Source organism: Vicia villosa, linkage group LG1 (genome assembly GCF_029867415.1).
Source record: "Vicia villosa cultivar HV-30 ecotype Madison, WI linkage group LG1, Vvil1.0, whole genome shotgun sequence".
In the NCBI taxonomy this organism is placed as follows: domain Eukaryota; kingdom Viridiplantae; phylum Streptophyta; class Magnoliopsida; order Fabales; family Fabaceae; genus Vicia; species Vicia villosa.
In genome coordinates this window covers 80,586,717-80,658,805 of record NC_081180.1, presented here as the reverse complement: position 1 = coordinate 80,658,805, position 72,089 = coordinate 80,586,717, and the positions used below count along the sequence as shown (strand labels likewise).

Here is a 72,089-nt window from a genome sequence, read left to right as displayed (position 1 = left end):
CAGTTATTGCCACAACATCTCATGATCCAAGTCCCTACACCCCAACCACCCAAACTAATTACTACTACCAACAACAAAAATATCAACAACAATAAACACTTCGACCACCACTACAATTCACCCCAATCCCTCAACCCGACTTCGGACCACCCATTTTCCCAATCCCAACCGCATTCCTCGACCCCTTCACTCTCCCAACTCTAATATACATTTGACGCTACGAATGCCTACTATCCATAGTTTCAATCACATATGCCACAAACATTTGTTTCTTCAAATCAACTAGTACCCAACATTCTACTCACTGATGATGAATTTCTTAATTTACATACTCCAACTGCGGAAGAAGTGGCTTTCGCAATGGGCGCCGGTTCATCGTAGCAAGACGATGATCTTTCAAGCGACAATTCTCCATAAAGGCAACCTCCACCTCCACCAAATGATGACCAACAGTTAGGCAAGGGTATGAGGAACAAGAGCCAACCTACTGTTATACAGGGGGTCATACGGTCCAACAAAAGTCAAAACAAAAAAAATGGACTTTTTTCTTTGTAATTGGTTCATGTCATTAATAAAAAAATTAATATTAAATTTATTTTTTATTATTAAAAATTATTTAATAATTAAATATTATATTTAATTCATTTAATAGATTAAAAAACAATTATCTATATATTTAAAAATCATTTTAATAAATTATTAATTCATATAACAAAGAAAAACAAAAAGAAAAAGCCCTAGTTATGGGTCGGCCAACCCCTGGCCGAACCCAAACTAGGGGGAAAAATTTCACCAATTCGCTCATCCCTAGCCGAACCAATGTACAAAGTGTGGCATATTAGTATTTTATTTTTGACATTGTGGTATTATGTTTTCAAAAATGGAGCATTGGTAAAAAAAATCTCACATTATTCTACAATATTTTTCAATCAAATTATTTTGAAAAGAATTTTATGCCAAATAATTGCACTTAGTGCTTGTTTGGTTTGGCGGCAGCAAATGTAAAAGCACGGCAAATATTCACGGTAGCATAGAAGCTACACTTTGTTGCTTCTGGCTTTCACAGTAAATACCTCTCCAAATGTGCGGCAGCTGAAGAAAAAAAGCTAATCCAAACGTACCTTTAATGTTTATAATATATGAAACAAACGAATTTCACATAACTCTATGACATCGAAACATTGACTACCTTATAATTACACAACACTTATTTTTCCCTGTCAACACAAAATGTTCTTTTTTTTGTAATACAAACATTTATATTATTTACTAACATTAATGTAGTTATACAAATTCTTGAAAAAATAGAAACCATAAAAATCTATTTATATTTCTATGGCTGTGTTAATTAACCATACAAACCATATGGTGTTCTATGATCTTCCACGTTGTGCTCGTTTGCAAACAGAACTGGGTTTCTGTGCTGGCGTACACATTTGCGAAGAAACTGGACACTTCTGTAGACAATTATCCCCCAAGCTACCGGAAACCGTAGCTCCGGCAGCCAACAACCCCGGCGGCGGATTCCCAACAAGGAAGTTCCCGTCCAAGAACAACTTCTTTATAGACTTGATCTGTCCATATTCCATTGGTATGTTCCCACGTAACGAGTTATGCCGAATCGACAAAAACGACAGCATAGGATATGCAGCTAGATTCGCGGGCGCGTAACCTTGGATTCTGTTGAATCCGAGGTTCAATGCTACAAGGTTGCTTCCTCCAGGGTGTGCTGGTTTTGAGATCTGAATCGCCGTGAAGCTGTTGTTGGCTAAATTCACTTGCTGCAGAGAGGGTAGAAGTAACAACCATGATTCGATTGTTCTGGTGAGTGAATTCTCGCTGAGTTCAACTACTGCTAGTTGAGTGGATTGATCAAAGGTTGGTTTTTGGAGTGGCCCGGATAGAGAGTTGTTCTTGATTGCGAGTTCGACTAAGTTCGGAGGTAGCTTCGGGATAGAGCCGGTTAGTTTATTGAAGCTTAAATCGATTCTGCGAATGGTTGCGAGGGAATTTATCGAGTTTGGGATAGGCCCGGAGAGGGAGTTATGTGAGAAGTCTATAGATTCGAGAGATTTGAGTTTGGTTATTGAGAGAGGGATTGAACCGGAGAAGGAGTTGGATCGGAGGGTTAAGGTTTTGAGATTTGAGAGGGAGGAGATTGAAGATGGGATTGAGCCGGAGAAGTTGTTGTCGGAGAGGTCTAGTGTGATGAGCTGGGTGAGTTGAGAGATGAGTGGTGTGAGTGTGCCTGAGTAGGTTGCTGAGTCGAGTGTGATTTGGTTGATGTGTGTGGAGTCAGTGGTGCAGGTGAATCCGCAGAGAAAGTAAATGCGGCGAGGGGTAGAGCATGGATCAGTGGTGAAGTTCCATGAGGCTATGCATGAGGAGGGTGGGATTGAGGAGGGGTTGATTGAGGCTTTGAAGGCTTTGAGAGCTTGAATGTCTGAGGGTGAAGTGAGGGATTGTGCAAGGAAATTGGTGTGGGAGATGGAGAGATAGATGGTGATAGTTAGGGAGAGGAATACGAGGTTTGGCATATTGAAAGCCTTGGTGTTTGTGAGATTCTAAAATGGAGTTTGCATTATTGTCGGTTAACAATTGTATTTGTATATAAAAGGAATGAAAGTGTAAATATTGTGAGAGTTACAAGTGACTAGTAGTTACCATATTTATATGTCTAAATAACACAGCACAAATGAATACAGTATACACCATAATATCATTGAAAGAGGGTGAAAGTTGTCTTTTCAAATGTGGTGGGAGACATTGAGGTTTAAAGCCTGAATAAGAATGGGGACAACATTGTTGACTAAAACTTGTTTGATTACATGTGCACTGCACTGAGGATCTGAGTGTGAAACTTATCCAGCTCACTTTTTGGGTTTATAGTATAATTTAACATCTAGTACTTAACTCCGTCGATGTCGATGTAGAGGTGTTTGAACAGATTCGGTTATCTTCTTGGCCTTGGCAGATTATAGGAGCGAAAGCAAAGGGCTCAATTAACTTTTATTTTTGGTGTCAAAATCCTTTAAAATCACTGTTAGAATAATTCTGTTGTAATCGGGCGAGTACCCCTTGTACTCTGTTAATGTTTAATAATATCCCATTGTTTATAAAAAAAATTATAGCTCAATTTTTTAGAAAATGATTTACAGAAAACACTATGAAAAAATAATTAAAATACAATTTCTAGCTAAATAGATTTTATACAGGGTTTGATGTCGGCATTATAAAACTAATGAAAAAATTGCCTTATCAAGATTAGTTTTTTAATGACGCGTAATACTACTATGAGAATTATGCTTTTAAACTTGTGTAAGTATTGCAAAGTACTTTGCATTTGTACTTTGTAATATAATAGTATCAATATCAATTATATTAAAATCATTGTAGATCTTTCATTAAAAGGCATAAAAAATCTAAGAGGAAAGTTATAGCATGGAACAACATCATAGTTGGTGTATGATGGACAATCTTGATTGATCTTGTTATGGAGCATAGTAGTTGCACTTGCACTTGCAGTGAAGACGTCGGCAAGTGAGTGGGGTTGATAGAGAGAGTGTAGTGGATGTCACATCGTCATTCTAAATATTTTGTTTTCCTTTTAGAATTTTAACTTCTTTTTTTGTTGATAAAAACAAGTGTTACAAAATGGAACATCTTGTAATTGTATACTAGTTACGAAATGTTTTCCTTACATTATTACATAAATAAATTTGTATAAAATAAATGGCCAATGTTTAACATTATTGTGTTCTGATAGTTTTTTTATTAAAAAATAAAATATATTAATGAAAAAACAATCAACTCAACTATAATATATGCTCGTAGCAAATTTAGAATAGAGTTTCACTAAGAACAACACAAAGAAAACCAAAAATAACATAGTTATGTGATAGAATAATTAATGTTAGACGTAAGGTTCTTTCATCAGATAGTTATATAAAAATTAACATGTTAAATGAAAAAAATTGAATAATTAAATTTAAAAAAATTAAACAAACTCATATTTCAAAAAATTATCCTATCGTAACGCCTCTTTTTTTTTTTTAATTTTTTACCTACGGATTTAATATTACCTGCAGATTTATCAGTGAATTTATCTACAGACCAAACATTAAAAGTTTTCATAATTATATTCGCAGGTAAATCTCCTGGTAACATAATTAGTAAACATAATAAGTAAGGTAATTTTTTTTAAATATGAATTTGTTTTGACATATTTTTTTTTTTTAAATTTGGTTATTAAAAAAAATTCATGTTAATTCACAATGGTGTCATGCAAATTTGAAATTACTCTTATCACTTGATAAGTTTTTCATCTCAATCACAAACTAATCTTGTCTTTCAATTAATTGATACTATAATTTTGCTTGAGAGTTATGAGATAAGGAAATAGAAGGGTTTTGAAAAAAAATTATGGAGAGAAAAAAATTTAAAGAATTTTAGAAGAGAGAGCTTTGAAGAACTTATTTTTCTTTAGAACACAAAATTTCTCTAATTTTATAAACTTCAAAATTTAATATAAAGAATTTGTTGGAGGGCTTAGCTCAATTCCCCAAATTTAACATATGGTATTATATTAATCTAAATATTACACATATATTAATGATAAATACCCATTTATTATTCTATACATACAAACGTTTTGGTAACATAATATAATTAATTTTCCGTGTGTTTTCTCATTATAGATAAAAGGTATATATAGTATACGAGGGTTGATCAAATGATATCCAGGTGTCAAATTTAGTAACATAACACTTTTAATAACTCTTTATTGTGTATTTGCATAGTAAAATCCACCGTTAGATTGAAATCTATTATTATATAGATCATGTCTATAAAATTTAACATCAATCGAAAATAATTTGATATGTTAAAGAGAATATCAAATTTAACAATTTTGTTAAAGTTTTGTAAAACGTTGATTTTTATGCATTTCCTTAACATATAAAATGATTTTCGATCAATATTAAATTATATATATATATATATATATATATATATATATATATATATATATATATATATATATATATATATATATATATATATATATATATATATATATATGTGTGTGTGTGTGTGTGTGTGGTTAAATATGTATGTGGTCTCCGTAAATAATCCAAAATCTTATTTTAGTCCTTGCAAAAATTTCTTTCAAAAAATGTCCTCTTAAAATTTTGGTCCTCGCCGTCTATTTGATTTAACGGAAGCTGGCGTGGAGTGCCACGTCAACGTCAGTTAAAGTCAATATTGAACCTTGCCAAAAAAACATGTGTTATATTGTGGGGGTTATAAACCTCCTAAATAACACCAAAACACAACTTACCAGAGTACTCCTGTTGCGTTTTCACTTTTCCAACTATACGAATTTCAGAACTAAACCTTGACCATATCTTGCATTATTTGAAAAACTTAACAATTTAAAACAGACAAATACATTTGGCTGATGTGATAGCACAAGTGATTGGTTAGTGTAACGTGTGTCATATCATACTCCTACATGATATACCATTTTGTACATATTCGATATTATACAATTTCAAATTGATCAAACAGGATAAACATGAAAAACTGAAAGCAAAACAAAGAATAATGCATTTGAGTATTTGAGGAACAACATGCAAAGCAAATGTCTGGCCAAAAATCTATCTTTGAAATCAGCACACAGTTTGTCTTAGCAAACGATTGGATTGCTAAATGATGAAGTAGCTTACTCCACAACAGTTATATATATCAACCTTAATTACATGGCTTTTTGATACATGTATGTAACACCTCATAAATTTTAACTCTTTTCTATAATATTAGAGCAATAACAAATTACAAAAACATTATAGAGTTTGTAACTTTGCTCCAAAAGACATCAAGGCTAGAAGTTTGATTTTATGCGCCTTGAAATTAATTAGCATGCTGCATGCCACAACCATACCCCAGCATGCCACAATCATACCCCAGCATGATGTAATTACGGGTGGACAAAATAAACAGGATAATTATTCTTGTACTATTTTATACTAAATAAAGTTTGGGAGAGCAAATATGAGATAATTCATTTGGCATATGCTATCCGATAATTGTAGTGCTTCTAGCCACTTATTGATAAGGCTTTTGATGAAATGGACAGACATGCTAAGCTCTGGAATGACATTCTTCCACATCATGCTAGCATACAGCTCTAAGGCTTTATCAACCTTACTTGCATGTGACACACTTGTTAATACCATTTTCAGAGTAGAACACAAAAATAATGAAACAATAGAACTTTCAAACAGACCTTCTTGAGTAATTGGCACAACAATAGTTAATTAAGGCTCGGACATCATGTGAATGAACTTTTATATAATCAACATAGACCCATTTCTCTTTCTCCATGGTTGACGAAGACAGTTTGTAAAGAACAACATGCATAATAGAAATAAATGTGTTTTGTTTATTGAAAGAATAAGTTATGTTTTTCTATTTCAAATAAAATGGGTAGCTTTTTCAATGATGGAACTTCAAATTATATAATTGAATATTGACCATGTGATTAGTGTTACAATGGCTACAATAAAAAAGTAATGGAATGGAAAGGAAACACATCAGAACTACGTACACTTGAAAAACGCAACAGGGGTACTCAAATGCTAAGTTGTATTTTGGTGTTATTTTAACGAGGTTTGTAACCCCCCACAATATAACACTTTTTGTTGGCAATGTCCAATGTTGACTTTATATGGTGGCATCTCACGTGGTGTGTCACGTTAGTTTCCGTTAGATCAAATAGACGGCAGAGACCAAAATTATAGACGGAAGATTTTAAGAGGATCATTCGTTAAAAGAAAATTTTACAAGGACTAAAATTAGATTTTAGATTTTTTATAGGGACCCATATATATATATATATATATATATATATATATATATATATATATATATATATATATATATATATATATATATATATATTCAAACTTGCTTTATTATTTAAAATTTCTGACTTCCTCTATGTCAATGGTCTTTCTATCCTACCATTGTAAATTAGATCAAAAAAGTCATTTAAATAAATTCACCTTGGTTATGATATTGATAGGGGCCGGGTTCTAAATATTGTCAATCTATCAAATTAAATATATTCACCTAGGTTGTGATCTCTAGTAATCCAAAACTCGTGCCGAGAGGTTATTAAGTATTGTTCCCGCTAAAAATTGAATTCAGTATTCTTTGAACTTTCATTCCTAAGCAGGAACCTGTTCACCCCTCAAACTCAATTGTTTGGTTAAAACTAATTATTTTTTATAATAGTCAATCTAGAAGTTAAAATTGAATTTTAAGAAGTGTTTGAATGTAGTACTAGAATATGTTTACTGATGAAACTTTAATTTTTAAGAGTGTGTTCCTTTCAAATTGACTTTTGCTGCAGATTGGACCATTTGAACTAATCAATTAGTTAAGCACTAAGATTTGAAAAAATTGTTTGAATGTATTGTTCAATACTTTAGTAAGTGCTTAGACACCATGATTATCTTTTTATTACATGTATGATGGCATACTAAGACGTTATCTAAGTTACTAAGTGTTGAATCTAATTGGTGAGAAAAGGATCTAAAGCTATTGAAGCAAAAGCGTAAAGTTCTACGTTGAAAGTTTTTGTCATTATTGTTACCATAATTTTCCCACAATATTTATTGAAAGCAGCAAAATATTTACAACCTACAATTTGGAAATTAATACAACTCCCTTATATCTGTTACAAAAGTCCACTTCTTCACTATATACTTGTGGTACAATGATGCCTTTAAACAAACGAGTATCATTATTACACATGCCTAACAAGGTTATATTTGGTGATCGAGCAAAGTAAGATAGAAGAAATAAGATAGCTTTAATTCAAAAAATACTTTAACATCCAATGCTTCTGCAGAGGATTGACCACCCTTCTAGTCCATCTACATTTATGTCTATTTTCACAAAGCTTTTTGTCATTTTCTTTGTACTAGGTACCCTCATATTCATTAGTGTTTGACTCCTTAACAATTTAATAGGCTGATACTCTAATCCTTCTCATTTGAACTAAAAAATGCTTATGGTATTGTGAGGGTGTTCTTGAATCCCAACCAAAATTGACTGAACTAGTCAACCCAAACCCCTTGATATTGTTTCATTACCACACTAATTACATATATGGTCGTTTTAACCACTTAAATTATAAGATATTTGTATACATTTACTTGTTATGTTGGTATAATAAATGCGTTGTCATTTTTAATATAAAGTAAATTGGTAGTAAGCTAACATGTGAGCCTAGCAATAGAGTTCCATCTGCCTTCACCATGCAACTTGACATATTCAATAAGCAATTTCTTATCTTTAGAAGTCCAAATTCATTTCCATCATCTCTTTCTCGCAGAGATACATAAAGATAATCGTTTCTCCTCCTTTTTTTTCCTCTTCCATCTATCTATTTTAAGATTTTTCATACGGAATTAGTGAAGAAGCTAAGACCTCCCATTATCTTTCTGTATAGACTGAATTCAAAAAATCTATATTCACCATAATTTGTTATATATAACTTGGATGATAGGTACCAATTTGAATATTGGATATATATATATATGGTTTGAATATGACGATCTATAACCCTCGGGCATAAAAGCCAATAAGGCAAAATATTTAAGATAGTAAGTTGAGATAAAAATATATAATGATCCAAAACCCCCCAAATATGATGTTTGTAAAAACAAAAATGCTTACTATAATATAGATATTGGATGATTTTGAAAGTCACCCAATACGTATAATGCATCCACTTGGATTTTGAAGTGAGCCACTTCGAAGTGAGAAAATGTTTCTGAAAAACCATATCTTGTTAGATTAATACACACCTTGGTATATGCACGATCTATAAGATGACCTATTTGAGAGAAATATATACATCCATTTTCATCGGTGTCGTATCACCAACACAAGGAATGAGCGATGCATGAGTTTTATCAAAATGTTCTTTATTTTTCTGTACAGTGTTATGTATGATTCCTTACGAGTCTTCAACTCTTTGATAAGATGTTGGCAGACAAGTGTCTGATTTCCCTCTCTGCTACACAAAAAACTAAAATAGCACGATAATACACTTACCATCACCTTTGACAAATCCAATCAATATATTTATGCATTAAAATTGTCTTCTCTTTAATATGTATCATTTATGGTAAAAGTCGTAATGGTGGTGAAGACAATGGTATATTGATGCGAGCATCTTTGGAAACACTTTTTCTGGACTGTAAAATTGGATAGTCTGAAAAAGTGTGTCAACATGTTCGAAATAGGATGAATACAATTTGGTTGAATTGTCACTCGATGTTGGTTTGACTTTTTTAGGAGCACCATTTGTTTTTACTGATTGTATGGGTAAATTCAAATATGTTATTTCTAGATAGAAAATCTTCCTCATTTTCTATTTAATGTGAAGTTTCATGATATCAACAACTTTCAAAAATCTCTCTTGAATGACCTTTCATTTTGTCATGATATATAATTTGACTTCCTCTCTTTCACCACTCCATCATCAACTTTCAAAAATCTCTCTTGAACGACCTCTCATTCTGTCATAATAGATATATTTGGCTTGCTTTCTTTCACCACTCGATCATCATTAAATCAGAGCCTTTTTTAGTGAAAGTAAACCTAGTTCATACCTATGGGCTTGTCAAGTTTCATCTTTTTGGAAATCAAACAAACACACTAAAAGAAAAGAATAACCTCCTTGTATTAACTCCTCAATTCCATCTTAAACTACTTGGTTGGACTTCTATTCACCAACACCGAAACTAAGGATGGTCTTAAGCATTCTAAAATTCACCCAATTGTTTAAATCTTAAGCTTTTTTAAAATGCATTTTAATATTTTTCCTCCTAGTCTCTTTAACAATTTCATTTGCAGTAAGAATCCAATATAAAAATATTGTGTCTGGTATAAAAGCTGATTTTATCTTTGAAATGATGGTGTCGATAATTTTTTTCAATCTATTTGATAAATTCTTATGCATGACTTTAAAAATGCATCCTACCAAAGTTATTGGTTTATAATATGAAATCTTAGTCGAATCATTTTTCTTTTGAATTAGAACTAAGAAATAACAATTTGCCCCTTTTACCATTTGACTGTTAGAATGAATTTTTTATCATAACTTTCATGATGTCGCAATTGATGTCCTCATAAATTTCTTTTTTAAATATGAAGTTGACTCCATCTGAGCCTGAATTTTTAAGCTTTCATAATCCCAGATTGTTCTACAGACTTCATCTTTTGAGAAATCTTGGACCTTGTTTTTTTATATCCATCTCATCCACTTTTTTGAAATTGATATTGGTGGATATCAATCTCTCCCTTGCTAGAAAAAATACTCTGGAAACTATTACAATTTTGTATCTTGTCAGCTTCTTTAGTCAATCTTCCATTCACTTTTAATTATATAAGGCATAATCTTCCACCCATAAGGCATAATCCATTATATGAGTTATCTAAACTGAAAAGGCTATGTTGACCTATAATGTCAAAACTCCTCATGATATTTCTTTTGAAGGTTTGATAGCATTAGAAACCCATATCAAACGACATATATTAGTTTTGGGGTTTGAATTAGTTTTTAGATATATTATTTTCTTGGAAACACCTCATAATCATGTGATATTGTAGATGATCAATTTCATTAATAAAATTTTGGATATATCTTACTCCCATTTGAAGCCATGCGAACTTAAGTGGCTCATTCTCCTCCATTCGCTCATATTGCCAATTCTTGCATAATCTTGACCTTATTGCCTTTATGGAACAATCTTAAAATTTTTCCTACGTCTTGCACATCTTTGGTCATTTCCACCGCCTTTTCATATAGTAAAACCCAACTATTTTCTTCCTTGAGCAACATTCCTCTTTTAATTTCTTTGAATAATAAAACTTATTCCTCAAGTGCCTAATTTTGATCAACCATAGATTTTTCCTCTTCATATAATAATTGCTAGTGATCATATCATATCACATTCCTCGTCCTTTCGTCTCCCATGGAAGTCACTAGTGGAGGTGTCAATGAATCATCTGAGTTTACCATGTTGTAGCCTTCATCTTCCTATGTGTTTTCCCCTCTTTCCAAATCTCTTTCAGCAAAGGCACATTCACATATTTCTTTTATTATTATCATATTTAATCTCTCTTTATTTATTTGGATCCTTCTCTTCTTTTTAATGAGTTCCATTATTCGTGTGCTGACCATGACACAAGCCACATCCAAACTCTTTGTATTTTATACTAAAAGATCAACATTTATAAACATTTCAAAAGTTGTTGCCAGTATTAAAAAAAATCTTATTTCTCCATGCATAAATTGATATTCCAATTGTACAACATCAAATATATCTTTATATTGCCACATATATTTATTAAAAAACATATTTGAGCCTTTAAAAAACTCTCTGATATTATTGTCCTCGTCTATCTTTAGGAACACCTTTTCTCTCCCATTGAAATGGATTTTACTATCATAATACCTTCTACCAATCTTTGTTGTAGAGCTAGTATATAGTATATGTCATGCACACAACCAAGGTAACATTTCTTATCCCATAAATTTGTTTCTCACTCATTGTCAGAGAAATTCCAGCACCCCTTATGATTTTTCCTTCTAATTTCCCTTGTTTTCCTCATGTCTATACTCAAAGGTTTCTTCTATGCTCTGGTACGTTGTGCTATTCATAATTATTTTTTCTTACGATTTTACTTATCTTCTTGGGCTTTGAGTTCTCTTAATCCTTTGTTTGAAGGGTGTTGTTTACTACACCTCATATAGTAATCACACACCCTATGAAAACCCAAAGTTCCCTTTCTATAGTTCAAATTCCAATATTCGAAGCCCATTTTCAACAAATTCACTTCATGACTGAGGAACCCGGTTTTTGTCACAAAATTGGTCAAGATTCCAATCTCTGTATGATAGGTCCAAATTCCAATCTCCGAATTTACCCCTTGATTGTGTTTTTGACCATTTGATAGTAAGTTAGAAGAAAATTGACATTTTTATAAACTCATATTATAATTCATTTATAAATCATTCGCACAATAAAACATACACATTTGTTATTCAGTAATAAGATCAAAATAAAAGAATTACTGCATATATATAAATTTCAAAATGTCAAATACAAAATGTCACCATGTCATAATCAACCCAAGTACAAACCATAATACAAAAAAGCTAAACTATGCAACATAAAATATCGGGAATGAGCATCTTGACCCCCACATTCCTCCTTTGTCGCCAGTACTACAACGTATATTGTGCCTCTGCTAAGATGATATGTGGAGTGGCCATCGAAGGGGCACCTTCCACAAACTTACCTATAGATGCGACCTTTTTACCAATAGCCACAATATGATGCCATATCTACAACACATCAACGACATGGTTTTCCCTCACCGGCTTTTCCTATAAGATCTCCTAATGAGCTAACCTCAAGGGATATCACTCTATATTTTTTGTATATGGATATGACTATATAAAATCATTGGATGTATTCGTATATCGTACTCTATGGACGAGGAGTTGGCACACGACATTCATACTTCGACACCAGATGATCAAAGTAAGCAGCAAAGATCTCATCAACATCCATGCGGAGGACAGTGGCAGGAGCAACTACAATGGTGTCTTTGGGTATACCCTATATATACCTAAACTCGTGTAGGATTTGCTCAGGTGGATAGAAGTACATAATTTGAGATCAATAAACCAACCATACATAGTATAACGCCATCACCTCCAAGGGTGATTGAGCACACACACAACAAAGCCTCAAAGTAGTCTTTCACATATGCCCAATTGATGAGTTGTGGAAAATACTAATGGATCCATGCTTGAAAATGGTTCAAATGAAATATTAGTAACAAATCAATATAAGATATGTATTATGACTTTAATATCACTAAAGGTGACAAAAAACTACGGTAGATAGACAGTTGTTCCTAGTCAACTATCAAATCTTCCACGTACTACCCTAAGCTAGTCTAGAGTAGAGGTACATAAAAAATTAACCCCCCCCCCCCCCATTATACTCGTGGACCCTTTCCACGTCAATAAAATATATGAGGTATATAACACCGACATAGGTTGCACTTTTGTCCATAAAAATGGACGTGCCTACCAAAACTAATAGGTATTACCTTAACACACACACTTTGTAGTATACATACCATGCAACATTACTGTCATTGTAACACCATTTAAACCCCACGGAAAATATATTGCATAAATCAAATTAAAACATGGATATCAAGAGAGCGTCACATGTATTTCAAAATATAACAAAATAAAATTGACATACAAATTGCATCTGGTCATGTTCATAACACACATTTGAATATCATGTTTCATATGCACATCACAACGGAATAATAAAATAATAAAAATTATCAATATCTCGACATCTAATAAGCCATGCATACAAGCATTAGGCACCAAGGCCACCACCACATAAATCCAACATAATCAAAATGAAATGAGAGTAATACAATATCTCTCAAAACATAAACATGAAATCAAACATACAACCCCAAGTGTTACATAACCAGAGCATGAGACTACTCTATACATAAACAAACGATAAATGGAAATAAAAGCTCCTCGGCTAAATCCTCGAAAGCAACAGGCACCTCTACTCCTCAGTACCTGAGCAATGCCGTATAAAACATCATTCCAAGAAAAGGGTGAAAATTCATATTATTATGAAAATATATAATAATAAGTAATGCATAACAAACATTCACAATTGAATTCATCGCACTTCACATATTCATGTATTCAACACATTTCAATATATTTCATATATTCACATATATAAAACTACCCCACAATTCAATATAAGAAAGATAATCGTTCACAATTACCACAAATGTATCAATTAAATCAATTATCACATATTGCATACTAAAACATAAAATTAACATTGACACATGTGACTCCAATGCAACTCAATGCAATATGCATGTGGTACCAATCGTGAACACCAGGTTCACCTTCTTCCAGATCCCTACCATAGGATCAGAACCACCAATTATGAACATACAGTTCACTATTTTAGATCCCTATCATAGGACCAGAACCACCAATCGAGCATCATCCTCCCATGAATGCATGTGCAAAATAACCAATATATGCATTTAGTATCATCTCTCAATCTTAATCATACAAGCATATATCTCACCATTCATCACATATGAATTTCACACCATTTACACAAACATACACATATTCATGTTATCAATCACAAATGAAAACATCTTCACAAGACTCACCAAATCAACACGTAACTAATAACAAGTAGCAAACAATGCCCTACAATGCTATTCTCAACCAATATCAATTCATAACATTCTATTACAAAAAATCAAGTATCATGTAATATTCGAAAATTCATTTTACACCCATCCAAATCATACCAAATGAATTATTAAAATTCATGGAAATCAATGTTAAATCATAAACATATATACCACTATCCAATTCATGAAGAAATAAAATAAAAGTTTCCAGACCATGCTAAGCCCGGTCTTTCGCGCTAAGCGCGATTGCTTCTCTTGTGAGAAACTCTGCTACTAACAACAATTTTCCTCACACGAAATTCTCCAACCATAACTCATCCAAACAACAATTAATCATGGAATTAGTGTTTTCTACCATGTATCTAACTTATAGATTCATATAGCAACATAAAAACATGGTTTCAAACATCAATTTCATCATTTCACCAAATCCTAACATGTGAAATCTATGAGATGAAGAACAAAATCTAATTTCATGTTACTCCCCATAATATATCATTATACAAACCCATAAATCAAGAAATATCACCCTTACCTTAGTGATTTCTCCTCCTAGGGTTAGCCTTCTTCTTCTCATCTCTTCTCTTCTATCATCTTCTTTCTCTCCTCTTTTCTTTCCCTCTTTTTCCTCTTTTCTTACAATCTTTCTTTTTTCTCTTATTTTGTGAAAACCCTTACTAATCTTATTTCACTAATGGGCTTAACAAATGACACCTCCATATTTCTCATACTAACTCAACATAGGCTCAATTAGTTATTTTCTCATTTTCACACTTCTAACCCAAAACCACATATATTACAAATATATCACAAAACACAAATTTAATCAATTATCATACCATATAATAATAAATAAAATAAACAAATCATAATAAAATAATTAATAAATAATAAAAACTAAAAAAACATGATGTTACAATCATCATCCACAACTACAGCCAGGTAGTGCTCATACAGATCCACGAAGAAGGAAAACCTAGCATGACATCCATTGGTGTCATCTAACTCTTGGTGAGCTTTTCCCGATTCAACTCTCAAATAAGTAACCATCATGTCTAGTGCCCCAGGTCTGCTGGTCCCGGAGTAATTTAATAATTTTCCCTATGTAGGAAAATGAAGAAGGCACGAGACATCATTAAGTGTGATGGAAATCTCACCCATCGGAAGATGAAATGACGATTACCCTACGCGCCATATGTGTAGACAATAATTCATAGTTAATATAAACATAGATAGTCCTACATAAATCATGAAACCTAGATAGTTCATGCATCCTGGAACCATGTCTCATTAGGTTACGTCAACTTTTCAACCTTCCAACCGTGGCTAATACACTTAAACTTAAACGTATCACGGTACTACAAAAATAAAATACACCGTCTAATATCCAGATTTTTTTAATATCTAAATTGCGTGGTCCTGATTCTAATCTAGGTGTGATATGTTATGCGCGTCCAGAGTCCAATATCCAGAGTTTTTTAATATCTAACTTTAAGGGTTATATTCGACCTCCAAGGATAGTTTGTATTTTAAGTGCGTTCAGATTTTAAAATTTATAAATGAAGGTTATTTTTGGCATTTTGGTGCATGAGTAACACATGAGGTTAGGGATGTCAATGGGGCGGGGGACACTTCCCCATCTTTTTCCCCGCCATCAAATTCATTCCCCATCCCCGTCCCCGTGACGGGGAATTTTTATCCCCATCCCCGTTCCCCGCGGGATCCCCGTAGATCCTACATTTATTCATTAATATTTTATTTTTTAAAATGTTTATATTTTCTATAAAAATAAAAAGCACAACGAATTCACATATTTATTTTGTTATTAAAAAAATACTAGTATTTGACATTTATTATTTTTTATTAAAAATACTAATGGGACACAAAATAATAATATTTTTTTTATAAATTTCTATAAAATGCTATACAATTCAACAACATGAATTATAATACTTTTAAAGTAACAATATGCCAACAACATAAATATGCTTAAAAAACTATACTTCATCAAAACTAATAAGGGATAATTGTAAAATTTAGCATCATGAGTATGCTTGAAAAGCTAAAAAAAACTTCATAATAAGTCAACTAAAAGCAAAAGTCAGCATATCTCTATTTGCTCAATTGATAACACACATAAAGTAGAAATATCAAAATACTTAAAACAAAGTTACATATAAATAAACTAAAATATTAAGCAAAATATCCAAACAATAATGATCAATCATGTCTCTCTTTCCAACTTCTCCTTGCAAGGTCTTCTTCCTCATTCCACAATTAGATATGGCTTTCTTTTTCCTACGAAAAGTAAACAATTAATAATTATATCTACTTAAAAAATACTTTAAAAACTAAAAGATAATCAACACTAATATGTAAATTACCTTATTATTATCATCATCATCATCCATATCTTCATCCACACATTCGATTTGAGTCAAAGTTTTTGAGTAACCTAAGAAACAAATAGCTAAATTAAAATTTAAAAAAGCATTTCAATTAATCTTGAAAAGATAAAAATATATTACCTTTTATATCTTTTCGGATCCAATCTTGAGTGCACATCAAAGCCTTTAAAGTGTCTTCCTTCAACCTACTACGTTGTTGACTTAAAACACGGGCACTAGTACTAAAGGCGAACTCTGAAGCAACAGTAGAGATAGGAATTGCTAAAAAATCCCTTGCAATCTTTTACAAAGTTGGAAATTTCAAACCATTTTGTTTCCACCATCCTAAGATGTCAATTTTTTTTTTTTTGTTTATCAAGCAAGACATCATCTTCCAAGTAGGAAGTAAATTCTGACTTGACATTTGTAGTTGAAGTATTTTCCATCACATATTCCGAATAAGCCTCCTCCCAATCTTGACTTGTGACATCAATGTCATCTACCAATGCGGCTTTTATTCTTTGCAAGTATTTTCATTTGCTTTGACTTCTCACTTTCATACAACTTCATTATATCATTCTTCATGGTGTTGCGAGAAACTATCTTGAACAAAGGTTGAAGAGAATGACTATAATTTCTAAAACCAATATGGTTAACCATCATGATGGGATATTCATGCAATATAATCATCTTCACGAGTTCATTCCTAGAAACATCTTGATTAAATGTATAATTTCCAACCACAAATGATTCATGTCTGTTTTCGGATTTTTTTCTGTCACTTTAAGCATGGCTTGTTTTGGACCTCTCTCTGTGCGTTTTGGACATATGCTAATATGATCAAATAAATGTTTAGTACCATTTTTTGTATCACCACCAATTTTCTTATCAAAAGATTTGCATATAGCCTTCCAAAGGCCTCCTATTTTTTGCCTTTTAAAATAGGGCCAAGCATCTGATTTTAATCCCCTTTTGTTAGGACTTGTAGTGGGTTCAACAGGAGCTTCAGGATCTTGATTTTCTATATTTATTTCATTTGGAGTAGATTGAACTTCCTGTGTGAGTGAAACTCCAATACTTTCTATAGAAACTCCATTCCCTTCCAAAGCAACATTAGGACTATTAGATGATTGAAATTCACCAACCATTCTTTTACCAAAAACCTGGCACATACAAACACAAATTTTAAAAGACTACATGAAAGTAGAACAGAAATAATAAATATATGAAAAAAATAATAAATAAATGAAATAGTAAATACATGAAATTCACACAAAAAAATAATTAATAAAAAAAATCTTATATTTCTAAATATATAATGCATTACACATATTTCTAAATGTATGAAGTATATTTCTAAATATATTATGCCTTATTTACTGTAACTTTTCAATTAGAAATAATAATATATATATTAATTAATTATATACATTGATAATACATAAGATTATCAATCCACTTTATGATTATTTACGTATATACAAACTTAATGGCTTTGGTCTTATAATTAGAAATATAAGATATTTGATTTTTTTTTTATGGGTGATAGCATGATATATTTATTCATTAAAAAAGTAATATTTTATTGTTTAATTTAAAAAATTAAATTATAGTGTGATATATTAATAAAAGATAGGAAAAGTATATTTTAATATTTTTTAAGAAAAAACTGATGACATTATTTTAATTACAATTTACAAATGCATAGTATAGTTAAAAAATGAACACAAAAATATTCAAAAGGAGATAAAAATGAGTAATTTTTTTATAATTTTATATTTTTTTTTAATATGCAAATGATTTGATAACTCTAAAATTTTTAAACAATTTAATTTAACGTTAGTCAAAATAATCTACTTTTCCTATATGCAATTACATGAACAACTTTATGAGAATCAAGGAGAAACAATCTACTTTTTTCTATAAACAATAATATGAACAAATTTATGAGAATCAAGGAGAAATAATCTATTTTTTCCTATAAATAATTACATGAATAAATTTATGAAAATCAAACCTTATTGATGAAATTGTAAGAGCTGTGAATAATGGAAGCACACCAAACAGAGGAGATGATGGACGGTGGTGAGCCGTGACACTGGCAGAGAAGATGGAATTGGAAGAGGAAGATGAATGGAGATTTGACTGCAGACACTACAACACGGAAGCCCTATAAGAGCGTTTTTTTTGGGCTTTAAGAGCGCTTTAAAGCGCTGCCAAAGCCAGCGCTGGCGTAGGTAACGAAAGCGCTTTTAAAAGCGCTCTGGTAGCCCCCCTATAAGAGCGCTTTTTCCAGAAAAGCGCTCTGGTAGACCCCCCCTATAAGAGCGCTTTTTCCAGAAAAAACGCTCTAGTAGACCCCCCCTATAAGAGCATTTTTTCTGGAAAAAAGCGCTCTTGTAGCCCCCCTATAAGAGCGCTTTTCCAAAAGCGCTTTCGTAGGTTGCTTTTTTTTTAAATTTTTTTTCTTTTTTTTTAATCTTAGGCAGCGCTTTTAGTAATAAAACGCTTTAGTAGGTGGCCCTTTAAGAGCTTTTTTTAAAAGCGCTGTCGTTGCTAAACGAGGTATTTTAAAGTGCAACCTGTAATTTCAGCCTCTCAGTTCGACCTGTAATATTTTCGACCTGTAATATATTTTCAACCTGTAATATTTTCGACCTGTAATATATTTTCGACGATATATTTTCAACCATAGGTAGGACTATATATATACTAATATAATACCATTATAATATCCAAAATTATATATATACATCATTATAGTTCCAAAATTATATATATACATCATTATAGTAACCATATATCCTAGAGTACTATAATATTATACTTCAAATCGACACAAATCCTACATGAATAGCTGATGAATATAAAATTGACACAAATCCTCTTTGATTTCTTCCAACTTAAGTCTCGTGTAAGAAGCAGCACGGAATTCGTCAAAGTACTACAGAAAATGAGTATTACTTAATATAATCTAAAAGTTACAAAGTTAGTAAGTTCATCACTTAAAAATCAGAGAATATTCCACATGTCGGAATAATGAGTATTACACTACACCAATGAGAATGACATAAAGGGACATGGCAGTTCAATTGTTAGTGTTTTGTTCTGTTTTTAGTCTGGAATCAGAGAAAATAATTCATAGGCTGGTAGGGAAAAATTATGTTACAGAACTATTAGAACATTAACACAGTTTAGAATCTATCACTCATGTCTTAATTAAGCTAAACAAAAACAACTAATTATTAAGGCACAGAACGGTATAATGCGTTTCTGTCAAAACGCAAAGGATACACGGAATGAATCCGAAGCAATAAAACGCAACATATTACTTTGACGAGAGAGAACAATTAATTACCTGTATAGTAGTAAGCAACTTCTAGACCCACACAATGTAAGATTCTTGAAAACGATCAAACTTTCACTCTTCACAAGTAACCCCTATCTAGTAAAGATATTCCTGAAAAATATAAAATAAAAAACTTAATTGAAGAGTATAAAATGACATGGATAGACAAGCATTTTTACATGTGTATTTATTGAGCATAAGTAGTGCATTAATGTGAGTATACATAAAAATGAGGTCATACTCCATAGCTTAAAAACCAACAAGTTCATGGTATACTCCAATTAAGTTCAAAAGTGGGCAAAACAAAAATCAACTCATGGTTTTATCATGCTATTAGTATCCGGGCAGCCACAACAACAATAGTAAATCATGGTTTTATTGTTAAGTAAGCTAAACAAAAACACTAATTATTCACGTAACTAATTAAACAAGAAGAGGCTATTGAATCTTATCTTAACACATATTGAAATTATATAAGAATATTATAATAACAATTCAATTTGAATTGAAACTAATTAGACATGACATATTAGACACAATTTCTAACAATTTATAATAACTACTAAGCTATGTCAAGAAGTTTAATAAGTTCTCAAAGATTTGAAAAGTGTTGCTGTTGCGTATGAATTTTACAATTCCTAATCAAAACATTTCATTTATCAAAATTACTAGATTACTTATAACAACCGGAACCTTTTAATGGAGGATGCACATGAAATCATAAGAAGCATACTTTAGATGAAAATATTGAACATTCATAAACCTTAGAACATGTATACAGATTTTCTAAATCAACACACCAGGGGATTAATATATCAGACAACTAAGTTAGAGATTAATGGGAGGAACCAACTAAAGGCAAATGAGATTACACAGAAAACTGAGATATCAGAGACCGAACTTTCATTGACAAATCAAAGGCAAGATTCACCTCAAGAAACTAATACCAGGCAATTACTAATTCAACAAATTCCATAGATAGTTTATCCGATTCGACACCATCTATAAAAAACAGAATTTCCTAATTCAACAAATTCCATAGATAGTTCATGAATTCCATAGATAGTTAAAAACATAATTTCATAGATAGTTCATGAACTCCATAGATAGTTAAAAACAAAATTTCAACTATAAAAAACATATGAATAAACACTAAAATCATGTTCATATATATATATATATATATATATCATTTTCCTAAGCAGGAGAGTGTATCAAAGTATTTTCACAACATATCGATTGTCGGCAGCATAACGACATAGTAATCTCTCAGCATCAAACATATTATACTCTCAAATTATAGTGTCTGATGGATAAAACCAACATCAAACCAGAATCAAACCACAACATTGTTATTCAATTGAAATGAATAAATATAATTTCAGTGTTATGGAATTTACCAGGAGTTTGGAGAATGGCGTTTGTGAGGGGAAGCTTGAAAAGAAGAAGCAGAAACGGCCGGAGTAGCAACAAACGGAGTTGCAGAGACGAGAGAGAGGGTCGGAGCGAGGTGGCAACGACGATAATAGGGTTTAGGTATCTGATGGAAGAACTGCGACGGAGATGGGAGGCTAGGGCTCTGAGTTCGTCGGAGAAGAAAAAGGTATGTTTGTGAAAATAGAGTTCTGAGAGAGACAAATAACGCGTACAATTTTTGTTATTTTGTTTAAAAAATTTAATTTTAAAAGGGCTACGTCAGCGCTTTCAGTAAAGCGCTCTCATACCCCCCCTATACCAGCGCTTTTGCTAAAGCGCTCTCATACCCCCCAATATAGCAACGCTTTTATACCCCCCATTTACCAGCGCTTTTACTAAAGCGCTTTCATACCCCACGTATATCAACGCTTTTCAAAAGCGCTTTCATACCCCCCCTTTACCAGCGTTTTTTCCTCTTCTTTTTTAATTTTGTTTTTACCGAGCCCTATAGCAGCGCTTTTCCTAAAAGCGCTTTCGTAGGTGTGCTGCTAAAAGCTAAATTTGGCGTAGTGAGAAGAAAAAAAAGGAGTCTAACTGTTACGATATGTTGTGATCCTCTCATTATTGTAATATATATTGTAATTATATTAGGACTAATTAGCCTTTATCTGTATTTATTTCCTTCCTTTATTTGTTTCTAATCCTATAATATAAATAGGAGCACCCTTGCTTGTACAATGATATACAGGAAATATACAAAAGTTCTCTATATCTTTCTGAGTTTCTACATGGTATCAGAGCTTAGGTTCTTTTAGCTTTTCCTTTTTTTTTCTCTGTTCTTTCTAGAGAATTCCTTTCAAATCACAAATCGGTGCTCCAAGCGTTATTTTCGTTGGAAATTTTATCATATAATGGAGAAGTCCGAAGTTACTGTTCCTATCACCGATATTCTCAATGGTTCAAATTATAATCAATGGGATGAAGCAATGTGTGGATTCTTGAAAGGTCGGCGACTCTGGCGATATGTGACGGGTGACAAAAAGTGTCCCACAATAGGTGCTAATGAATAACCAGAAGCCTATGCTGATAAATTAGAGGAATGGGATAGCAAGAACCATCAAATCATCACTTGGTTTCGCAATACCTCAACTCCTAGCATCCATCTGCAATTCGGGAGATTTGAGACTGCCAAAGAGGTATGGGATCATTTAAAACAACGTTATACTATCTCTGATTTATCTCATCAATATCAATTGTTGAAAGATCTTAGTAATTTGAAACAACAATCTGGCCAATCTGTTTATGAGTTTTTAGCACAAATGGAATTAATTTGGAATCAATTGGCGTCTTGTGAGCCTTCTCTGAAAGATGCAACCGACCTAAAAACATATGAGACTCATCGCAATCGTATTCGGCTTATTCAATTTTTGATGGCTCTCACCGATGATTATGAACCGATCAGAGCATCTCTGTTGCACCAGAATCCCTTGCCTACACTAGAGAATGCTCTTCCTTGTCTCAAGTCTGAGGAAACTAGATTGGGACTTCTTCGTCAGAAAGATAATCTCGCCTTTGCAATCACAAATAAAACTCCTAATTTTTGTCGTCACTGTCGTATGCCTGGTCATTCCTTCATTGATTGTCCCAATGTAGAATGTCATAATTGCAAGAAAAAGGGTCCTATTGCTTCCAATTGCTTTCGTTACTGTAAGACGCCTGGACACTTGATTCAAAATTGTCCTACTCGCCCTCCACGTCCTGATCGGAATAAGAATCAACAGCGTCCCAACTCTTCTAGGCCTGCACTTGCAACTTCTGCTGCCAATGATTCTACAGAATTCTCTCAGCCTGCCTTCTCTGTCTCTGATCTTGAATCTCTACTTAGACAACTTCTTCCTTCTAGTAATGGTAATACTCTCGTCGCTCTTTCTACCACAACAGGTAATTCTACATGGTATTTAGATTCTGCTTGTTGTAATCACATGACATATGTATCTCACCTATTTTCTTCACTATCTGAAAGTAATACTACTCATTTTATTCACACGGCTGACGGATCTCTTATGCCTGTAACCTATAAAGGTTCTATCTCGTTGTCTAATTTAAGCTTACCTGAAACATATTTCATTCCTAAACTACGCTTTAACCTTATCTCTGTTGGCCAATTATGTGACCTTGGTTATGAACTTATTTTTTCTTCCTCTGAATGTCGTGTGCAGGAGAAAATGAAACGCTTGAACTTTTTTAGGGTCTAATATTTACATTTCTCTCTCTCTCAATAAATACATGAATATTTATTTATTTTTAAAAATAAACATAAAGGAAATGACTAAAAAACCTAATCTAAAATATATATTAAATTAACTATATTAAAATAATAGGCGGGGCGGGGGGATGTATTCCCTGTCCCGTCCCCGAAATGCTCTCGGGGGAATTTTTCTCCCCATCCCCGCCCCCGCGGGGGGAAATTCCCCATCTTTGGGGCCCCGAACGGGGCTTTCCCCACGGGGATCCCCATTAACATGTCCAAAATGACATCCCTACATGAGGTATGTGTAATGCCCTTCTTTGAAATTGTTTTCTCTCTTACCTTGCTCTTAGTAACTTCTGGGCTTTGATATCACTTTCGTAGTGATAAAAATACCAACTTGTTCACCTTTAAAGGGTGGATTTAAGCCTTTAAGCTACTTGATAGAAATACCAAATCCTCTTATGGGACCAGGATCCGATGCAGTCAGTTAAGCCTAAATTCGCACAGTCAGGTTAATCTAGGCCATTGGAAACATATCCAATGGTTGTAAATTAAAATAAAGCTTCATGATAGAAACTTATAATTTTTTATGGGCTGAGTCCATTCCAAGAGTTATTTCTAATGGTAGGAAATTTGTTTCCCTTCATACGATGTTTTATTTTTTGTGAAAAATATGTTCTTCATCTATCTTAGCACATTTTTGAGGAAGATAAACGATTATCATAGAAGAATGATCAAAGAAAAAAGAGATTTGAATCAAGCATTAAAGTTGTATAAGCTTTAGAATTCAAAAGATTGAATGATCTTTAAATGCTCAAGAAACTTCAACTCATCTTCTCTAAAGATTTTCCAATCATTGATATTGCATGCTCATTCAAAAAATTACTTTTGTTAAAAAAAATCAAGATATGTATTGAATTATATCTTATATTATTTTTTATTTTCTTTTTAGCTTACCATAAATACAGTGGTTACTTTGTAACAAACCCTTGCTATATTTAAGTCATTTATAGGCTATTTATAGGTACCCCTTTATTGTTGTAACCAAGTAATTAGTTTAATGCGTGACTAGTTCTTCAATAATATTAATTTTTTAATAATTCTTAGCCAGAAAGTTAATAATATGCAATAGTGTAATAGATTTGAATATTAGTGTAATCGATTGGGCATTTGATTATGTTTCAAAAATTTTATTGTTGGACACAGTGTAAACGATTTGCATAATTATGTAATAGTGTGATTTTTTTTTGAAAAATGTGAATCAATATGAAACCCTTTTATTCCATATATTCATGAAACCTTTTCCAAATCATTGTAATTTATCATGAACATTTTTAAATCATTCTCACTGATTCTAGTGCATATTGCAATGTATTTAAAGGAAGAAAGATTCATATTTAAAATTACCTCTTTCACTCAAATAAAAATTACAATTCAAAATCTATTTTTTTTAATCCAAAATCTTGAAACTTTTTCGAAATAAATTATTATATCATTGCAATTTTTTTTTTGAATATTTAAGATTATTATATTATACATTGAACGAGAAGATCAAATTTCTATATTGGAATTGATTCAAGAACAACTTCATATTCATATTTGTTCAAGACTTGTATCTAATCACCAAACGTGGGGTGACTTGCTTTGTAATACAGAATAGTGTGCTTTCTAGTTTACGTGAGAATCATCATAACAATTGATGGTTTGGTGAGAATCATCATAACCTTTTCCAAATCATTGTAATTTATCATGAACATTTTTAAATCATTCTCACTGATTCTAGTGCATATTGCAATGTATTTAAAGGAAGAAAGATTCATATTTAAAATTACCTCTTTCACTCAAATAAAAATTACAATTCAAAATCTATTTTTTTTAATCCAAAATCTTGAAACTTTTTCGAAATAAATTATTATATCATTGCAATTTTTTTTGAATATTTATGATTATTATATTATACATTGAACGAGAAGATCAAATTTCTATATTGGAATTGATTCAAGAACAACTTCATATTCATATTTGTTCAAGACTTGTATCTAATCACCAAACGTGGGGTGACTTGCTTTGTAATACAGAATAGTGTGCTTTCTAGTTTACGTGAGAATCATCATAACAATTGATGGTTTGTTTAAAGGTCATTTGAATCGGGATGATTCAAAGTCCATCATACTTAGAGCTGTCAAAATGGGCTCGGCCCATTGAACCGACCCATAAGCCCTACAATTTAGCGCAGGTCGGGCCGCAAAATACCTTAAAAAACACGACCCTGTCTTTTTGGGCCAGCCCACCGGGCCTATGTTTTTTATGGGCTGGGCCAGGCCGGGCCAAGCGGACTTCGGGCTGACCCATTAAAAAAAGATTTTGGTAAATTTTGAAGAAAAAAGATTGAAATAAGATATGATTTCATAAATGTGTTCTCAAGTTATAAAGAAAATTTAAAGAGGATTAAGATATATTTTCAAAATAATGTGATCAAGGAAATGATTGTGAGATGTAGAGAAAATTTGATAAGTATTGGTGATAATATTAAGTTACTTTATACTTTTACATGGATGATTTTGTGGTATTAATATATATTTATGGATAAATATTGTAAACATCACTTATATACGTTTATGATGACTCTCTACTTATGTTGTATTGCATTTATCCATTACATCCTTTTTATAAAATTAAAATTATAATATTGAAATACGGGCCGGGCTGGCCCACTGGGCCGCACATGCCTTTGAAAAATGGACCGGACTCATTTTATATGACCCATTTAGCAATTGGGCTGGGCTGGGCCGGACCGACCCATTTGACAGCTCTAATCATACTTGATATTTTTGTGAAATAAAAAATGACATGCTTATTTGTTGTTGTTAAAAGATTGGAAGTAACGTCAAATATAACCTAACATATTTACTATTTACAACATATATACTATTTACAGCGAGTATAGAATAAAAGCGCGACAAATTACACCAAAATGGAACATAACTTTCAGATTCTTAAGTACCAATGATAAGTAGTTGGGTACCGGTACCGGTACCTGGAGTGTAAATTATTTTTAAATTTTAATTTATTTTAAAATAAACAAAAATAAGAGAATGGCATGACACTTAATTATTCTATTTGATTGGTTAAAGGTACCGGTAGCCAACTAAATTAGAGAATTTCCAACTTCACCCCATACATCTCTCACGCACCACCGAATTAGCAAAATGCCCTCTAGCTTTCGTAGATGGATCTCCGGAAGCACACTTTTTTACATTTGCGTGAAAACATTCCGTAGATGCACATACGAAACACTTCCGTAAATACATCCACAGAATCAGCCCAGACCCATAAAACTAGAACAACAACATTTATAACGATAAAAGAAACATTCATTGATTAAAATCGACATTACATCGAAACTTCCAACAAAAAATTAAGAAATCTAAGAAATCTAAGAAATTACAACAGTCAAAACGATATCATCTAATCCGTGCATCATTTGAATGACATCAATATCGTTTTCCACCTCATCCCACTAACCTTTCGTTTCTCCGGTCTCAAGCGAGATCTTTGTTCTAAGCCTCTGAATCCTTCTGATGACTTCGCCAGTTTTGTACCCCTCTAACCAAGACATCAAACCCCTTTTAAGTTGGTCCAAGGAATATATGTGCCAAAATTTCATCGCATGGGGGGTTTGAGAGAAGAGAAAATAACATGCACATCCATTTTAAAAATAATCGATTCAGGAGTGGGACGCTTGGATGATGTTCGCTGCCATGAGCATAACCTAGGGGATGCCATTTGTGTGTTTGCGTGTAATGTTTGTGTAATACAACCCTAGAAACCCAAACTTTATAGAAGCCCTTAATGAATATGAACCACACAATCTCTGTCACATAACATTGCGTAGGTATATCCACGGAAGAATCACATATATTTTGTTTTCGCAGATGTATCTACGAAATGATGTGGCACTAAGTCATTTCTTAGATGCATCTACGGAACAATTTCTAAATTGAATTTATGTGTATTTTATTCCAATTTATACTAGTTTATTATACTTCCGTAGATATACCTACGAAATGTGACACAACTTAAATTTTTTTTTTCCGAACCGTACATCTAAAAATATGAAATCATAATTAAAATTTCACACAACGTGTAAGAAAATCACGAGGTAGTGTTCACCTATTTTTTTTTCACCAAATGGAAGATAAAAAAACTACACACAAAACGAGAATAAAAGCACAAACACCCAAAAGGAAAAACGCTATTTTGACCCCAAAAACAAGCAGCAACAGAGCATGAAGTCTGTATTTATATTTGCGTTTATCTGTGCGATTTCCGTCGCCGCAGCATCCACCGCCTATCCATCCGTCCCCGGCCTCGAATCTGGCGACTGCTCCCTCACCGGCGACGAAACGAATCTCGTTCCTCCTCGGCGAGAAGTGTACGATGACGGACGAATATTCGATATCACACACAGGTTAGTCCCTGAGATGCCGGTTTGGGACTCTAAGGAAGGGTTAGGGCACTTTCTTTGGCTGGAGGGTAGCATGAAGAATGGCTCACGCGCTAATGGCTCGGCTATGAAGTTTGGTGTTCACACCGGAACTCATGTTGACGCGCCGGGCCATTTCTATGATAATTACTACGACGCCGGATTCGATGTTGATACTCTTGATATAGCACTCCTCAATGGTATAATCCTTGTAACATTTATCATTTCTCTATGCATTTTCTTTTACAAGAAATCTAAAATAATAATTATTCTTACTCAAAACAATAGCGTTAACCATAATCATTAGAACTGATAGAAGTATTCAATATTCCTAATACAAGTATTCATTATTAGTATATTTATTATCATTAGTTTTAGTACTAATAATAGAAGGGCTTTGTATTCATATTACTAATAGAAGTGTTCATTATTAGTATTTATAATCATTAGCAGTAGTACTAATAAAAATATTAATTATTACCCCCTCTGTTTAATTGTTGTTTTGGGTAAGAAAACTACTCCGTCGCACATATTAGTCCTCTCAGCACAATTATCGTTGCATTTGTCCATTTCTTACCAATTAATAAAAGATATAAATGAATGAAAGTGAATGATGAGGATCCATTCTGTTTTCTATTATTATAAATGGAGGGTACAATTTAGCAACAAAATTTAACTATGAATTCTAAACTAGAGGGGACAATTTTTTGAACATTTTTTTTTTCAAATGTGTCGATTATTGTGGGATAGATGATTATTTTTGTTTTCCTATACATTTCTCATTTTTGGAGTGCCTTAATTGTTGGTTATAAATCAGACAGTTAGATTCTGACAATAGACAATTGATACACCAATTGTTATGTTTATAGGTCTTGTCCTTTTGGTTGATGTTCCAAGGGATAGCAACATTACTGGTATGTGATGCTTTTATTTAAATCATTTAGTTCTTGAGTTGCTGCACATTTCAGTTTCTCAATGTCTCAGCCTTGTAAATGCAATGTTCTGTCTGGCAAGACTGGTTTTTGAGTTTATAGCTGATGGCTTACAAATAATAAACTAATATGACTAAAATAAACTTATGTGACATCAATTTTTTCTCATGTATTTTTACTAGTATATAGCGTTTTTTTATAAACTACTTTTAAGTAGAATTTGAGCTTACAAATTTTTTATCTTATCTTAATTGAAAAAAAATTAAATATTAATTAAAAATGTCTTTTTGTGCTATTTCAAAACAGAATTTTAATTAAAGATATCTTTTAATTGTGTTCTTCTGATGAGTGAGTTCAACCGCTAATTTTGTCCAACGGTACAAGTTCAATCCCTAGCTTCTTTGTTATCAACTGATAACTAGCTCAATCCCAATACTTTTTTACAAACAAACCTGAATCTTCCGGAAGAATCAATGCGACTGAAAATTTTATATTTCGTAGCAGTTTGTAGTGCTGAATCTGAATCATGAAATTTGGTAGATGCTCTGCTTTCCCATTTACAAACTGTTTTCTGAGCCGTTTCATTTTGAATGTCTGATATGAAAATGCAAACTTATTCCTGTTACTGGTGTTTATATATAATTTAAATATTAAAAGATTTATCCTTTTCCAGCTGAAGTTATGAAGTCCTTGTATATCCCTAAAGGTGTAAAACGCGTGCTCTTCAGAACATTAAATACCGACAGGTAATAACTGATAAGTTACATTTGTCCAGACTGCTGTAGGAGCATCTTATTTTTTGTTTTTCCAGAATAGAGTTGAATTTTATAATGGTTTTTCTTACTTGTTCTGAAAGTGTTTCTCTAAAGCAGCTTCATAGTTCCTGCATATACACAAAATGCTTTTTGTTTAACTTTCATATGCATCTATCTTTTGGAAACTTTTTGTCCCCCAGTTTCAATTTTTGGGTTGAACCTTCTGAGTCATTATATATAATGTGGATGTGGACTTAGCTTGCATATAAGCAATAGTTGCTTCTTCACTTTATCTGTATGGTTAAAGATGGATATGCCATTGGACGATGGGGAGGGGGTGGACAGTAGGCAGAGGTTATATTTAAGAACACAATTTGCTAATTAGTAATTACCAATGGTATATTACTCTCAAGGGGTGCTTGGGAATGAGAACTTAGCTTATACCTATTAGTTTCAAATTTCAATACAAATTTTATAAGACAAATGATTATATTTATTTGTGAACACATTTACCAAACTTTAAGGTATGTCTTGAAGGTGGAGATTGGAGGATATGAGAGGGAGGCAAAGGTTTTAAATGAAAATATTTCCCCTTCATTTTACTCGAACATAAACATACAGCGTGTTTGATTTGATTTTGCTAATTTTAATTATTAACCTCAATGACTCATATGGCAGTATATAATTTTAAAATGCAATTTTAACATTTAGCTTAGTACTATGCATTTGTTTATTAGAAGTTACATGTGACTTGTAGGAATTTTTTTTGTTGAAATGTTAGGAAGCTTATGTTTAAGAAGGAATTTGACACAAGCTATGTTGGATTCATGGAGGATGGTGCAAAATGGCTGGCGGAGAACACCGACATCAAACTTGTAGGTGAGATAGAAATCATTATGCATGATTCGGGTTGCTTCCTAATTTTTTTCTCCTCTGTTTTTTACTCAAATAACTGTTATTCATCCATAGTTTGCAGTCTTAATTTATTTGAGTCATATCTGTCTTTTATCTAATGACACGAGGTCATTAACTTAAATTGATTTCATTGCACTCTTCAAATTCTGGCCATTTCTTCTGTCTTGAATCGGTCTATCTTAGAAATTTGTTCAGCTCAATATTTTTTGGATGAAATGGAAGGGTTAAAGCCACCTCTCTGAAATTAAATTAGGTCCATGAAAGACTAAACCGGAGTACACATCTTCCAAGTGGAACTTCCAAACAAAGGAAGGCATTAATTATCATCTAATGATAGCCCATGTTTTGCTTAAAGATCTGCAGCTTATAAGCGAGCCCGATTCCATCATCGTTGCATGTACTTTTTATTTTGAGCTATCAAAATAGGGCCCCTAGCTCAGATAGAAGAACCACATTACAATTCCTTAATTTTCCAGCAAAGGTCCAAAATAAGGAGCCATCATTGATGTACGCTAGACCCCCAGCAGCAGCTTTGGCTTAGCGTACTTGGTTATATTCTTTGTGGGCCTTTGGGGTTTTCCAACAAAAAGAAGAATAGATTCTTCTCTAGAATTCCTAATATCATTTACTAGATATTGGGCTGTCTTTGAAAACTAAATCATTCCTGGCACAACAAATCTACCAGCAAAATATGTGTTCCAATTACACTAGAGAAACTAGAACTTGAAAAGTTAACTAGATTATAGTCGGGCAATTTCTTAATGTCGGTTACAGTGGAGTTTGAATCATTATTAATTTGCCTGAAAAGCCTCCAAATTTGGAAAACTTTGCTACAGTCCCTAAAAGCATGCTAAACGGTTTCCGAAGCCAATTTGCCTGAAAAGCCTCCAAATCAGCAAAACATGGCTGTGACTGCAGTCCCTAGTAGCATGTGAATTGGTTTCGAAGCCAATTTGCTGCATGGGCAAAGATCCCTATCCTTCTTCCCACGATGCTTTCTAGTTCCTAGTCACATTCGGCAGGAGGATACCTCTACAAATCTCCCACAGGAACAATCTGATTCGCAGGAGGATACCTCTACAAATCTCCCACAGGAACAATCTGATTCTCTCCGGGCCCTTCCAAAATGGCAACTGGGAGAAGAGAGGTATATGTTTTTGCAATGAAAAAGAGCCATCAGATGAGCCTCTCCAGTCAAATGTCAAGCAGAGGTTGGCAGTTTCGAATAGTGTCAATCAAATATGGAAGTAAACAAGTATTAAATTTGGAAAGATTTCATTCACGTTGGTCAAAGAAGAGAAAAAGGGGAGAAATAAAAGAAGGAAAAATAGTAAATAGAAATGTGGTTATTAAATCATTAAAGAGTAATTAAAGTAAAACTTTATTTCTAGTTGATTATAAAAGTCGTGTTTTCTTAGTTTCTCACAACAAGGGCAAAAATCACAATCAGTGAAAAGTGCAACTAATAAGTTTCATCCAATAAACATAGAAAAGAAAATTCCAGTGAAGGAATTTTGTGAGAAATATTTAAAGGGAACTATTTCTTTGGGTGTAACTGGGTTCTGAGTTTTGTGAGAGTAATTGTTATTAATGATCTAGAGAGGAGAAGTCATATTTGAGTGGGAGTATTAGAGTATTCAGTAGAATAGGATTGTGTAAACAAGCCAGTCAGCTTTAGACTGACACCTAGCAGTTGTATCTAGAGTTACCTACTATTGCAGGTCACAACTTGACTTATATAAAGCAAGCTGTGCACCTTTCTGTAACTAACTTTCCAGAAATACAACAAACAGTTGTAACTGAAATGCAAAGTTCATCTATCTTCTCTCTTTCTAATATGGTATCAGTTTAGCTTCTCGATCCATGGAATCGCTGCCAGGATCACCGTTTTCCGCTCACGTTACCTCATCCACCGCGCCGACAACGGCGGTGCTAGACGAATCTCGTCGTCTTCAGTTCGCGCTGAAGATCGCCTACAAACTAGATGAAAAGAACTTCCATCTATGGCGTCAACAAGTTGAGCCATACATCAACGCGCATAATCTCACGGATCTCGTCGTATGTCCTCGAATCCCTTCCAAATTTCTCTCCGATGAGGATCGTCGCTCCGGTTCCGTCAATCCGGTGTACGCGTCGTGGCTTCAGAAGGATCAATTGTTGTTGTCATGGCTTCAATCAACATTATCGAGCGAAATCATGTCCAGAGTTCTTGGTTGCGTTCACTCACATCAACTTTGGGATCGCTTGTTCAATTACTTCCAAAAATAGACGCGCGCGCGTGCAAGGCAGCTTCGCGTTGAACTACGTGCTGCGACACTTGATTCACAACCAATCTCCGATTATCTGTTGAAGATTCGCACGATCGTTGATGCTCTGGCTTCGATTGGAGATCCTGTTCCGGTCACGCATCACATTGATGTGATCCTTGAAGGTCTACCAAGTGAGTATGCCTCTGTTGTTTCTGTTGTTGAAAGTAAATTTGGAGATATGGACTTGGATGAAGTCGAGTTTCTGCTTATTGCACATGAGTTGAGGTTGAATAAGTTCAAGAAACAACCTCCTCCTGATCTAGCTTCACTGAATCTTACTCATGCTCCTTCTCAAACTTCATCACCTTCACCTGATGTGTCCAAGTCTGGTACCTCTGACACTCCCTCTGCAGTTACTCTTGCACCTTCACCTGAACCTGATTACTCTTCCTTTAGAGGAGGGAGATCCAATAGAGGTGGTAGAGGTGGCAGAATCTCTGGAGTTCAATGTCAAGTTTGCTCTAAGGTTGGACACTCTGCTTCGAACTGTTGGCACAGGTTCAACCAACAGTTTCAGCCTCAAGTTTCCTATGCTAGCAGTCCTTATGCTCCTGCTCCTTGGTCCACTCCTCAGGTTGCTTTTGCTCAAATCCCTGCTAATGTGTGGACAAGACCAACTGCCACTGCTCAGGCTAGGCCAGCTGCCATTACCTTGACTTCTAGCACTTTTATTGCTAATGCTGCTCCAGTTCAAGCTGCTGCCACTTGGTATCCTGACTCAGGTGCATCCTTCCATGTCACCAATGATGCTGCCAATCTTCAGCAACAAACTCCTTGTGAGGGACATGACCAAATCTTTATAGGAAATGGTCAAGGTCTGCCAATTACTTCTACTGGTTCTAGTAATTTTTTCTCTACTTGTCAACCTCACACATCTCTTTCTCTTAAAAATCTCTTACATGTGCCTTCCATCACTAAAAACTTGATTAGTGTTAGTCAATTCTGCAAAGATAACCATGTTTACTTTCTCTTCACTGCTGACACTTGTCTTGTCAAATCTCAGGTGTCTAATGCTGTCCTTCTTGTTGGAAAAGTTGGCTCAGATGGTTTATATGAGTTTCCTCCTCTTGCTGTCTCCAAGTCTGCCAAGTCTTTAGTTAGTTCTAATAATATTGTACCTAGCATTAATGCTACTGCTATGTCTCCTTCTTTGTCCAATGTATGGCACCTAAGACTAGGCCATCCCAATGTCAATACTCTTAAACTTGTAATGCAGAATTGTAATCTTCCCTTTCATAATAAAATGCAAGATTCTTTTTGTACTGCTTGTTGTGTTGGCAAAGCTCACAAGTTATATTCTCCTCTTTCACACACTGTCTACAAGTCACCTCTTGAACTTTTGTATTGTGATCTTTGGAGTCCTTCCCCACAGCTTTCCACTCAAGGTTTTAAGTACTATATATCCTTTGTAGATGCCTTTTCCAAATTCACTTGGCTCTACTTGCTTAAGTCCAAAGCTGAAGCCCTAAATGTGTTTAAACAGTTTAAAGCACTTGTTGAATTGCAACTTGGCTTTCCCATCAAGTCTGTGCAGTCAGATTGGGGTGGAGAATTTAGACCTTTCTCTAAATACCATGCTGATCTGGGCATTCAGCACAGAATTATCTGTCCACATACACACCATCAGAATGGAGTGGTGGAGAGGAAGCATAAACATGTTGTTGACATGGGTCTAACCCTCCTAAGTCATGCTTCCTTGCCTATATCTTACTAGGATTTTGCATTCTGTACAACTGTGTATCTCATTAACAGGCTTCCATCTTCATCTGTTAATTTTCAGGTGCCATTCACTATCTTGTTCAAGACTGTCCCTGATTACAAGTTCCTAAAAGTGTTTGGATGTGCCTGTTTTCCTCTACTAAGGCCATACAATGCTCACAAGTTGGAGTTCAGATCTCATGAGTGTATTTTCTTGGGCTATTCTGCTTCTCACAAGGGTTATAAATGCTTGTCTCCTACTGGCAGATTGTACATCTCTAAAGATGTACTATTCAATGAGTCCAGATTCCCATTCCTTGAGCTATTCTCTACACCTAACACTTCTAATCCATCCTCTACACATAAATCCTCCTCTATTTCTCCTTTACAACCCCTGTTATCTTCTTCTCCTACCTCTTCTTTACCTATGCCTATTCCTCTTACAGCAGTGCCCTTTTCACCTTCTGCTCCACCAAATTCCTCCAACACCATGGATACATCCATACCTTCACCTCAGCACAATTCCTCCACTCCTACTACTAGCCTGACATCACCTCAAAGTCCTGCTTCATCCCCTACTGCAGCTACAGAAACTCTGCCTTCTTTATCTTCTTCTCGAACACCCTCTACTTCTACTACCTCTTCTGTGTCTACAGAAGCTAGCCCTTCATCTTCTATCCCTTCCAATGCTGTCCCTGTTATGCAGAAGCCCATAATCAACATCAAATGATTACTCGAGCCAAGTCAGGTTTTGTCCAACCAAGGCTTCAGCCTACACTGTTGCTGACACAGTCTGAGCCCAAAACTGTTAAGCAGGCTCTTGCTGATGACAAGTGGAAAAGTGCAATGCAAGCTGAATATGATGCCCTGTGCAAGAATCAGACCTGGTCCCTGGTACCTCTTCCCCCTAATAGACAACCTATTGGTTGTAAGTGGGTTTTTAGGGTTAAAGAGAACCCTGATGGATCTGTCAACAGGTATAAGGCACGCCTTGTGGCCAAGGGGTTTCACCAAAATCAAGGCTTTGACTACAATGAGACCTTCTCCCCTGTGGTCAAACCAATTACCATCAGGCTTATCTTAACTGTGGCTTTATCAAGGCATTGGTCCATCCAGCAGTTGGATGTCAATAATGCCTTTTTGAATGGCCTTCTCACTGAGGAAGTTTACATGGAACAGCCCTCTGGCTTTGTTCAGTCTAATCCTTCACTGGTTTGCAAGCTGCACAAGGCTCTCTATGGCCTCAAACAGGCTCCTAGACAATGGTTTGAAAGGCTGCAACAAACTCTGCTTCAACTGCACTTCAAACCTAGCAAGTGTGATCCATCTCTTTTTGTTTTCACTTCTAACAAAGATACCATCTATCTCTTGGTATATGTTGATGATATTATCATCACTGGCAGCAACTCCAAATTGGTACAGGAGGTTATCACCAAGCTTAACACTTCCTTCTCTCTCAAACATCTTGGTGCCTTGGATTATTTTCTAGGTATAGAGGTCAAATCTGCCTCTAATGGTTCTATGCTACTCACACAGGCTAAATATGTTAGGGATCTGCTGCATAAAATCAAAATGACTGACCGCAGTCCTGTTAATTCTCCTATGCAATCTTCCTGCAAACTCACCAAGACTGGCTCCCCTGCTCTTCAGGATCCATTCATGTACAGGTCTGTTGTTGGGGCTCTTCAGTATGCCACCATTACCAGACCTGACATAGCCTACTCAGTCAACAAAGTCTGCCAATTTATGTCTCATCCTCTTGAGACTCATTGGGTTACAGTAAAAAGGATTCTCAGATATCTCAAGGGGACTATCAATTTTGGCTTGCATCTGTCTCCTCTCTCTTCCACTCAGCTGCCTACCATCAAAGTGTTTTGTGATGTTGACTGGGCTTCAGATCCAGATGATAGGAGGAGCACCTCAGGTGCTGCTATTTACTTTGGTGCCAACCTGATTTCATGATGGTCTAAGAAACAGCCAGTTGTTGCCAGATCTAGCACTGAGGCAGAGTACAGAAGTCTTGCACAGGCTACTGCTGATTTACTCTGGCTGCAAACCTTATTCACAGAACTTGGCATTTCTACTCAACAACTTGTTGTGTTGAGTAGAATAGGATTGTGTAAACAAGCCTGTCAACTTTAGACTGACACCTCGCAGTTGTATCTAGAGTTACCTACTATTGCAGGTCACAGCTTGACTCTATATAAAGCAAGTTGTGCACCTTTCTGTAACTAACTTTCCAGAAATACAACAAACAGTTGTAACTGAAATGCAAAGTTCATCTATCTTCTCTCTTTCTAATAGGGAGTGATGGCTTTAGGCGAAGGAAAAGTGAAAATAGAACAGTTCCATGGTGCTGACTTTAGCTTTTGGAAGATGCACATTGCAAATTATTTGTATCAGAAAAAGCTACATCAATGTCTCAAGGAAAAGAAGCCTGATTCGATGAAGGAAGATGAGTGAAACATTCTCGATAGGCAAGTACTTGGTGTTATTTGATTCTCTTTCTAGCATGTATGAAAAGCCTTCAGCATCAAATGAAGTCTATTTGATGAGGAGAATGTTGTACAATTGATGTGTCTTTTGTCATGCGAAGATCAAACTACCTCCTCATCAAATGAACTTTATTTGATGTTGAAGGCTTTTCATGCATGCTAGAAAGAACCTTCATAAGACCAGCGGTTGTCTTCTCGTTTGCAATGTTAAAAGCAACATTTTGAGATAGCGACAATTGGATAACACCAAGTGCTTGCCTATCGAGAAGGTTCTACCCATCTTCCTTCATCGAATCTGGCTTCTTTCTATAATAGGTTGATGTAGCTTCTATGAAGCACGAACACCTCTAAGAGTAGGCGTGTCGCGGTGTCCGACACTTATGACACTCGTACGACACGTGTCGAAAAAGTCAGACAAGTGTTGGAAAAATCAGACAAATGTCACCTAAAAAATATATTTTTTCATTGTTTCGACACTCTTTAAATCGGTGTCAGACACTCGTATTACACTCAAACAACACCTGTAGAACAATTCAGACAAATTATTCTAAAAATAATAGTTTTTAACATACCTTACACATCTTTTGGACATGTATTGAAACAATGTAATCAATTAAAAATTAAAGATATTAATTTTCATTAGAATATTTTTAACAATTTTAATAATAGATAGATAAATTAAACTTAAATACTATCGTATATGTATCAGTGTCGGTGTCTTATATTTTTTATATTATTGGTGTCGGAGTGTATGTGTCGTATTGTGTTGCAGTGTCCGTGTCAGAGTCCGTGCTTCATAGTGTAGCTTTTTCTGATACTAAATAATCTTCAATTTGCATATCTTTCAAAAGCTAAAGTCCACACCATCGAGTTTTTCTATTTTCACTTTTCTTCATCTGCAGCCATCACTCCCACCTAAATTTGACTTCCCGAGGATCGTCTCCGAAAATTTCTACGAATCGCTGTGCTTTGAAACAACTTCGTGAAAAATTGGTAACGCCGACCAAATCTTGAAAAATTAGAAAAACAACCAACTGGCTGTGATACTAGTTGTTATTGGGAAGTTATGTAAAATTTTCCTATATTATCAGATTTATGGAAGAGCAAAATAACACGGAAGCGCACTAAGATTAATAATAATGAAATAAACAAAGTGTTTACGTAAACTACTCACAAAATCCACAACACGGTTACACCTAAAAATATTTCTATCTAAATATATCTCACAAAATCCACTCACTAGAATTCTCTTTTCTTTCTTTGTTGGATGAAACTAGCTGGTTGTTGTTACACTTATTGTGATTTTTGCACTTGTTATTAGAAACTAAGGAAACATGGCTTTTATAGCCAACTAGAAATAAAAGATAAATAGTTTTACTTTAATCACTCCTTAACTGTGGCATCTGAGTTAGAGTCTAGTTCGAGTGAAGGACCAACTTCCTTGTATCGAAAGTCAGGCATGTCCCGTTGAAAAAGTGTCAATGACGGTACAAGTGTATCTGGATGAAAGATCTTCCGTTTGAAGGGGAATAATGTGGATAGACTCACACTTGAGGGGGAATGTGTGAGTTGGAAGTGTTGAGAAAAAAGTGTGGGAAAGTCCTACATTGATTAAAAAAAGTAGAGATTTGAACACTTACAAGTGAGATAGCTCATACACCTAGCACCTTATCGTTTTGGGTGAATATGTGGTGCGTCTCTCACAAAGTGTGTTGCTCATAAAGAAAGACCCCAATGTAAAAAATGCTCCCTCATGATGAACCCCAAAAATTGATGACCCAACAATTCACTGTAGTCGTAGTAAAACTTCTCATCGATGCTCCTAATCAAAGTTGTCAAGATCAAAATTTTGCATAAAATCAGAAAGGGATAGTAACTAAGATCAGAAGATTCTACCTAATTGTTTTACCTAATTGTTTTTGTAAGATTGAGAGGGGTTACATAATCAGCCATGTTCTGCCACTGGCCAGTACCTATTTAAAATTCATGTTTTAATATCTTTTACAATAAAACAACCTTAGTGGAAACCTTTTGCTGTTTCAATTTATGATGGTACTATTTCTGCTTTTTTGCCCCTATTGAATGCCATTTATACACTAATGTAATTTCCGGTGTAATTGGTAGGAGTTGATTACTTATCCGTTGCAGCATATGTTCACTCGGTTGAGTCTCATCTTGTTTTTCTGGAAAGCAGGGTAAGAAAATTGTCTTCTGGTTGTAATTTATGCATATTTTACTCCGTAGTTGCTTTATGTTAATTATTCCTAGTTTCTGAATTGAAAGAACTAAAAAATTAAAATAGGAGTACAAATGAGGTCTCGTGTGATTAAGTATATTAATGATGCTGAAAGTATGGACTATTCTCTCTTGAATTTTCAAACTTTTAATATTGATAATGGTCGGTTCATATAACATTTGGTGTTTTCAACAAGAGTGATGGTAGTATCAATTTATATGTTCTCTATAGTTTGATGTTTTGTTTGGGAAAATAACATTTTATTGGACCGCTTCGTACTTCCAGTCGTCAAACTGATGTACTATTTAAGTCTTACCAGTGACCACACAGACCTAGATTCTTGAAAATTTATGAAGTTTATGAAACTTAGGTATAATTATCGGCACTGCTAATTTTCTGTATTCATCATTCGTAATAGAGTTCTATACTCTGTCTTGAGGTTTTATTAGCAATTCCAAAGCTCTGCCCAAACTATTTTATATTCGAAATAATTATTTCACTTGATACATCATTACTCATCGCTCCCTTAATTCACTCATCTGTGTTCAGTTGATATTAGTCGTATATTTGCATTCTATTCTTGAAGGCTGTTTTCATCGTATGAGTAGATACTTTCAGTTTTAGTAGAAAGAGAGAGGTTGCTAGAATGCATCCATTGAGTTCCTTGTGTGAAAATTCATCAATGAGCAATGCACTAACAAAAGTAAATGCACCAGGAAATCATTCTTGTGGAAGGCCTTAAGCTAGACGGTGTCCCAGCAGGAATATATTCCCTCAACTGCTTGCCTCTCAGGTTGGTTGGTTCTGAGGCATCACCAATACGGTGCATTCTGATCCGATGAAGTCCGTGAGTTGCATGGTATGATCAATTTATGGTATCAACCTCCAACTCTTTGCATTATCCTGATCCTTATCAAGTCAAATGTTGATATAGTGGTATGGCCGCAGGTACCAACATAACCCAAAGGTAGTCAGCGGTATCAACTAGGAGCATTTTGATGCAAACCAAGAATTGAGGACTAGCTGGTGCACTTATAATAAACTTGTGTTTTCAACTTTTACCTCACATGTAGTCCTTATGCACCATTTGAACTTGTAGACCTATGGCCATTAATTCTTAATAATTACATTATATATTAAGTCTTTGTATCTTATCAATATCTCTAAGTGAGATTCGTTGAAACAGGGTATCTGTTGGATCATTAGAGATAGCATTACTACTAGATTCTGGTAAGATGATTAGATTCCTGGTATTAAACTTCTTAAATTATTAATTGTCGGGTTTTGGTTATTTCTATTAACCAATGTCATTTTGCAGCAAGTTCTTACGCCACATCTTTCAAGAAACACAAAATATATCATAGTGAATTATTTATTGATCTTCTCCACCGTTTTTGACAGCAATCAATGTTACTATATTCACAGTTAATTAGTTAGTATTTTCCGTAGGGGTGAATCTAATTTGAAACCATTCTTATCATTCTACTCTTAACTCTTTCCATCATATTTGTATTTCTTGACATTGAAATTTATATATTCTGATTTCATTGACAATTTTCTGATGAATCATCTTTTCAAACCACTCTACCTTTCTCATTTTCTTTAATGTTAATCCTCTTCAACTCCTCAACAAGTTTTTTCAGTTGAAACATCTCTCCACCAGCTCACCACAAGCATTCAATTAATCCCACTTACCCACTCCTTTATTACCTTTTTTTTCTTCTTATTTTAATAATCATTTACTTTTATTTATGTGTTTTATGGATAATTTATAAGAATTTATGAGTTTTATTGTTTCTAGTTAAATTAAACATTGATTATAAAAAAATATTTATAGTTTTAGTATACTATTTTTGAATTTATGAGTTTTTAATTTTAGTATAATTAAATTAATTAATGTTTTGCTATTGTATATTTTTTAGTTTTAATTTTTATTAATGTTTTGCTATTGTGGTCTTTTGATTGCTCCGGAAATTATTATTTTTACTATAATTTTAATTAATGTTTTGCTATTGTTCATTTCAATTTTTGTCAAATATAGTTTTGATGCTATTGTTCAACTTGTAATCTCTATTTCCTTCTTTGATGTTACAGGAATTGAAACTGAAGAAATTGTTGGATTTTGACATTGGAGGAATTTATTATTTGTACTATTTGTTATGTTATTGTAATGTTGTATTATATTTTATTTTATTTGTGATTTATGGGTTTATTTCATCTTAAATGTTATTTAATTTTGTATTTGAAAACTTAGTATCCAATTTTAGATCGATTTTAAAGGATTAAACTCATCTAAATAATTTATTTTTTAAATAATACTGTTAAAAATTAAAAAACAAAAACTGATTGTGTTTTGGACATTATATATTTATGGTCCAATAACAAAACAATATATTTTGGGCTTTATTGTCAATTTATCAAACAATTAAATAAAAAATCTTACTGGGTTTTCAATTTGGCTTAAATTTTCCATTGACCCAACTATTCGAAAAAAACCGAGTTTATTAACCGTACCCAATTTGGACTGAACCTGAAAAAATTGAAAAATAAATCGGTCGGAATTTGGGCCTGGATTTATCACCCGAGGTTAAGAACAGTTTTGGGTTATGGGCCCGAACCGACCCGAATCGATGTCCAGCCCTAGTAACAATACTGCTCTTCATCTTTCGTGGCATATGTTTCCATTACATTTGTTAAAAACATCAAATATAGATAAACATTCCTATATAGCCATGTTTGCATTTGTAGTTTCCTACAAAAGTTTTGCAAATTCAGTTGGTGCCTTGAATATCACAAGTTTCCGTTGTGAACTGAAATGCAAACAAACCCCGTGTTACCACTTACCGTGTATGTTTGGTTTGGTGGCAAGATTGTAAAATTACGATGGCACTGTATGTGACGTGATTTGAACGTGAAATCAAACTTATACTGTACTTGTCATTTTGAAAAAAAGAGATATATGTCAATTATTTTCCTACAGTTTTATAAACCACCTTTATTAATTACTAGTATTTAGAATGGAAAAGGTAAAGGTATTGCACTGGCAGGTTAAGATGCCCAGTACTACAAATGGCAACAAAGGCTGCAACACAATGTCTTTGAATTCACGTGAATTCAAGCACTGCAAGGTGCCTGATTGCTTGAACAATTGTTGCTGTAATTGGTGCATGCATGCTATATTTATTTTTTATAGTCGTTTGCATGCCTAAAGTTACTCTCTGATGCATGCATTGATTGATGCTTGCACCTTATTGTTTTAAGATTCCAATATCTATGCTTCCCATGTAAAGTTGAAATTAATCATAAATCAGTTCATGATCAGTGATGAATTGATGTCAGAAGCTTTGACTAAACAACACAGACTATCAAGGAAATAAGCACACACAACACAAACATGAAACACCTACCTCTTGATATAGCTTCTTTACGCACTATATTGTTGTACTACTTAGCAAAGTGCAGTTTTTGATAGAATTTTGGTGACCAATGGAATAGGCCCGAGCCTAAGTTGACTCTGGTCAAGTATGACTTTTTTTTTGAAATAAAAAATGCTTAGACTTTTTTATTTTTTTTAATTTTATAAAAATTTCTGTTTAGTTAAAAAGGCAGAATCACATATCATAAAAAAAAAACTATTTAAAGCTATCACATTAGTTTATTTAAATAAATATGAATAGTTTTACTATACACACATTATAGAGAGCTTGCCATAATAGTTTACCAACTAAGAAAAGACTTCACAGGTTTGGCATGCTCGACACTGATGAGTGTATTTTCTGCAAGGAGAGTGATGCTCTATATCACATTCTGTTTGGCTGACCAGGTACGAGAATGGTGTGGGAGGGAGTTCTGATTTGGTTACAACTCGCTCACATCCCTCAACAGTGGGAAGAAGAATTAATTTGGTTAATCAATATGTGTAAGAAAAAAGGTTGGAGACAGAGAATTAGTTTGATTAATCAATATGTTTAAGAAAAAAAGTTGGAGACAGAGAATTATTCAATGTGCCTTTACCGAAACTGTTCACGAGTGTTGGAGATATAGGAACACCATTTGCTTTGGAGAAAGTATGAGCCCGCAATAATGCACTTTCAACATTATAGATGTTGTAGTGTATCGATGTTGGGACAATAGAAAAAATAGGCATCACTTCGGTAGACTAATGTTATCTTGATAAAGGTTTTAGTATTGGTCTGTTAGTAGCTCTTGCTTAGTTGGATTAGTTTATGACCACTTGCGCTGTAATGTCTTTTGAATCTCAATAAAAGTTATTTTGATTGAAAAAAATAAATATGAATAGTTTGAATTAAAATGTAACTAAATCTTAGTCATACTATGTAAATTCATATAAGTCACTGCAAATAAACTTTTATTATCATTGAATTTTTAATATGTTAGTCTATTAAGTATTAGTTGAATTGCTTATGTATGTATATACAAATAAAATAAGTTTTTTAAGTAGACTATGAAACTAATTAGATATTCAAGGTCACAACACAGTGAGGTCTAAAAATAAGTTAATGACAAACTACATACAAACTTAGGCGGCTTTAGTTTTTTGGTAATTTTGATTTAGGTTTGATAAAATTTAACTAGGTGTCAGACTTAAAATAAACCAGTGACAAGCTAAAAATCAGATTTAGAATTTCATTATTTTAGTGGACCATATTTGACAAAACTTATCTCGGCCTATCTTATTTCTACCCTAAATATGACACTAGTGATTATGTCAATCCAAACATGCATATATAAATGAATTTGAAAGATTTAAGTAACATGTTTGTCATTTCTAAGATTTTAGTTTGTTTAATTATTTACTTTTTCATTTTTTTATAGGTGTTAAGAGGATCATTACATGTGAGCCCCGTGCATGCATTTATAACTTGTTATTGATGTTGTGGTTGAACGATAACCCACCTTTGATTCTTGATCATGGAAATGTATGTTTAGTTCTTTTGTTCGTTTATGTTGTTTCTTCATTTGCAAGCTTGTTTGCTCTTGTATCTTCATACCTATGCTAGTTTTGACTTGTTTTCTTTATGTTTTCACTTATTCTTCTACATTTCATTTTCAGTTTAGGTTATAGTATATAATAACGCAATTCCGATTGCGATGTTTTGTTATCTCTAACTTGTGTGCTAGTGTGCAAGGCATTTGGAAAGGCAATTACTGATCGACGCTTATCTCATTTGTGTTTCGCTTTATTTGCGGGACACAATCTCATTCTCTCGTGTCGTGCTCTCATTTTGGAGACACGTCTTTTACTTTATACCTGTTTGCCTAGATTGCTTGTTCCTCTCGCAGGTGTATTGTAATTGTGGTCGAAGCACACATCGACGCATGATTCATTTTCACGACGTCGATCCTTGTTTGCCTATGCGGCTAATCGGTGTGCTGACTATTTGTTGTTGCTTTTGCTAGCTCGCTCGCGGGATCTCTGGTTTTCTTTCTCATTTTGCTGCAGTTTATGGATCATAATCTGTTTGGTATTGATCTCGTTTCATTTTACCTTTCTCGTATTTTATCGTTTTCCGCATCATCCTATAACCTAAGTAGTAGGACTTAGACATTCATCTGGTCAAGCACTCGAAAGAGACTCTATTTTTGTTGGTGTATTTATATTTTTGCTTTGCGGAAGGGAGTCACGGTGCGATAAGACCTTTAAAGGCACACTGTTAAGTCCTCAAGAAGGCATGCAGAAAGGGTTAGCAATCAACCCCCGCCCAATCTCATTGAGTCTGTTCAGTTAAGCGCACGCCACGCGTTGCTCGGTCTTGAACTAGCACAAGATCTTGTTATCGAGTATGTCAGGTAGAGAATTCATACAATCGAATCCCCGCATTTCTTATAGCTCACGTTGGCCGACGTTTATGCTTGGTGTATGCATGCACCATCCCCCAGATGTTTCCCACACTATGACAACTTGGTTGTTGAGAGGAAATCGCTCCTCTTGTCTATGGCATGATCCCCTTATTACGCTTGGTCTAATGCTTGGTTGACTCGGGTGATCTGCTCCCCGTGGCTATGGCGGGACCACTTTTCTACTATTTGGCCTGCGCCAGTAGTTTGTTTGCTTTACGAGATGAGCTCGTTTGTGTGATATTCTTGTTTGCATTCGCTTTTCCCCATAGGTTATTAATTTAGTCTTGTACCCTTTGTATGACAACATAGGTAGCAAGCTTTCCTCCATTATCTTAGGCTTTTCTCATTCATTCTTTAAAACACAAACCACACTCTTTGATTTTCTTTTCTTAAGAGCTTGTTATTTCCGCTCCATTTCCTAGCATAAGTCTCCAAAGGTCAAGCAGCGGAGTGCGAATGTAACTCGTTCACCTAAAAAACACAAAACAAACAGAAACTAGTTAGCGAGCTACGCTACCTCTGACTCCTCAAAAAGGATACATAGGCAGTGGGGTAGGGCCCGTGCGATCATAACTCTTTCTTTTCCCTCCATTTGGCATGCATTTTAGTTCTGATTAGGCGTAGATTTGTTACACACCCATAGTTTTAGACACAAACGTGGATGCCATCGAGTACGATGGGCGCGAGGGGTGCTAATACCTTCCCCCCGCGCAACCGACTTCCTGACCCTTTTCTCTGGTCGTGAGACCATTGTTTTGTTTTGTGGTTTACTGGCAGTCCATTCCTTTTCCAGATAAATATGTTAGTGGTGACTCTGTTAATTTTCGCGGTAGCGACCCTCTGGATGCCACCTCTCTGCAAATGCCATCAACATCCCATTATGAATCGTCTGGAAGTCGACCGTGCAGAGGTCCCTCAGACGAGAAGCTACAACTGCGTCACGGAAGCACGACTCGTCAAGATGCATGAAAGAAGCAATCTTCCGGGCGTGGTTGTAGAACTTCTAGGGATTCCTCTCCTAAAATTAAAAAAAAAAACACTGTTATCTTCAAGCAAAGTCATAAAATGAATAAAAAATATATAAGTATTAAACAAATAAAATTTACCTCCATCTCCCAAATATGCCTAGCTGAATGATCTGCATACCGTGTTTGTATGGACGCATCTATAGGACCCTCCGGGTCCCAGACAGGCCCCAACACTGGATCATCCTCGCGTAGCTCAGTAGATGGCACCGAAGATCCTACAAAATTCGTCGCTGTCACGAGCACAAATATAGAGGAACTGCCTAGTCGATGTCTGCGGGAGGCTGGCAATTGTGAGGACCCCTCCGCATCATCCTGAGGCCTCTGTGATGCAGTAAGAGATGGAGTATGCCTCTCAACTAGAACGGATGGAGAAGGTCCGTCAATTGGAACTGATGGAGACTGCCCGACTAGAACAGGTGTAGTAGGTACATCGGGTGTAAAGGGTACATTAGATGAAACGACATCTCCATCCGCCACCTGTGATACTATACGCATCCGTTCACGCCGCATGGATGCATGTTGTGCAGTCCTCCCATGTATAATGTGATCTAGATGGTCGACCATGATTTTTGCATTGTGATTTAATAAAATCGAGTAACTTACTAGGTAGTTATAACAAGAAAAAGAAATAAAGAAAAAAATCAGCACATAACCTACTGTAGATGCATCTACGGAAGTGTCTTACATTTGAAAAAATGGATTTCTTCCGTAGGTGCATCTACGTAATGACCCAACGTTCCACTCTTCTAAATATGCATCTACGGGAGGTTCTGAAACCTCTAAAATGCAACAATGACGTCTGATCACTATTGCAGAAGGTTCAAAACCCCTTTTTAATGAATTGCTCCCCATTATCGCTAAAACTTATTTCTTGCGCTACTCAATCATTCCTACACATAAAAATCGAATTCAATCTCTATTTTTAAAAACTCTAAAATAACTCAAAACGTGGAAAACTTACCATTTAAATGTAGTTTGGAACTTGTTGGAATGTGTTGCTAGTTGATCTTGACGATCTTGGTCGAAATCGAGAGGAAGAAATGAACTTGTTTGGAAGTTTGATTTTTGAAGTTGAAAGAAAGTGAGAGTTTTGAAATGAGAAAGTAAAAAATAGGGAGAAGAAGAGTCTGACGCGAATATAATATCAAATGCTTCAATAGATGCATATACGGAAACTTCCATATGTATATTTACGAAATAAAACAACATTAAACAAAAAATAAGTGCTTTCGAAAATACATCTATGGAAGCAGAATGACAATTTTGTCAAATTAGTGGTGGTGAGAGGTCAACGGGGGTGGAGTAAGAAATTTTTATTTTTTGCACCAAATGAAAGATAAAAAAATTACGCACAAAAAAAAAGAAGAAAATTTTACTTTGTACCTTTACAATTGTCCATATACCCCTACAGTCAAAAAATTTGGACGAAATTACCCTCATAAATAAGTAAATTTTTCTCATTTTTAACTTTTCACTATTTGTAAACTCAAATGCTCTGCATTTTCTACAAAACACATACCGGAATGCTTTTGTCAATTCATCTGGTTCGCAAATCAAACAAACCGGAACACTTTTGGTAAGTCATTCGGTTTACAAAATTTACCCTAGAACACTTTCAGATTCTGTTCCGGTTCATTAGCTTTCACTCCGGAACTCTTTCCAAAACTCTTCCGGTTCATTTACCTTCAATCCGGAACACTTTTGTTAACTGTTCCGGTTCAGAAGCTTGCAAACCGGAAATCTTTTGTTAACTGTTCCGGTTCATCATTGAAAAACACCTGAAAACTTATTTGAACTGTTCCGGTTTTGATTTTTTTTTTTAAATTTTAGATCAGCGACATGCGTACATTAGGACCAGACAGAAGGCCTTCTAGCCAATGCCGCGATGCATATGGTCCCTCTAAGCCACCATAGGAGCCACCACAGCCAACTGGATATCCCAGAGGGCCTTCAGATCGATCATTACTTGTTCGATACCAGGACCATGTTGCTTGCCGTTTATGGTACAGGGAGGTAAGAAAAATAAATTTATTTATTTTATTTGCTTTTATTAATTTAAAATTAATTTATTATTATATTTTATAATGTAATTTTTTTTATTTTCAGGAAAGAGGTCGTAAAAAGGAGCTCAAAGTGGCAGAACATGGGACGAAGCTTCAGGATAGAGTTCCTGATATGCTCCCACCATGGATGGAGGCTTTGGTATCTACGTCAGGTCTGACTTGTCTTCAGATAACTAGCCTGACCAGGATAGACGTTAATCTTGTCTCAGCATTTATAGAGAGGTGGCATATAGAGACATCGTCATTTCACATGTCATTTGGTGAAATGACGATTAAATTAGATGATGTTGCCAGTCTGCTGCATTTGCCTATAGGGGGTTTGTTCTAGTATCCCGAGGAGCATGTCACCGAGGAGGGGGTGTTGAGCTTGGCATCTAGTACTTGGGAGTGGATAGGGGTGAGATGGCTCAACTTGTGCATGACTGCAGGGGAGCTTGTTATTCACTGCAGTGGTTATATGATAGATTTGTGGAGCATCGTGCTGCTAGTAGGTGGGCTTTTGCGACCAGAGCATATCTTATGATGTTGGTAGGGAGTATGATTTTTGAGGACAAGACTTTTACTCTTGTCGAGGCCCGATATTTGCTGTTATTTAGAGACTTAGAGAGACTTAGTGCTTACAGTTGGGCATCTGCTGCACTGGTCACTCTTTATCGACATCTTGGAGATGCATCTATGTTTAGTTGCAATTAGCTAGGTGGATATCCTACTCTTTTACAGGTATTTATGTATATATGATATAACTTTTATCCTTTAATTAATTGTATGTTAATTCATATATTTTAAATTATATTCTTTAATATATGTATATTAATTTATATGATATAATTTATTTGGTAACAGTGTTGGATTCATGAGTACTTTCCCACACTTAGAAGGAAAGGAGAGAACTGACGTCCATCTATAAATCAAGGGCTTCCTCGGGCGATGAGATGATCGTACAAGCAAGGAGTCATGAAGGTGGATGAGTTGAGACCGGTTTTGGATCAGCTGACACCTACGGACGTCACATGGCGCCCATTCGAGGATCACAGACGTCACATTCCTTTTGACGAGCTATCTCTGTATAGAGGTTTTCTTCTTTGGGGTGACATACATGTGCCATACTTACCTGATAGGTGTCTTCGTCAGTTTGGTCTTCGTCAGTCCGGTTCTTTGATTGTGATTGCTTCTTTGAGTGTGATTGCTTCCTGGAAGTATGTGATGCTTGCGATTGTATTTGTGAAGATTGAGACGCCTGATCAGCATACTCAAGACCCGAAGGATCCCTATAAACATCATACTCAACTGATTGGTTTCCTTTCCTCTTCACTCCTCCTTTAGTTTTTATTTTCTCAGGTGGTGGACACAATGAAGTTGTCGTGGGATATGCAACTTCACAAACCCTACTTTTGAATGCTCTTTTTCCAACAACATTTAGTGATTAAAACCTTCTCCACAATTCATCAATTGCATTATTCATATCCACCTATGAACCAACTTCCTCATCTAAAGACAACTCACCTTCCATAGATAGTATCCTCCATTGAAGATGAACACTTTCTATTCGTAATGGGATTCCAACAACAACTAATTTTCCCATCTCACAAGCACAAGGTAACCCATAACTTGTTCTCATAGTACCACCACATTTTCCCTACTATTTAACACATAGTCGAGCCTCAATAACTCTTCAGTAATGCGTCTCAAAGCAGATCTCGATACTGACCCATGCTAATTATCATAAAAACTTAAGCTCAACCTCATACAAACTTTTTGAAATGAAGCTCGAATGTTACCTATTTGTATTTTTAGGTTAGCATTCATAGCTTCCCAAACTTTGACCATGTCACCAAGACTGTTCCCTATCATATGCTTTAGCTTCCAATGTGCAGACTCAACCCTAAAATGAACAAACTAAGTATAAAAAAAATAACACTAAAAATTAATACATATTAAAAAGACTAAGAATTATGACATACCGATTAGTCGTGGTGTTACCAAAATGAAGCAATCGATCAATCAATGCGCCTACAAATCTTTGCCTATGTGGGATCAACCAAGTGTTCTTCACGTAATCGAGGAAGTCACTACAAGCAAAGCATGCTTGCTCAAGATATTGCAACCGTACACCATACTCAACCTTATTACTAACCCATACAACATCTTTCCACAATGTGCCTATCGTCTCTTGCATGTCTTTCATCACATATTCCTTGCATTTCATCCCAACATTTTTGTTAATGTGAAAACGACATAGCAAGTTATGCGTCCTAGGAAAAACAACTTCAACTGCTTTCATCAAAGCAAGATCTCTATCCGTCAAAATCACTTGTGGACCCACATCTTTCTTCACAAACAATTGCTTCAGCTTATCCAAGACCCAACAATAACTATATGTCTGCTCACACTCCATATAAGCAAACACAACCGCAAATGTCAACTCAATAGATGTCATGCCAACTATTTTAAACAGAGGTTGTCTATATTTGTTGGTCTTATATATGGCGTCCATTATCAAGATAGTTGGAAAAAGATTCAGCAACTTTATCGAATCTGGATGAGCTCAAAAAATATCTCTCACAACTTCCGAATCATCCATTTTCCTACTCCAATAAACATAGTTCGTCTCCTCTATAAGCTTAAGCAAATGTTGTATCTCACTTCACCTCTTATCTCCGCTTCTATCACACTCTTATGCTTGTATATTTGCGTGATTCGGGTGACGTTTTCAGGATCCCGCTCTTGCAAGGAAATCAATAAGTGTCTAGGCGGAACATGCTTCTTTGTCAAATCAGCAACATGCTACTTCTCGTCTGTTGTCAACCTACCAACAAATGAATGACCTTCTAATCTATCTGGTAAACCATGATTATGAACTCCATTTTTTACATCAACCTTCCATCCAGACCCATCTTTTATTGGAGTCGACCTAATTTTGAATGGACATCCACGTCTCTTAGTAGCACTTTGAGTCTCACTTTTATCCTTATATTTCCCCCTTTTTATCGCACCAAAATATCACTTTGTTGCTTCTTCCTCTTTTGCCTATTTCGGTGTTCGAACGAGCGATGATACAGTCACTTTATTGTTGATTCTGGTCTCTTTAACCCATCGGATAACTTCTTCTCATGTGACAAATCTTTGTGAAGTTGTCAAAGCATCAGTGATATCTACAATTGTCTCGTTTTTTTGACAAATCTGAAGCGGAATTTCCATACCTGAAAAAACATAAAAAAATGAAAAATGCATCCCAGAAGACATATGAAAAGAGTTCGGGAATGCACTTCGAAAGATATTTCACAACTCTTCCAGTTTGTGAAAATGTGTACCGGAACACTTTTTCAAAGTTTTCCGATTTGGTTTTCGTTTTTCCGGAACAGTTTCCAAACGACTTCCAGTTATATATTTTTGTGAACAGGAAGAGTTGAAGAATCTGTTCAGGTTTGATACTTTATACACCAGAAGACTTACATAAGTGTTCCGAAATTACAACGTGTATGGGTGCAGTTTTTCAGATTTTTTTAAATTTTTTAAGTGAATAATCAAAAAGTAAAATGGTAAAATAGTTATATTAACTTTTGAGAATAAAATTGCCATTTTTTAAAAATAATAGGGGTACAAAGGCAAGTAGAGGGGTAAAAAGTAAAATTTTCAAAAAAGAATAAAAGCGCGGCACAGTTAGAAACACCCAAAAGAAAAAGGCAATTTTGACCAGAAAAGCAACAGCGAGCATGAAGTCTGTATTTATATTTGCGTTTATCTGTGCGATTTCCGTCGCCGGCGCCTCCACCGCCTATCCATCCGGCGAATGTTCCCTCACCGGTGACGAAACGAATATCGTTCCTCTACGGCGAGAAGTGTACGATGACGGACGGATATTCGATATCACCCACAGGTTAGTCCCTGAGATGCCGGTTTGGGACTCTAAGGAAGGGTTAGGGAACTTCCTGTGGCTTGCTAGTAGCATGAAGAATGGCTCAGTCGCTAATAACTCGGCTATGAAGATTGGGGTTCACATCGGAACTCATATTGACACGCCGGGCCATTTCTATGATAATTACTACGACGCTGGATTTGATGCTGATGCTCTTGATATAGCACTCCTCAATGGTATAATCCTTATTCTATTATTCAATTCACTGTAATCTATGTACCATTTATCATTTCTCGTAATGTAGAATAATTATTATTCTTACCCAAAACAATAATGTTAACCACCATCATTAGTTATAGTACTACTATAGAAGTATTCATTATTAGTATCATTATCATTAGTAGTAGTAGTACTAATAGAAGTGTTCATTATTAGTATTTACAATCATGAGTATTAGTACTATTAGAAGTGTTCATTGTTAATCGCGGCTGATGCGGCCGATATAGCGGCGCGAAGCAGAAAAATTCACCAGGACGCTTCAGGTTGTACTGGTTCGGTGCAACAGGAAGAAGCGGCCGCGATCGCGGGTCGCATGCAGCCAAAGCGACCGATTTTTCTGATGTCGCAGATTTGGGAAAAGAAGAAGAAGACTTTCGTTCCTTGTTTTGATTTTTTTAATGCTCTGTTTCTTTATTTTGGCGTTTTCTGTCAGGTGATTAAGTAGAAGTGTTCAGAACTTTACTTTTGTAATCTCTTTCTTTCCTTGTTTTGATTTTTTTAATGTTCTGTTTCTTTATTTTGGCGTTTTCTGTCAAGTCAGAACTTTACTTTTGTAATCTCTTTCGTTCCTTGTTTTGATTTTTTTAATGTTCTGTTTCTTTATTTTGGCGTTTTCTGTCACGTGATTAAGTAGAAGTGTTCAGAACTTTACTTTTGTAAAAGCACGTGAGTGAATCTAACAAACCATCATTATTTTTATTATTTTATTATTACTTTATTAGCTGTTTCATTAGGCATTAGCTGTTTCATTAGGCATCAGCTATTTCAGTAGGCATTAGCTGTTTCGTAGACAACTGATACACCAATTGTTCTGTTTATAGGTCTTGTCCTTTTGGTTGATGTTCCACGGGATAACAACATTACTGGTACGTGATGCTCTTATTTAAATAACTTACATTCTTGAATTGCTGCACAGTTCAGTTTCTCAATATCTCAGCCTTGTAAATGCAATGTTCTGTTTGGCAAGACCCGTTTTTGAGTTTATAGTTGATGGCTTACAAATAATAAACTAATATGACTAAAATAAACTTATGTGACATCAAAACACAATTTTTAATTAAAAATATCCTTTTAATTATGTTCTTGTGATGATTGAATTCAACCGCTAATTTTGTCCAACGGTACAAGTTTAATGCCTAGCTTCTTTGTTATCAACTGATAACTAGCTCAATCGCAATACTTTTTACCAAACAAACCCGAATCTTCCCGAAGAGTCAATGTGACTGAAAATTTTATATTTCGTAGCAGTTTGGAGTACTGAATCTGAATCATGAAATTTGGTAGATGCTCTGCTTTCCCATTTACAAACTGTGTTTCTGAAAATGCAAACTTATTCCTGTTACTGGTGTTTATATATAATTTAAATATTAAAAGATTTATCTTTTTTCAGCTCAAGTTATGAAGTCCTTGTCTATCCCTAAAGGTGTAAAACGTGTGCTCTTCAGAACATTAAATACTGACAGGTAATAACTTATAAGTTACATTTGCCCAGACTGCTGTAGGAGCATCTTATTTTTTGTTTTTCCAGAATAGAGTTGAATTTTAAGATGGTTTTTCTTGCTTGTTCTGAAAGTGCTTCTCTAAAGCAGCTTCATAGTTCCTGCAGATACACTAAATGCTTTTTGGAAACTTTTTGTCCCCCAGTTTCAATTTTTGGGTTGAACCTTCTGAGTCATTATAATATGGATGTGGACTTAGCTTGCATATAAGCAATAGTTGCTTCTTCACGTTATCACTAACATTTAGCCTTCTGAGAGGGAGGCAAAGGTTTTAAATGAAAATATTTCCCCTTCATTTTACTCAAACATAAACATACAGCGTAGCGTGTTTGATTTGATTTTGCTAATTTTAATTGTTAACCTCAATGACTCATATGCCAGTATATAATTTTAAAATGCAATTTTAACATTTAGCTTAGTGCTATGCATTTGTTTATTAGAAGTTACATGTGACTTGTAGGAAGCTTATGTTTAAGAAGGAATTTGACACAAGCTATGTTGGATTCATGGAGGATGGTGCAAAATGGCTGGTGGAGAACACCGACATCAAACTTGTAGGTGAGATAGAAATCATTATGCATGATGATTCGAGTTGTTTCCTAAGTTTTTTCTCCTCTCTGTTTTTTACTCAAATAACTCTTATCCATCCATAGTTTGCATTCTTAATTTATTTCACTCATATCTGTCTTTTATCTAATAACATGGGGTCATTAACTTAAGTTGATTTCATTGCACACTTCAAATTCTGGCCATTTCTTCTGTCTTGAATCGGTCTATCTTAGAAATTTGTTCACCTCAATATTTTTTGGATGAAATGGAAGGGGTAAAGCCGCCCGCCTCTCTGAAATTCAATTTATTCATGTTTTAATATCTTGTACAATGAAACAACTTCAGTGGAAACCTTTTGCTGTTTCAATTTATGATGGTACTATTTCTGCTTCTTTGCCCCTATCGAATGCCATTTATGCACTAATGTAATATTCGGTGTAATTGGTAGGAGTTGATTACTTATCCGTTGCTGCATATGTTCACACGGTTGAGTCTCATCGTGTTTTTCTGGAAAGCAGGGTAAGAAAATTGTCTTCTGGTGGTAATTTATGCATATTTTACTCCTTAGTTGCCTTATGGTAATTATTCCTAGTTTCTGAATTGAAAGAACTAAAAAATTAAAATAGGAGTACAAATGAGGTCTCGTGTGATTAGTATATTAATGATGCTGAAAGTATGGGACTATTCTCTCTTGAATTTAATTTTCAAACTTTTAATATGGGAAATGATGCTGAAATTAAAATAGGAGTACAAATGAGGTCTCGTGTGATTAAGTATATTTGAAGGCTGTTTTCATCGTATGAGTAGATACTTTCAGTTTTAGTTGAAAGAGAGATGTTGCTAAAATGTGTCCATTGAGTTCGTTGTTTGAAAAATCATCAATGAGCAATGCACTAACAAAAGTAAATGCATCAGGAAATCATTGTTGTGGAAAGCCTGAAGCTAGACGGTGTCCCAGCAGGAATATATTCACTCAACTGCTTGCCTCTCAGGTTGGTTGGTTCTGAGGCATCACCAACACGGTGCATTCTGACCAGATGAAGTACGTCAGTTGCATGGTATGATCAATTTATGGTATCAATCTCCAACTCTTTGCATTATCCTGATCCTTATCAAGTCAAATGTTGATATAGTGGTATGGCCGCAGGTAACCAACATATCCCAAAGGTAGTCAGCTGTATCAACTAGGAGCATTTTGATGCAAACCAAGAATTGAGGACTTGCTGGTGCACTTTAAATAAACTTGTGTTTTCAACTCTTACCTCACATGTAGTCCTTATGCACCATTTGAACTTGTAGACCTATGGCCATTAATTCTTAATAATTACATTATATATTAAGTTTTTGTATCTTATCAATATCTATCAATATCTCTAAGTGAATTCGTTGAAACAGGTAGGGGTGGCAAAACAGGCCGCCCGCGTCTGTCTTGTCTTAAACCCGCCAAAAAACAAGCGGGACGGACAAGCCCGCCATGTGAAATGAGCATAAAAATCATGTCCGTCCTGCCAAAATAGCGGGTTGGCGGGTGGCAGACTTGCTCTATTTTTTATTTATATTTTTTTCATTTTCTAAAAAGATTTATAGGCTTTTTTTAACTATCAATTAAAATTTTCACTTATTTTTTAGAACAATTTTTTATAAAAACATTTTTTTAACAAATTTTACTTAAAAAAATATTACATATATTTTCAAATAAATTTATAAAACAAAACATATTTACAAGGGTTAAATATACAATGCCCTTTGTCTTTAGGGCAATGTTCGGTTTTGCTCCCTGAAGTTTATTTTTTTATCCGTCCTTTATAAAACCAAAACATCAATTTTACCACACTTTATTACCACAGATGCTGACTGTGTAGTTGACTAAGGCCTGTAGCATTTTTTTGATATGACTATATAATAAATTGACTGTGTAATAAAATAATAATTAAAGCGATTGAAACTGAGAGAGTGATGAGCTGTGTAGCAGTATCACATTGATATAGCTTGATAGTTGATAAATTTCAAAGACCATATTAGAAGGAAGATTTTGTTGTTTGCGTTGTTGTTTATTGAGAATCCAATAAGAAGGAAAATGATCTTTGGGTGATGATTCTGATTTGGACTCATAATCACAAACTTTTTTGTAATCACGAAGCAAGTTATCCCATTTATCATTACATTGATTCTGGCTTCTCAACAGCCATGGCTCCAACAATAGTTCTCAACCCATTTGCAGCATAGATACCAAAGCTCAGGTTTGTGGATTACAATGGAATAGACATCACAAAGAGATATTAAGTGGCCATGGCTTTAGTACAAGTGCAGAACACAACCAACTGTGTTTGTGGCAGTATTCTTCTATGACTAAAGTTGGTTGGACCCTCATACTTGGAGAGTCCTTCATCTATCTCAGGTATGCTACAAGTTTTCATAACTTAAAAGTAAAGTGAACCATTCATTTAGAAACAGTATCTTATAAGTTACACAATTGCTCTTATGTCTTGCAGAGTCCAGATGGATTAACAGTGGTTTCAGTTGGGGGAGACGAGACTCTTCGCTTTTGGGATGTTTTTGGACCACCAGCTACTGATACAAGAGAGACTTCGGTTTTAGATAACCTTTTGTCGATGAAGATATCACCAATAAGATGATAGAAACATAACAATTTTGTTCACTTAGGGTAGTATCCTTGTGTGTAAAAAATAGTTTTATTCACACTGATCTAACTAGGGCAATGTAAGAAAAAAGAGATTTTGCAATGCAATTTATCTGACAGAAGAATATTGAAATAGATGTTAATGTCTTACATATATCAAATATAAATTGTCCTTAAAGATATGAGTAAAATTAACATAAGTTTTCCATTCAATATCAATACCAACTTAATTGTTAAACAATACAACATTAATTTTTTCTGATAACATCAAGGTCTTATTATTAGTTTACATAAGATTATCCTATTATTCAATCCAGGTGATAAGATTCCATATCATTTAAGCATGTAAGATGCATAAATTTAGAATAATGACAGCAAAATTTGCAGCTAGAAACCACTAAACTTGTATACAAATAAACCTAACTGGTACGAAATATAAGCCATTTTGAACTCTACTCTCGACCCAAAAAAAAACTCATTCTGTATTCTAGTCAAAAAGGAAAGGCCTTAACAGGTCACCTTGTTGCACTCCAGTTACCTTTGCAGTAATCTCTGGTGGAGGAAGGTGGTGGTGGTGGTGGTTGTTGTTGTTGTTGTGCGGTGGCGGTGGTGGTGGTGGTGATGTTGTGAATGAGGTGTAGGTTGTGTTGTTGGTCGGGATGGATTGATGGATGTTGTAATGGGGTGGTGGTAGTTGAAGGATCAGACATGTTTTTGATTTGGCATGAGTTAATTTTGTGTGATTGTTGAAGATGTTATGATGGGTGAAAATGAGTGAGATTTGTTTTGTTTAGTTGGAATGGAAAATTGAGAGAGTTTTTCTATGTTTGATGTATGGTAAAAAGTAGTAGTACTAGTATGTAGGGGTGGACATCGGTTCGGGCCGGATCGGGTTCGGGCCCAAAACCTCAATCCGGCCCAACCCTCGGGTGACATATACTAACCCAATTCCGACCAAATCAAACATCGGTTTTTTTCGGGTTCGGATTTAAACGGGTTCGGGTAACTAACTCGGTTTATTTCGGTTTTCACTTTCTAATTGGGCCAACACAAAATTCAGCCCAAAAAGTAAATTCAATAGAATTTTTTTTTGTTTTTTTATTAAAAAACTAGTAATTGGACCCCTCAATTTTTTTTAATTTTAATAATATCAAAATTACCCTGTTTTTTATAAAAAAACTATTGATAAATTGATAAAGAATATTAATTATTAGGCCAATAATAGATGAATATTTTCAATAAAATTGGATATTAAATCATCCAAAAATAATATTAAATTTTTATAATACTGGGTTAACTATGAACCACTTTATCTCATAAATTTCTAAACTATCCTATTTTAAACATACAAGTTTCATTACACAGTCAACACAGTATTTTGGAGCATTCATATTTTGATACAACCATAGATATTTTTGAGCTTAATAAAATGCAGTAACTTCACACACTCAAATCAATAAATGCACTTGTAAATAGCCAACAACAAATCCCTTAATGGATTACAAATTCCATTACACAGTCAACGAAAATTCTATTCACTGCTATCTTACTTCCAGCCCCTATCTCAAGACAAAATGAATGCACACCTTTCACATATTTGATATACATTAAAGTTTATGTGTAATTTTTGTTTGGTAAATTCCTGGAGCAACATGTAATTTTCTTTTCAAGGTCATTAATCTATGTAATTTTCTTAAAGTTTTAGGGATCTTTCAATCAATAAATGCACTTGTAAATAGCCAACAACAAATCCCTTAATGGATTACAAATTCCTTCCAGCCCCTGAGATATTTATTAGTATAAACATAATCAGTATAAACATAAGGATGGAAAGAAGATAAATATTCTCAAGACAAAATGAATGCACACCTTTCACATATTTGATATACATTAAAGTTTATGTGTAATTTTTGTTTGGTAAATTCCTGGAGCAACATGTAATTTTCTTTTCAAGGTCATTAATCTATGTAATTTTCTTAAAGTTTTAGGGATCTTTCAAGCTGCATAAGAAAACTAGCCAAAATGATTCATGACAACATAGAAACATTAATATTCACACCCTTTTTAATTTTCAACAATATCTGAAGACTCACCATGACCAAAGAGTCAAACTTCAAATCTCCATTAAACTCATAATTTCTCACTTGCATCTATATTCAGCCACCATGGTCACCTATATTCAAGCTAAGTCAACCTTAGCATACATCTAAAAAACATGAACTACATCAAATACAAACATGACTTAAAACAAAACAAAGAATTTGTTTCCATCTAAAAGTAGTACCAAGAATGTCGAAATCCATAAACATAAAAGTAACGCTTTGTTATGATCCTCCTGTTATAATCCTCTAGCCCTGTTTCACAAAAATACACAACAAATCAATTAACAACCTCCAAAAAGGAAAAACTAAAAAATAAGAATTGAACATTTGAATAAGACATCACATTAACTCAAAGATCTTGCTCTGTTATAATCATCTAGACCTGTTTCACAAACAAAATAAATCTATTAAGAACCTCCAAAAGTCAGAATCCACCAAATATAAATAAAATCACAACATTTCCAGCAATAATAGAGTTATAGAATTAGATATAACATCAAAGAAATGGAGAGATGATTCCAAAGAAGAAATATCCTAAAATCAGTTGCAAAACAACCATAACCTAATAACCATAACCAGATCTCTAACTCCAAAATCAACCAGATCTCAAACGCCAAAATATTTAATCATGAGTAACTCAAATAGATAAAAGTTCTAAAATTTTAAACACTTTAAAACATTTGAACATTTGAGAATATATAATCATATTCAAAAATAAGAGAGTTACCTTATCAAGACCTGTAATTTCAGAACACTTTAGTTATCTTTCAAAGCTGCAACAAGATTATGCAAATTAGAAAACAACTATGAAAGAATAATCAAAACCTTACAAAAGATTAAAACCAAAGGCTAATGTCAAAACCTTAACAACTATTACCTTAAAAGAAGAATCATTCTTCATTACATCTTTTTGTTGAACCTCGAAATCAAAGCACAACTAAAATGAAAACAAACCTCACTTAATCTTACAGTTCACAGAACTCAAATGAAAACCCTAGATCTAATCACTTAGAGAGAAAAAAACTAAATAACAACCCTTAACTTATAAATCAACAAAAACTAACCTTTGGTAAGATTTAACTTCAACAAAGAAGAACCAAATTTTGTAGCTTCAAATCTTGGCACATGAAAATAAATTATTTACCAAAGAAAGATTAAAATGAAAAGATGATGAAGAAGGCAAATAGTGGGAAGACGATGACAAGAAAAATGGGCAAATCTGAACTAGTAAGAATGAACGAAGATACCATTATACCACGGCGGCAGAGACAAGAGAAGAAGGAAAACATAGTGAGGGACTGAGAGAGAAAGAAATTAGGGTTGTGCTGATGGGCAAACTCTTACTAGTAAATATATAGTAGTAATTATAATAATAGTATTAAAACAAAATAGGTTCGGTCGGATTCGGCCACCGATGGGCCTAATATTCTAATCCGAACCGAACCGAAGTAGCCCACTTTAAACTGAACGAACCACCCGCTTTAACCCGTGACCCAGTGTAATCCGACCCGAATTGTTTTTTTGCATTCGGTTCGGTCGGTTGTGGTCAGATGGTTTTCTTTTGTCCACCCCTACTAGTATGTGAATGATTTACAGCAATGGCGACACGTGAGTAGTGTGGTGAAGGAAATATTGGTTGCACGTGGCTAGAGTGTAATTTGGATGAGTAGTACTCTTGTTTAAAAAGATGAATCATTTCATTTACACAGTCAGCATCAAAAAATGCCACATGTGTCTTAGTCAACTACACAGTCAGCATTTGTGGTAATAGGGTGTGGTAAAATTGATGTTTTGGTTTTATAAGGGGCGGATCAAAAAAAAAACTTCAGGGGACAAAACTGAAATTCGCCCTAATGACAGAGGGCATCGTATATTTAATCCTATTTACAAATAAATATATAAAACAAAACTATAAAGAATTTGAATTACTAGAATTAACTAAAGAAGCAGACTTAAGGCAAGACAGGATGAACGAATAGGCTAGACGAGTTTTGGCGGGCGGCGGGCTCTGGCGGACGACTTATTTTGGCGGGGCAGATTTTGGTGGGCTGCTGGCTCAAAATTCCAATCCACCCTGTCAATTTTTAGTGGGTGTGCGGGCCGGTCCAGCGGGCCAGGACTTGTTTTGCCACCCCTAGAAACAGTGTATCTGTGGGATCATTAGAGATAACATTACTCATAGATTCTGGTAAGATGATTAGATTCCTAGTATTAAACTTCTTAAATTATTAATGGTCGGGTTTTAGCTATTTCTATTAACCAATGTCATTTTGCAGCAAGTTCTTACGCCACATCTTTCAAGAAAATGAGTTTATATCATAGTGAAATTATTCATTGATCTTCTTCACCGTTTTTGACAGTAATCAATGTTAATATATTTATAGTTAATTGTATTTGGATGATATAAAGACTAGATACATAATTTATTCAATGAATGTGAAAAGTTAAAATTTGCTTATACATAGGAATGAAGGGAGTAGTTAGTATTTTTCATAGGGGAGAATCTAATTTGAAACCATTCTTATCATTCTACTCATAACTCTTTCCATCATATTTGTATTTCTTGACATTAAAATTTATATATTCTGATCTCATTTACAATTTTCTGATGAATCATCTTTTCAAACCACTATACCTTTCTCATTTTCTTTCATGTTAACCCTCTTCAACTCCTCAACAAGTTTCTTCAGTTGAAACATCTATCCACCAGCTCGACATACGCTTCCAATTAATCCCACTTACCCTCTTTGCTTCCTCGTTCACTTCCCATTAAAATTATTTGAATATAGATTCTATACTTGATTGAGTTATGAAAAAGATAGATACAATATTGGTAATTCAAAAATGAGCAAGTGCACTTGATCATCGATTAAATTATTTCTTCTCTTCTAAATTGACAGTCTACTTACCTTACTTTTCATGATTCATCGGTCCCCTTTACTCCAGAAATAACTTTAATTTGGAGTCACCTAGATGTAGTTTCATTCTGTTGTAAAAATAACGTTTTGATTTAATGAAAGTTGTTGTTTTGGTCTGGGCCCACGAGCAGGCCCATCGTCGTCTAGGGCCCAATCCAGAATGAAAGCCCAATGAAATAGTCACGTACAAATTCGTTGGAGTTTCAACCCACGTGTCCCACGTAGAGCCCATGACCAACTATCCATGTGTCCCACATAGAGCACGTGGTCGACTGTCAAACGGAAGATTCAGTATTCCTCTTCCGAACCCTACAGACAACACATCCACGATGCGAGTCACGCGCTGACTCTGGCCTACCACGTAGGATCCTGGCAGCCTGCTGTTTTGGGCCTCCACTAATCCAGCCCAAAACGGCATACCATGGCCCAACGCTGGAGGCTATAAATACCCTCTTTCACAAGGAGGTCAAGTAATTCATTCATACTTACCTCACTCACTTGCTTTCACTCAGAATATCACTTTAGCATCGGAGTGTATTGCATGTACCCCCTCCTCTTCTTCGGACCGACTAAAAGGAGTTCACAGGCCAAGACGATTGTCTAATCCCGGTAAGATCAGTTGTAATTACAATATTGAAATCAACCGTGATAGTGTTATTCCTTCTTTGTGTTTGAATTAGGAGAGCCGCATAAGATTTTTTTTGACCCGGATGAAACTTGTGTATTTTTGTATTGAGTTGGCCTCATATATATTTATTACATGTAGCTTCACATCTTTTGTTTGATATAAGATCTTTAGGTGATTTGGGGTACGAGTTTTTTCTAGTGAGCCTAGGATTTTGTTTGAGTTTTTTTTCTTTAGGTCTTGCAACTAACTTTAGAGGTAGGTTTATTATGATCTGGCATATTGTGGTGTGGTCTATCTAGTCGGCTTGTAATAATAAGTTATTCCGGCATATTGTGGTGTGGTCTATCTAGTCGGCTTGTAATAATAAGTTATTCTTTGGTTCATAAACAAATGGATTAGAGTATTTTATTTGCTTGGAAATGGTTCTTTAATAAATTCTCTATAAAAATGGTTTCTTATTAGATTTTCTGTGAACTTGTGTTCTTTCTTCAATTGACTTCAGAACTCTATCCTATGTTTGAACCGTCGATCAAGAGTTTTGATTTGTCTCTCTGGTGCTTAGTGGTTTTTTTATCGTTATGCACTAGCTTAATTTGGAGTAGGTGAGTTTGGTCTTTGTGTTCAAGTCTGATTCTTTTTGGGTGGTGCTGTGTTGTGAAGGTTTTTCTTGAGCCTTCACTTTTCTTCTCCTTGGTTACTTTTCTTTCTCCAATTAAAATATTTTAAAGTGCCAAATCATAAAAGTATTTTAAAATTTACATTTTAACTTGGCTCTTTACATGGTCGTCATTGGTTGACAGTGTAAAAATAATTTACACTGTCAGTGCACCATCCCTTTTCTCTAATAATAATACTAAATTGAGAGAAAAATAAATTTAATAAGTTTTGATTCAGACTAATATTACAAAATATTATTTACATTTTATATTTAAAACACTCCCCCACTATTGTATATATCAATATCAATCCTTTCAAATTAGCAAATAAATTGGTTGAATTTTTCTGTTGGTAAATCTTTTGTTAACCCATCTATTTAAAAAATAAATAAAAATATAGATTGTAATTATCAATCTACTATCTAGTTTACCTTTGATGAGTTACTTGTCAATCTTGAATGAACCATTTTCTAAGCCACAATACTATCATGATTAATACTACGCCCCTAAAACAAGACTAGATTGCTACAAGAAAATGCTATCATTAAAAAAAAAGGCTTACAGTCCACACCAACTTTTATATAATTTTATAAACAACATTGCATAGTGATATAGGTCTATAATGAGAAATAAACTCAAGTTTATCTATTTTAGGAATCATAGCAATATGTTGTGATATAGGTCTATAATGAGAAATAAACTCCCGTTTATCTATTTTAGGAATCATAACAATATGTTTAATATTGACCATAGAAATAAGAGAATGATTAATCTAACCATGAGTTGCATAAAGAGAGTTAGCCACATTTTCCCAACATTGTTGGAAGAAAAGATAGGGGTAATCTCAGTGGGACATTGTGGACCCAATTTATCTTGAAGTAAAAAAAAGGACTGTTGCTATTTTATTTCGCAATTAATTAAATAAATAAAAATCAGTGAACACAGTGCTCACACCACCAAAACCAACAAAGAAACCCAAAATGAACTACCAAGCGGTTGCGTTAGCCATAGTGGCGGCAATTTTCACATCAACCGTAATCGGCGATGATGACCTCATCCCTCCTCGCCGCGAACTTTACGACAACGGCAGAATCTTCGATATCACTCACAGGTATCACCCGGACATGCCGGAGTTCGAAGCTAAAAACGGCATCGGTCAATTCCTTTGGCTTCCAAAGAGCATGAAGAACGGTTCCATCGCTAACCAATCGGAGATGAAACTTCCCGCTCATACCGGTACTCATGTTGACGCTCCTGGCCATGTTTATGATCACTACTTCGATGCTGGATTTGATGTTGATTCACTCGACTTGCACGTTCTCAATGGTTTCATCTTCTTTTCGGTTCTTGATTTTTTTGTTTACTTGTTTTGTTTTATTGGTTAGGGTTTATTAAGCTTGTTTTGTTTTGATTATGTGATGAATTTTTTTGCAGGTCCTGCTCTTTTAGTTGATGTTCCAAGGCATAGTAATATAACTGGTATGCATAATCTAACCTGTGATGATTTTTTCTTTTTGGTTTGATAAATAACTTAATTCAATGTGCTTATCATATAAAAATGCGGATGTAAAAGTTATTTTGTTAGTTATTTCTATAAGCTCTTCCTAAGTTTTTGTTTGGATTGACGGAATGAAATGAATTAAAATTAAAATTTATTGTTTGGATTAGTTAAAATTGGATGGAGCAGTATCGATTTCATTCAGTTCCATCACTTTTGCCACCAATGAAGCCGTGATACTCTAACTGAATCGTATCCAATTCGCTTTGATACGCCGCTGATACGTATTGAAGAGTATCCGAATTTTTTTTAAAAAAAAATAAAAAATTCCGATACGTCCCAATACAACGCCGATACGTTGGGAACACTTCTCCAATACAAGGCTATTTAATCTCATGACTATTCATATTTCTAGAACATTTCTAGAACATAAATCAATCTTCCTCATCTTTAATTCTTCTTTTCTCAACTTTAATTAGCTCATCACATTCATTTTTCTATTACTAAATCAAACTTTTCCTTTAATTATTTTTTTCTCAACTTTAACTATCTTTTCTTTTTCTCATAATTTCTTTACCAATTACTATGAAATTTTGCAAACTCAATTGGTTTTTGTTAGAGAATGATTTAACTAATGTTTAATTTTTATATACGTATCTTAAACGTATAGTATCTTAAATTTCTCAATGACTGATGTATCTCTATATCGGATACGTATCGTATCCGATATCTGTATCGTGTCCGTGCTTCATTGGTTGCCACCATATTTTTTCCCTCCAATTTGGGCGGAAGGAAGAACTTCCTTTGTTCCGTCGTAAAATACCCAAACGATAGAATTGACTCTCCATTCCATTTCATCTCGCTCTCTTTCCATATTTTAAGATATCCAAATATAGGTTAAAAGTCTCACAAGTGGTTATACCAATTTGCCTATTTTAATCTAATTTTCTGTTAAAAAACTGCTAACTTCAGTGTTTCTTTTTACTTATAAATAAATGGGTTGTTATTCTATTTTGGAAAAGCTTAGGACTATATTTTCTACTTCTATTTGTTCATTGTTCTTAACAATTGTTTATCAAATGAGATATATTTTTCTTTTCCAGCTGAAGTTATGAAGTCATTAAAAATTCCCAGGGGTGTAAAGCGTGTTCTCTTCCGAACGTTAAATACTGACAGGTACTATGTAATAGTTCAAGTTAAATGTTTTGTACTATTGTAGTGAGTATCAGAATATTTTGTTAACACAAGACCTATTCAAACTGCACTACTGGTAGTTACAACAAATTTAATAAATTTGAAGTAAGCATCCATGAAATGCAATTAGCTTAATTTCCAAGTTAGTAAATATGTTTGTCTCAATTACTTTTGACTCTTCTGTTCATTTCAGTTCCTGTATGTCAAACTGAGTGTAGCCATATTGTCCATGAAACACTTAGTTATGATTTATGATTTTCTATTACTGCTGTTCAAATACATTGATAATCCACTTATATGTTCGATGAGATCTTAAAAATTTTTCATAATATTTTGACTTAACTCATTTGAAGTCATATCTGAAACTAAAGCTTGTTGAACTTTTAGGCAGCTTATGTTTCAGAAGGAATTTGATTCAAACTACGTGGGATTCACTGTGGATGGAGCAAAGTGGCTTGTGGAGAACACTGATATCAAACTTGTTGGTAGGTTTAAATTTATTTTATGGGTTTCAGCTACTTTTGTCATATGTGGCTAGGTCTAGAGCTGTGTGGTTAAAATGAAGTAGGACCTCAACGGTTTTATGTGACACAAAAGTACCGTTCAAGCTGAAAGGAAAATTTTACGTAAGGCCTACAATGTTGTACAGGACAAAATGTTGGGAGGTTAAGAACCATACAAGGATAAACTAAGTGTGGTAGAGATGGGTATGTTGTGCTTTATAAGTGGTAAGACTAGATGAGACAAGATTAGAAATGACAATATTAGTGTGTTGGGATAGTACCTGTAGTATAAAAGAAGGTAAAAAATAGGCTTAGGTGATTTGAGCATTAGAAAGAAGACCCGTGAATTCTGTTGTAAGGAGAGTAGATCGAATGGAGGGTAGTCAAACAATTAGAGATAGAAGAAGATCTAGAAAAACTATTAAGAAAGATCTTGAGCTTAATGAATTGAGTAGAAACATGATCTTTGATAGAGTATTATGGCATAATTTGATCCATGACCATGTAGCGACTGCACTTAGTTGAATAAAACTTGGTTGTTGTTGTTGTTAAGATGTTTTTCTTGACTCTTACTATATAGATGTTTTATACATATCATGCAATATTTATTAGATGAAGATAATATTAGTCTCTACAGTCAATATCAGTTATGGCGGTGCATAAGTGCTAAGTTAAGTCCTGATGCGTTGCACTTGTGAGCAGGGGCTGTAGTGACTGTTATAGGGAAGCCCTTTTAAAAACCCACATATGGCCGCAACTTTTAGATGTTCCCTTTGGTTTTATTGTTGACTTTTTTGGTTATTTACTTTTTATATTGGTAATAATGAACTTCGATTCTTAATTATGTTTATATCTTTAATTTTGTGTATTCTGCTATTTTTGAGTCTTTATATATGATATAAAGCTTTGGGAGTTGCCTGCCACGCTCGGAGATCCACCATTGACTACGTAGATATTATATTAAATTTTGCTCTTCAATGAATGAGTTGTGTAGCCATAATTTTGTTTTGTTGATGAAGATAGTTAGATAGGGCAGCATTTTTCAATTACTTGTGCAAACAACTAGTATCTGAACTGATTTGACTTCATCTTTATGGTACCTGTCTCTATTACATTATTTATTTGCAACTTGGAACATTGAATTGCTATTAGTTTGTACAATAAAACTGCAGAAGAGTTTATGTAAATCTTAAAAGGTGACTGAATGTTTCACCATTTCATTTTTTATTGGTATTCAATATAATAATGGCAAGTGAAGTAGTTTCATAAGATCACTCTGCACCTTGATCTCCCTCTCTCCCTTTATGACCATCACTTTAATGTACTACTTTTTACATCTTCAATGTATGTTTCGCTATAGATATCACACCCCAAGTTGTTTCTCTTTCAAATTTTTACATTATTTTAGCTTAATTTTTTTGCCTGACATATATTATTGTGATGCCATGCAGGTATTGATTACTTATCTGTTGCTTCTTATGATTACTTGATTCCATCTCACCTTGTGTTTTTAAAAGACAGGGTAAGATAATAGTAGTCTTTTATTTCTGAACATTGATGTGTTGTCTTACTTTTAGTTAGCTGATTATACTCTACCCATATTGATTAAAAACAAATTGTATCGCGAGGCCTTTAGGGTTTACATATGTTACTTTCCCATAAACGTGAGAGTTTCTTTGAAACTCTTGCATAGTAATTGTCGATGTCTTTATCATTCATTCTGGTGGGTCCAATTGTCCATACACAACTGCGAGCTTTGGTTTTCATCCGTTGTGTGTTTGTTTTCAATAAACACATTTGGTGTTTTCACCTATAGAGTTAGTGTGTCTTTGGTTTCACAAAGGATAGCTAAAAGTGATTTTAGACACAAAATTGATTATGACTTATTTGGCTTGATGATGTTGATTGAAATTTATTGTCTCTAGAATTGATTCTAATTATGATTCACAGCTTTTGACTCCAAATTTGATTGTTACGCTCAAATTTATTGTTTATTTACTGCAGTCTTGACTCCATGTCAATCTGAATGTTTGGTTGATTTGGTGTTTGTTCTACTGATAAAATATTAAACTTGATAGTTTGGAAGATATTTTCTAATTAGTTGGTAGACAGGTAAAATTTCAAACTAGACTGCTAGTGATGTCTTTTGTTCCTTTGTATAAATATTGAATATGCTTAATTTGATGCTTGAATAAGTACCATAATCAACTTGACATGAACTAACTACTACAAATACTTCAGGAAATCATTCTTGTTGAAAGCCTGAAGCTTGATGATGTCCCAGCAGGATTATACTCAGTCCACTGCTTACCTCTTAGGTTGGCTGGTGCCGAGGGATCACCAATACGATGCATTCTAATCAAGTATTAGGGTATGTGTGATTTTGAGGTGCACAAACTTGGGTTTCCTGTTGCATTTTTTATTTTAAAATTTCTAGTCTAACAAGGGTATATGGTATGTATTCGACATTGTTCCTGCATTGAATTCTACCAAAAGAGTTTAATTCTTTTCACTGTAGCTAAAACACGATTTGAAATTGATGCAGGAAGCAGTGCTGTCTCAAATGCAATGGTAAGAGGGGATTGTCAATGATGTATGTATGTTTAGAGCAAGAGGTAGAGAGATGCATCAATGTAGCTTTTCTTTAAATATATAGTTTGCCTGCTATGCTGAACCAAATAAATTGTCGCAGTGGTGTCTTTATGGAGCTAGATGGTAACAATACTGCTCTTCATCTTTCGTGGCATATGTTTCCATTACACTTGTTAAAAAATCTAATATAGATAAACACTCATATATAGCCATGTTTGCATTTGTAGTTTCCTACAAAGTTTCGCAAATTCAGTTGGTGCCTTGAATATCACAAGTTTCCATTGTGATCTGTAATGCAAACACCGTGTATGTTTGGTTTGATGGCGAGATTGTAAAATTATGGGAAACCAAACTTATGCTCGTCATTTTGAAAACAAGAGATATATGTCAATTATTTTTCTACAGTATTATAAACCACTTTTATTAATTATTTAGAATGAAAAAAAGTAAAAGTATTGCACAACATGTTTTGGTCTATGGCAGGTTAAGATGCCCAGTACTACTAATGGCAACAAAGGCTGCAGTACGTTGTCTTTGAATTCACATGAATTCAAACACTGCAAGGTGCCTGAATGCTTGAACAATTGTTGCTGTAATTGGTGCATGCATGCTATTTATTTTTGCTATGCGTTTGAATGCCTAAAGTTACTCTCTGATGCATGCATTGATTGATACTTGCGCCTTATTGTTTTAAGATTCCACTATCAATGCTTCCCATGTAAAGTTGAAATTAATCATAAATCAGTTCATGATCAGTGATGAACTGATGTCAGAGCTTTTACAGGAGGAGGCATAGTAATAATGATACAAAAGCTTTGACTAAACATCACAGACTACGTAGGAGTATCAAGGAAATAAGCACACACAACACAAACACCTACTTTTTGATATAGCTTCTTTATGTCATCTGGATATATTGTTGTACTACTTAGCAAAGTGCAGTTTTTGATAGAATTTTGGTGACCAATGGAATAGGCCCGAGCCTAAGCAGACTCAGGTCACTTTTATTTTAAATAAAAAATACCTAGACTTTATTTTTTTTAAAATAAAAAGTCTATTTAATAAAAAGACCGGATTACATGCCATAAAAAGACTCTTTAATAAATATGAATAGTTTGAATTAAAATTCAAAATCTTAGTCATCTCAAAGTTTATGAAAATAGTTTGAAAACATCTTATAACAATTTCATAACATGTTTCAATAAGTTTTTATAAACAAATAATCTCACAAAATTTATGCTACTATGTAAGTTTCATATAAGTCACTACAAATAAACTTTTACTATTGTTTTATAACTTGTTAATTTATTTAAATATTAGTTGAATTGTTTTTTAACGTATGTTCAAATCAAATAGATTTTAGAGTTTTTTTAGATATGCATCTCCGAAAAGTATTTTGGTGTTTTTACCCCATGGGGTCTATGCCGAAGGATATTTTGGGGTTTTTACCCCATGGGGTCTATACCGAAGAGTATTTTGAGGTATTTACCCCCATGTGGGTCTATAAAGAAATTGTCTAGAAATATAGTGTAATTGGAGTATAGAAATATAGTGTAATTGGAGTAAGACATTGAATCTTAATTATAACCCAAATTGCAAAATTAACATCAATTAGCAAAGCATTAATCCTAGTTCGAACTCAACAGAATGTTTCCAAACGACATTGGATTCATTTAAAGGATTTTCTTAGTACATTCTATCAGGTGGAAAATAATCATATGAAAAACCAAAAAGGCCTTCTATTTCGAAAATACATTTTCGAACGCATCGTTTGTATTACACAACACGCACAAAAATACTGTCACCTTACAAAGAAAATTTTACTTCGGAGATATATCTTAGTCACATAGTATGCAATAAACTTTTTACGCGTTTCGATGAATTATTTGGAGATGTAACTCTAAACAATTGAAGCGGAAATTTGAGAATCTAAAACCTTTGCATGTTAGATTATTCCAGAGACACATCTCCGAAAAAATCAAGTGTGTTATTGCTAACAACAGCCACCTGCAATATCATACCCCATATCCTTTTTTCTTTCTTTCTATAAACCCTTTCCAAAAACACTTCCATTCTCAATCAAGATTTTCACTCCAAAACATCATTCTTGCGTTTCATCAAATTAAAAGGAGTAAAATAAGTTTTAAAGCTCATTGATCACATTAATCCTGTTTTAAAGCTGAAAAAAGTTACGTCGTATATGGAAATGTATCTCTAAATTCTTTATGAACTCATCCGAAGATGAATTTCTGGAAGCTGTATGTTCTCATTTTTCAACAACCTGTTTTCTGTTTTAGATGTTGCTAAGTGTTTTATGTTTTTGTTTTCATTAGAAATGGTTCATCATGATGTTTTTCCCAAACCTATTGTGTCTCTAGATCCCTCACATATAATTGTGAAGGAGGTAAATATTGACAACCAATTTTAAAATAAACAAGAGTTTAAATTTTGTGATCACATGCTTCAATAGATTCATACAGAGGCATCCGATCTGAGGTTTGGTGTTGTAATCAGAAGGTTCGATAATAGTTAGAATATAAGAGGTGCACTTGTGACATTGACATGCGAAAGAAGTTGGGAATATAGGCATCCTCCCCAAAATTTCAAACGAGATGAAACTGATTCAAGAAA

The 72,089-nt window shown here is 34.3% G+C and overlaps 4 protein-coding genes, 1 long non-coding RNA gene and 1 pseudogene across 11 annotated transcripts; 3 read left to right on the top strand and 3 right to left on the bottom strand.

The window, feature by feature from the left end:
• Window positions 1–1,122: 1,122 nt before the first annotated feature.
• On the bottom strand, window positions 1,123–2,646 carry LOC131610614 (probable leucine-rich repeat receptor-like protein kinase At2g33170). Its single transcript, XM_058882606.1, has one exon. It carries the CDS (start codon window positions 2,535–2,537, stop codon window positions 1,374–1,376), a length of 1,164 nt encoding a protein of 387 aa, XP_058738589.1. The 5' UTR covers window positions 2,538–2,646; the 3' UTR covers window positions 1,123–1,373.
• Window positions 2,647–15,258: 12,612 nt separating this feature from the next.
• Window positions 15,259–17,896, bottom strand: LOC131647240 (uncharacterized; annotated as a pseudogene).
• Window positions 17,897–27,995: 10,099 nt separating this feature from the next.
• LOC131643312 (cyclase-like protein 2) lies at window positions 27,996–41,783 on the top strand. Of its 3 annotated transcripts, XR_009296199.1 has the most exons (9): window positions 27,996–28,450; window positions 29,120–29,164; window positions 29,856–29,928; window positions 30,719–30,816; window positions 39,479–39,549; window positions 40,307–40,449; window positions 40,539–40,616; window positions 40,777–40,820; window positions 41,685–41,783. XR_009296199.1 is itself a non-coding variant. In XM_058913500.1 (7 exons), the coding sequence occupies exons 1-6, from the start codon at window positions 28,054–28,056 to the stop codon at window positions 40,430–40,432; spliced, it is 810 nt and encodes a 269-aa protein (XP_058769483.1). In that variant the 5' UTR covers window positions 27,996–28,053; the 3' UTR covers window positions 40,433–40,449; window positions 40,539–40,881. The 3 variants fall into 3 exon arrangements, 1 of the variants encoding a protein (XP_058769483.1); XR_009296198.1 differs by having other exon boundaries at window positions 40,539–40,820; XM_058913500.1 differs by lacking the exon at window positions 41,685–41,783 and having other exon boundaries at window positions 40,539–40,881.
• A 10,429-nt stretch (window positions 41,784–52,212) lies between these two features.
• On the top strand, window positions 52,213–56,107 carry LOC131610604 (cyclase-like protein 2). The gene is made up of 7 exons (XM_058882596.1): window positions 52,213–52,635; window positions 53,500–53,544; window positions 54,069–54,141; window positions 54,638–54,735; window positions 55,175–55,245; window positions 55,642–55,784; window positions 55,874–56,107. The coding sequence occupies exons 1-6, from the start codon at window positions 52,257–52,259 to the stop codon at window positions 55,765–55,767; spliced, it is 792 nt and encodes a 263-aa protein (XP_058738579.1). The 5' UTR covers window positions 52,213–52,256; the 3' UTR covers window positions 55,768–55,784; window positions 55,874–56,107.
• A 2,588-nt stretch (window positions 56,108–58,695) lies between these two features.
• On the bottom strand, window positions 58,696–60,791 carry LOC131610589 (uncharacterized). Of its 4 annotated transcripts, none has more exons than XR_009286543.1 (7): window positions 60,534–60,791; window positions 60,347–60,406; window positions 60,197–60,242; window positions 59,813–59,851; window positions 59,652–59,721; window positions 59,461–59,540; window positions 58,696–59,149 (listed from the first exon to the last, which is right to left on the bottom strand). It is a non-coding gene; the product is annotated as an uncharacterized LOC131610589 (long non-coding RNA). The 4 variants fall into 4 exon arrangements; XR_009286542.1 differs by having other exon boundaries at window positions 58,703–58,926; window positions 60,534–60,790; XR_009286544.1 differs by lacking the exon at window positions 58,696–59,149 and having other exon boundaries at window positions 59,156–59,540; window positions 60,534–60,586; window positions 60,717–60,785.
• Window positions 60,792–64,597: 3,806 nt separating this feature from the next.
• Window positions 64,598–69,888, top strand: LOC131643310 (cyclase-like protein 2). Of its 2 annotated transcripts, XR_009296197.1 has the most exons (8): window positions 64,598–64,997; window positions 65,106–65,150; window positions 66,273–66,345; window positions 66,751–66,848; window positions 68,318–68,388; window positions 69,108–69,237; window positions 69,412–69,581; window positions 69,686–69,888. XR_009296197.1 is itself a non-coding variant. In XM_058913499.1 (7 exons), exons 1-6 carry the CDS (start codon window positions 64,652–64,654, stop codon window positions 69,234–69,236), a joined length of 762 nt encoding a protein of 253 aa, XP_058769482.1. In that variant the 5' UTR covers window positions 64,598–64,651; the 3' UTR covers window position 69,237; window positions 69,412–69,862. The 2 variants fall into 2 exon arrangements, 1 of the variants encoding a protein (XP_058769482.1); XM_058913499.1 differs by having other exon boundaries at window positions 69,412–69,862.
• Window positions 69,889–72,089: the final 2,201 nt, after the last annotated feature.

Excerpts from the sequence above, each read along its gene's own strand:
- LOC131610614 (XM_058882606.1), bottom strand. The coding sequence starts at position 2,537 with ATGCCAAACCTCGTATTCCTCTCCCTAACTATCACCATCTATCTCTCC.
- LOC131643312 (XM_058913500.1), top strand. The coding sequence starts at position 28,054 with ATGAAGTCTGTATTTATATTTGCGTTTATCTGTGCGATTTCCGTCGCC. Across the intron at positions 28,451-29,119 it reads TGATATAGCACTCCTCAATG|GTCTTGTCCTTTTGGTTGAT; the intron begins GTATAATCCTTG and ends TTATGTTTATAG. Across the intron at positions 39,550-40,306 it reads TTGTTTTTCTGGAAAGCAGG|GAAATCATTCTTGTGGAAGG; the intron begins GTAAGAAAATTG and ends TAAATGCACCAG.
- LOC131610604 (XM_058882596.1), top strand. The coding sequence starts at position 52,257 with ATGAAGTCTGTATTTATATTTGCGTTTATCTGTGCGATTTCCGTCGCC. Across the intron at positions 52,636-53,499 it reads TGATATAGCACTCCTCAATG|GTCTTGTCCTTTTGGTTGAT; the intron begins GTATAATCCTTA and ends TTCTGTTTATAG. Across the intron at positions 53,545-54,068 it reads ACGGGATAACAACATTACTG|CTCAAGTTATGAAGTCCTTG; the intron begins GTACGTGATGCT and ends ATCTTTTTTCAG.
- LOC131643310 (XM_058913499.1), top strand. The coding sequence starts at position 64,652 with ATGAACTACCAAGCGGTTGCGTTAGCCATAGTGGCGGCAATTTTCACA. Across the intron at positions 65,151-66,272 it reads AAGGCATAGTAATATAACTG|CTGAAGTTATGAAGTCATTA; the intron begins GTATGCATAATC and ends TTTCTTTTCCAG. Across the intron at positions 66,346-66,750 it reads CGAACGTTAAATACTGACAG|GCAGCTTATGTTTCAGAAGG; the intron begins GTACTATGTAAT and ends TTGAACTTTTAG.